Source organism: Saccopteryx leptura, chromosome 9, assembly GCF_036850995.1.
Source record: "Saccopteryx leptura isolate mSacLep1 chromosome 9, mSacLep1_pri_phased_curated, whole genome shotgun sequence".
Taxonomy (NCBI): domain Eukaryota; kingdom Metazoa; phylum Chordata; class Mammalia; order Chiroptera; family Emballonuridae; genus Saccopteryx; species Saccopteryx leptura.
The window spans coordinates 70,836,682-70,907,387 of record NC_089511.1 but is presented as its reverse complement, the minus strand read 5'-3'; the positions used below and the strand labels follow the sequence as shown (position 1 = coordinate 70,907,387).

The following is a 70,706-nucleotide window of genomic DNA, read 5'->3' as shown; positions in this document are numbered from 1 at the left end:
CCAGTGCCAGCCCCAGGCCTGCTCCAGCCCAGCCCAGCCCAGCTCCAGCTCCAGTCCATCTCCAGCCCCAGCCCAGCCCCAGGCTTGCTCCAGCCCCAGGTCGGCTCCAGCCCCAGGTCAGCTCCAGCCCCAGCCCAGCCCAGGCCAGCCCAGCCCAGCCCCAGGCCGGCTCCAGCCCCAGGTCGGCTCCAGCCCCAGGTCGGCTCCAGCCCCAGGCCGGCTCCAGCCCCAGGTTGGCTCCAGCCCCAGGTCGGCTCCAGCCCCAGGTCGGCTCCAGCCCCAGGCCGGCTCCAGCCCCAGCACCAGGCCCCCAGGTCCAACTCTAGCTGAGCTCCAGCCCCAGTCCAGCCCTAGGCCAGCCCAGCCTTGGCTATGGAGAGTCTACCTTGGCCTAGAACATCACTTCACTGCCCAGGAGAACGGTTTGTCAGTTTAGCCCAGTCAGGCCCACTCCTCTCCCTCACCTAGCCCACTGGGGTCTCCTGGGATCGGGTAGGTGTTACTACAGGCCAAACTCTATCACCACCAGCCCTGCCCCCAACCCACCATTCCAGCCTGCGGTTCCCCAGGGCAGCAGGGCCAGTGTTCACAACCAAGGCTGGAGGCCTACCTAAGCCCTACTGCAGCAGCTTCTGCCCCTGGGCCCACACCTAGTAAAGTCCTGGGTAATCAATGGTTACTCATAAGAGTCCTTGCTTCATGTGTCTGTCATTGTTCTAAGCTGGTGTTGGGGCTACAGAGGTGAAAAGAACAGTGAGTGCTGACATGTGATCTTGGGCTTCCTGTCTTCATCTTTAAAAGGAGGATAAAACAGTGTCTACCTCAGAGGATTGTTGTGAGAATTAAATGAGATAATATGTGTGAAGGGCTTAAACCAGTACCTGGTAAGTGTTATGTAAATATTAGCTTTTACATTGTATTCTTCTTTCTAGTTATAGACAATAGACAATAAACAGAAATAAATAAGTGAGAAAAATTCAGGCATTCATAACTGCTATGAAGAGGTTAAAATACAAGGTAAAAATGTAAACAAGGGAGGCTGGAATTCAGTAAAATACAAAAATGCTTCAGCCTGGGTGGCAGAGGAGAGCCTTTCTGAGATGATGTTGTAGTCAGAATTTAGAGAACGAGGAAGAGCCAGTGCGAGAGGATCCCATCATTCTTCACAAGCAACAGCAAGTGCAAAGGCCCTGAGGTAGGAACAAGCTTGGGTATCTGGCGAACAGAAAAAAAGGCCGATGTAGCTAGAGCTGTGGTGTCTAATGCAGTAGCCACTAGCCACTGGGCAATGTAAATTTAAATTTAAGTTAAATTCGAAATTCAGTTCCTCAGTCTCACTAACCTCATTTCAACCCACTAGAACCACATATGGCTAGTGGCTTCTGCATTGTATGGCATAGATATAAAATATTTTCATAACTTTAGAAAATCCTCTTAAGCAGCTGTGCCTTACAGCTTCGGGAGGAAACAGAGATTGACATAGTTGAGGCAGGAAAAGCGGGAGAGATCAGACCTCAAAGGGTGTTAAAGGTCGGAGCCAGGAGCTCAGCATTTGTCCTAAGTGCATTGGGAAACCTTTGGTATGTCCATAATTTGGCAAAATCATTTATCTAGAGGTGGAAGAAAAACTCATTCTCTGGTTCTCACTCTCTGAGCCCGCGGAAGTCTCCGAAGTCAGAGCTGAAGGAGAACAGATGTGTGTCCTGAGTCTGACAAACGTACAGGCTCTGAAGAGTTTATAGGAACACCACAGAAACTTCCAAGGACCTGGCATTTTCCCAAGGGACATATGCTCCCCCTTAGTGAATGCACAGGTGGAGCTCCTGGTCCTAAGGCCATTGGCCTACATCGTGGCCCCTGTAGAAAGACTCTGGTGGTGGGTGCTGGGCTCTGCCTGCCAGATTCCCCTGCCAAGGGGTGAAGGACTTACTTAATCCTCCAGATGCTGAAAGTGCTGCCAACACACAGCCCTCACTCTCAGCTCTCGTCAGGAATTGCCTCGAGGAGAACCAGCTTGTCCAAGGGCCCCCCAGCCGTCTGGCCTCCATGCCCAACTTGGGACAGATCTGGAAGGTGGAGCCTAAGCTACCTGTAGGGTCCAGTGAGGTCTTCCTTGAAACCACATCACTGCTCAGCTTCTCCCTTTGCCCAGTCTTGGTTCCTTTCATTCCCTCGTCTCTCTCTTTTTTAATTTTTTTAAGTGAGAGGAGGGGAGAGAAATAGATCTCTCTGCATGTGCCCTGACCGAGATCTATCCAGCAACCCCCATCTGGAGCCGATGCTTGAATCAACCAAGCTATCCTCAGTACCTGGGGCTGATGCTCGAACCAATCGAGCCACTCACTGTGAGACAGGAAGAGAGAGAGAAGGGGGGGGGGGGAAGAAGATGGTCGCTTCTCTTGTGTGCCCTGACTGGGGATTGAGCCTGGGACATCTATACATCTATATGCTGGCCGATGCTCTATCCACTGATCCACCCAGCCAGGCCCCCTTCCTACATCTCAAAGTCACCTTCCCAGGGCACCCAATCTGCTCCAGGCCCTCAGCATCACAGGTCCTTGCCTACTAGTAGGAGTCAGAGATAAAGTAGTCACCATGATGACAGAACTAAGTCAAGCACCACCCTGACCAGAAGGTAGCTTCCTTTGAGTGGGGTGGCCACTGGAAGGTCCCCAAAGGGCCTTCAAGTTGGACATGCCCCATGGAGTGAGAAATCATATTTATTGAGTGTGCCCCTCTGACACACAGTTTACACATGTGGTCCTAGGCTCCAGGCTTGGAGAGAGTCCAGGATGAGCCCAATTTCTCTAGCTCCCAGAGGCTGAAACGGGGATTTGAACCTGGATCTTGTTGATTCTAGAACCCACTCCTTTTGCTCTGACTGTGCTGTGCAGCCTGAACTCATAAAGCTCCAAGCTCAAGGATTTCATGAGTCAATGCACAAATGCATTTTAAGGAATGTGGACATTTGGATCTCATCTTGCCTTTGCTGTAGTCAAGAACCAAAGTGGCACTCTCGTTCCTCCACTCCCACCCCCGTGCAATGGGGCCTCCATGGTGTGGCTACAGCTACCATCTAATGCAGGGGTCCCCAAACTTTTTACACAGGGGGCCAGTTCACTGTCCCTCAGATCGTTGGAGGGCCGGACTATAAAAAAACAACAACTATGAACAAATCCCTATGCACACTGCACATATCTTATTTTAAAGTAAAAAACAAAACGGGAACAAATACAATATTTAAAATAAAGAACAAGTAAATTTAAATCAACAAACTAACCAGTATTTCAATGGGAACTATGCTCCTCTCACTGACCACCAGTGAAAGAGGTGCCCTTTCCGGAAGTGCTGCGAGGGCCAGATAAATGGCCTCAGGGGGCCGCATGTGGCCCGTAGGCCGTAGTTTGGGGACCCCTGATCTAATGTCTGTCATAGTCACTTCTCTTCCAGGCTCTACAAATACTGCTCTCATGTGCTAACAGCCCCGACTGGAGACAGGAGCTGATTAATCATCCAGTGGAGTCCAGGATGATCCACCCAAGCTACTCTTCTGACCTGTGACTCACTCAGGAGTGGCCGGGGGACCACAGCATCTCCCAGGCACTAGAGTGGGAATCTGAAACCCTCCAAGCAGCTCACCGTGGGTAAGCCCTGGAAAGAGGCCAGGTAGAGTGTGACTTCAGCAGGTGGGAAAAAACACACATAAAAGAGTCACTTGGGGATGACAATGATGACTTGCCCTGGGGACAGGTTGAGGCAGCCTGGGAAGCTGTCAGGAGATACCACCCTTGTCACCAGCCCTTAACACTACATAGACGACACAGCTGGCTTCTAGAGAAACAGATTCTGTGGTGATTAAGGTCAGAAAGTCCTGCAGAATTGGGGCTGGGGCAGGGCTGGGGTCAAGATCAAATGGAGATGTGGGGAAAAAAAAGAAACAACATTCTCTCCTCTCATTAAAAATAAGTAAGAATGGAAATTTGCACACACACACCCCCAGGGACAGAATGAGGGGCCGCTGAGCTGGGTCCTGGCTGTGGGGTGCTGTGGTGAAGTGGGGGGACAGGCAGAGTGTGGCATTGCTGTCTGGCGTCCCCAGGAGCAAGCCTCCGGCTGGGGACCAGGCTGTCCCCACCACGGGCCCGCCGCCATCCTGGAGGAAGGGAACGGGATCTGAGGAGAGGGCACTGAGACCAGAGGATGGAGCTGGGCCTGGAAGTGACTTCCACTGGGTTAAGATCAGAACCTGTTCTTTGTAAGCACTGCGATTTAAGAATCTTTTAAAAGTTTAAGACAGCTTAAAAATGATTTTTATGTTTTTCTTTGTTTCTGGTGAAATTGTTAAGGCAATTCAAGTCCCTCTGATCTGGAGGGGAATATGGAGATGAATTGTCTCCATAGCTTACGCAGAGAAGGTGGTCAAGGTACCTTCAGTGATGAGGGACAGTGGCCAGAGCAGGAAATCCCATGAGGACAGTGTCACAAGAACAAGTGCCAGCTGGGCAGGGCAGCCCCTGGCTGTACGCAAGTCCACAGGCCTGTCGGAGGTACAGAGAAGGTGAGGGGCCGGGGGTTATCGGGGCGATGGCATAGCCTTACTTGTCTGAAAGCCGCCCACACCAGGCTTCTCTGTCAGATGCTTCCTTCTATTTTCATAAGGGGAGGGGATCCCTTTCTGGCCCAGTGAAACGTCCCTGTCCATCCATCTCCAGAAAGACACAACAGAAGCCTGGGGTGGGGAAGACCCATGAATCAGATGCCATCCCAGAGAGACAGAAAATCTGTCCATACCCGTGGGACCATTCTCTCTTTCACTGGGTGGGGTTTGTTTACTCTCCCAGCATTTCTTATAACACTGAATCAGGAGTTTTCTCAGAGGTACCATTGTGCACGAGCTTTGGAGCCAAACAGACCTGGATTCAAATCCCAGCAACTCTCAGTAACTATGGAGCCTCCAGCAACTTTCTTTAATTTCTCTGAGTCTCATCCTCCTTATTTAAGCAATGGAATCAATACTACCAGCTTGCAAGATCACATGAGGGTAGGACATGCAGAAGTAAGGTGCTTACACTAAAAAAGCACTTAGTAAATGAGAGTTTTGCTTTTTTTTTTTTTTTTTTTAAGTGAGAAGAGGGGAAATAGTGCAGACTCCCATATGCACTCCTACCGAGATCCACCTGGCAACCTCATCTGAGGCCGATGCTCAAGTACTGAGCTATTTTTAGCACCTGAGGCTAATATGCTGGAACTAAAAGAGCTATATCTTCAGTGGCCAGGGCCATGCTTGACCCAATACAGCCACTGGCTGTGGGAGGGGAAGAGGGAGAGAAGGAGGAGAGTGAGGGAGAGAGAAGCAAATGGGCACTTCTTCCATGTGCCCTGACTGGGAGTCGAACCCGGGACATCCATATGCCAGGCTGACGTTCTATCCACAGAGCCACCAGCCAGGGGCCAGCTTTGCTTCTTGTTATTAAGCTGCCATGTGGGTTTAGAATATTTACTACAGGGTCTTTAATTCATCTCAGGCCACAGTTTGCTCACACTTTGTCAGCAACCTCAGCTGTCTGGCTTTTGACACTTTTGTGGCCATCTGATCCATCTTCTTGGCAACCTCTTCATTTGACCTTCTCCCTCCCCCTGAGAGTCTCAGCTGGTCCCAGTGGCTTCCCCACCTCTGTGACTTATAAAAATGGAGAAAATGACCTTAGAATCCACTGGGCCAGACATCCCCACTCTAGGAACTCCAACAAGTGGAGAAGGGAAGAAGAGTGGAAACAGAGGGCAAGAAAGGCTGAGCCTCCTGCCCTCCTAAGCACCCTGGGGCTCAGAAGGTGCTTTCAGTCCTCTGGGGCTGGATCTCGCCCTCTCTCCCTCTTAGTGGGCCAGTGCCCCCCTCTGATGGGAAGGCCTTATTGAACTTTCTTTAAGCTTCTTGGTTGACTTTGTGGGGACTGCCTGATTGGTTTTTTGGGTCACAGATAGAGAGGGTTAAAGAGAGAGTGGTTAAGAGCTCTGTCCCTACTTTGGCAGGAAGCCCCTAACCCCTCCCCTGCAAACGCCTGTCCTCACAAGCTGAGATGCTGCAGAGCCACAGGTTTATACACAGACTCGTTATTTATTGGGAGGCAGAGGGCCAGGATGAGTCTGGGCCACATTCTAGTCTGTCCTGGCTCTTCTCACCTGGGTTGTAAGCAGGAAAGGAAGGAGAAAGGGGAGAGAGAGAGATGGGGAGGATGGTGGAAGGGCCAGTCATGTGTTGAGGGGCTACTCTGTGCCTGGTCCTGTATGAGGTAAGGTGTTTACTGGGGTGACTTCATTGAACAAACTGCGGTGGGTCACTTGTATGTAACGTGTGGATATGTGTGAACAGTGTGGACATGTGTGTTTCAGAGATAGGACAGTGCAGTAGTCAATAGCAGGACTCTTGAGTCAGGCCTGGGTCTAAACGCCAGCCCTGACTTTATGAGATGAGCTTATATACAAAGATAGGCTCCTTCACTGTCTTAGAGCAATAGTTTCTCATCTGTAAAATGGGGACAAGAATTCATCCTCCTGGGGTTCCAGAGGAGCTGGGGTAAAGCCCCAAAGGCACACTGTCATGCATGCAGTAGATGGTGGCTGTGGCGGAGAGAAGGTGGAGGGGGGAGAGACTGAGGGGGGCATGGAGACAATGGGACACTAGGAGAGGAGTAAGGACGAATGGCAGAACTCATCTGTGGGCCTCCACCTGGGGTTTGGCCGCTTTGGTTTCCTAGCAGCACCCTGGGGCCTAGCCCCTGGTGGGACAACCTGGGCTCCCACTAGGGAAGCCTTAGCTAAGAACGATGCAGAGAAAATCGGAGGGTTCCAAGCAGCAGAACCTCAGCTGGTGCCCCTGCACCAATGCCTGCAGGCTGGCTCTCACCAGCAGCCACTGCAGTCAGGACCTCCAGGGGCTGGGGATTTGGACCCTCCTGGGGCTCCTTCTTAAGAATCAAAAAAGTGCCCTGCATCTTTAAGGAGGCGCCTGCTGGGAGCCCAGGAGGGAGGAAGGTTAAGATGATTAGCTGGTGCTAACAAATTTAGGATGTGGAAGAAGTCTTTTCTTGGCTGTCCATCAAAGGAAGGATTGAATGTCCCTGAGCCTGGAGAGAGCAGAGGGGGGGGAGGGAAGGGCTGGGGGCGGGGGGCGGGAGGGTGTTATGTGCTTACCAGCTGAGTCTTCTCCCTGGACAGGCCTTCCTCGGGCACTGGGGGGTGTGCAGGAGTCAGGCAGGCTTGCAGGGCCTGTGGCTGTCTGTCCTGACTCTGGCCTCCACATCAGCCTGTCTGTCTGTCATCGCCCCTCCCCCACCACCCAACCCCAGCTCAGGTTATGTCCAAGCAGCTGGGCTGAAAAGTGATCCTGGAGGAAGAAGGCCCTTCCTGTTGATTAATAACCAGGACACTCTCCTCCAGTCCCCTCCAGCTCAAACAGACCCCCACCTCATCCAAGCTCCCATGTCCTGGGGCCACCTCCTACCCCTTGTCACCAAGGGCTGGGTGACTCTTCATTTCGGTTTCTCCTGTAACTAAGGGAAACATTCATGGCCTCCCAGAGAGATCACAAACCACTCACAGAAGCCTTCATAAAAGGTTATTTCCGGCACGAGCTGGAAGGAGGGGGGTATGGGAACTGTGCCACATCCAGGAATGGTTCATTCAGAATTGCCTGGGCACCGGCTCTGTGCCAGTCCCTGGGCAGGGCACTGTGGAAACAGACAGTAAGACACTGCTCCTGTCCCTGCCCCAGCACCTGCCCTCAGAAATGCGCCGTCCAGTGGGGCAAAGAGAAAAAACAAAATGAGGGAGGCATGGAAACAGAGCTGTGGTTTTCAGAACTCAATGGACGAAAGGAAGATTTGGAAGGCGTATCTAAATGCAGATTTCCAGGCCCCATAGATCCGGGTGTTGTGGGTCTGGTGATGGGACCAGGTGTCTGCATTTTTAAGCAGAGGATGATGCTGATGCCGGCGCATGTGAGAGGTGATTTGGAGGAAGGCTGAACTGTATGGAGCAGGGATGGTGCCAAGAAGGGGCATAGAGATGGGCACAGTAGGCAGAAGGTTTCAGAGGAAGGTACCTGAAGCTGATTCCTGCTGGGGAGGGGACAACAGACTGAGGGACAGGAAGGGTGAAGTGGGTTGGTGGGTGGGGAGTGCCTTTATTGGTGTGGTTGGAACCAGGGTGGACAAGAAGTGAAATCTTACAAGCAGCCAGAAGTTTAATGTCTCCAGAAAGAGAGGTCTTCGTTGGGTTTGCAGTTTTGAGAGACCTTCTAGCTGCTAATTGGAGAGTGGATGGGGGGGGGGGGGGGCTAGATTGAAGGAGGGGCAGTCATTCGGAGGCTTTGGCAAGATGAAGGCTGATGGTGGGAGTAAGACGGTGGCTTGGTGGGGGGAGGGACAAACATGGATTGTGTCAAGGAGCCTGAGTCGGCATGACATGGTGCCTGGTGGACTGAGGAGCGAGGGAAGGGGAGGAAGCTGGGATGGTTCTCAAGTTTCCAGTCCTGGTAGTGCGCAGTGAGTGCTGCTTCGCCCTGGGGCTGGATAAAGAGAAGGGAGCTGGCTCAAGAGGAAGGAGGGGCATTTGGTTCTGGGCCCAGTCACGTGTGGCTTCTAGTTGTGGGCCATCCTAGCAGGCATGGGCAGTGGGCAACTGAACTTGACGATCTGGAGCACAGGGAAGAAAAGCGGGCTGAAGATGTAGATTCGGGCGATGGCAGGACCCAAGTCTGTGGCTTCCCAATTTTGGGCTGACCTAATATTAGAAATCACAGCCGGGGACATAGAGAAACAGAAAGCTTTTTGAAACAGCATTTCCCTTAACATGTGCAATGTACTTGACATTTTCTACTTTGTTTGTCTCTACTTGATTTCATTTAATTAAAATAAAAAGTGCTGGTTGCAGCTCACTAAACTGATTTCACTGGTAGGTCGTGACCTGCGATTTGAAAAACACTGATCTCCAAGGAAATGGAAGTCAGTGGAGTGAATGAGATGCCCAGGGAGAGGGTGTAGGATGCAAATGTAGGTTCCCAACACTGAGAGGACTGGTGGGAGATGAGAAGGCAGCCAAGATGGGCTGTGAAGGAAGGTACCAGAAACCCCAGAGAGACAGTGTCTTGGAAGAGAGGAGGACAACTGGAGAAAGAATGGAGGTCAGTAGAGAAATGTCAGTAGCATGAGGCTTGAAGAGCACCCAGGACCCAGCAGGGCATGGCCTGGTGGTCAAAGGACCACCCAGAGCCCTGTCCCCTGATCAGAATCAGGGAAGGTTAGCACAAGAAGAGGCCTCGGAGGAACTCTGGCACATGCTACAGGCAGGGAAACAGTTCTGCAGAAGGCCAGAGACTCGCCCAAGGAGACCTGGAACTCTCCTTCCCATCTCAGCCCCCTCAGCCCTGGCCTGGGAGGGGCCATTAGCCTATCCCTCTGTTAGCCCATCTCTATGTAGCACGTGTGGCATCTGGGGGTCTCAGGAGAGATGTGTTTCTCTAGCCTCACTCATATTTGAGGTCTACTTGGAGCTGAGTGAGACCTGTGTGCTGAGGACCAAGGACCTCTGTTGCCTCAGCTCAGTCATTCACCATATGCTGAGGGCCTATGGTGTGCCAGGCACCATGCTGGGCCTAGAACCTAGGGCTCCGTAGGCTGGGGTTTGAGCCAGTTCCCCTTGGATGGGAGATGTCCACTAAGACCGGAAGAGTAAGGAGAAAACTCAGCCACAAGAAAGAACCTGGGAAGAAGCTTTCCCACCCACTTTCCATGGATCCTCTGGAATTGAGTGGGTCTGGGGTACCAAAACCAGGACCATTGACTTGGGCTCTGAATGTTGAGCAGGTGAGGGGAGCTGGAGACTGGAGGTGCTCAGTGGCTCAGCGGCTGCCAAGGCCCTAAAGACCTGAGCAGTATCCCCTTCTGCGTGGGTCATACCCTTCCACCCAGGCCTAGAGAGTGCCCTTTCTGTGACTTCTCCATTTTCTGGATGCTCGTACATCACTGGGTACAGAAGTTATGGGAGGCTGGAGAGAGCCTGTGGTCCGCCCCAGGCCGCGCCTTCCGGGAGAGGTGCGCTCCGCCCCAGGCCGCGCCTTCCGGGAGAGGTGCGGTCCGCCCCAGGCCGCGCCTTCCGGGAGAGGTGTGGTCCGCCCCAGGCCGCGCCTTCTGGGAGAGGTGTGGTCCGCCCCAGGCCTCGCCTTCTGGGTGTGGTCCGCCCCAGGCCGCGCCTTCCGGGAGAGGACCTCCAAAGACGCCCTAGCCTTCGATGGGACAAACCTGAAACGGTTCATAGAAAGGACCTTGGCGCCATCTAACCAAATGCCCCATTTTGCAAATAAAAAAACTAGTTATACGACAGAGACTCATACAACTAATTAAGCATAAGGCCTTCACATAATATAGTTCTCTTGTAGGCCTCTCCAGGAAACTCCTCCCCAACTCTCCAGATCTATATGAACCCATTTCCCCCGGCATTCCCAGAATGGAACCCAGGCCCTCGAGCCAAACCACTAGAAGCCAATCAACTCAGAAGCTGAGGCTCAATCCCATGTACCTTCCCAGCGCTGCTGTCTCTGGCCATCTGGGCATCCCTCCATCTAGTTTGTGTTCACCTGACATATGCACTCATGGTTGCAAGCATCCTTTAAGGTAGGTAGGCTAGGGTTTGTTGGCCATGACCTCCATGACCATCAGTTGAATTCTGACATTTTGTGCAGTGTGACTGATCTGTCTTAGACCCAGGGGCCCCATCTCCTGCTGTGACAGTGGGCAGTGGAGAAGATGATCCCATCAGCCACAGTGTCTTTGCAGGAGGCCTTGGTCACAGGCTCCACAGCTGGAAAGCGTTAACAGTTTACTCTTGCTGCATTTCTGCAGCCCAAGTGAAGAGGAAGAATCACCCTGCTTGGTCCTGGCATCAGCTCATATATGTGCAGACCCAAGGAACATAAGGGCCGCCGCTCTGGTGTAAACGCGGCTGCCCAGCAACTACCGGGCCCCTGTCTGAAACCCTCAGGCAATAGGGCCCTGCCGGCTCATCAGGGGGCTGGGTTCCTTTCTTCCCAAAGGAATGATCCCTGAGTGAAGCAGACACGGCCCCCGGGGAGCACACTGGAGTCAGCGTCTAGACATCCCCAGCCTGTCCTGTCTGTAGGAGACAGGTATGACGAAGACTATAGCCTCAGGGAAAGCCAGCATTCAGAGTGGGGAGATTACTAGTACCCAAATAAGCATAGGCAGATGAGTGTCTGAGGCAGGAGTGGGAGGGGGAGGGGTCCTTAGAGAGAGGCAGCAACCTGAAGTGGTAGCTACAGAACGCGGACATCACAGGGTGACAGAGTGCGAGGACTGGCTCTGGTCCCTGTGACAGACAGTCAGTGAGTTTTTCATGATACCAATCTGATCAGGTCATGGCTCTGCTCAGGTACCCTTCTGTGGCTCTGCATTGCTTTCAAGATAAAGAACAAAACCTTAATATGGTCTACAAAACCCTATGTGTCCCAGTTCCTGCTGGCCTTCTGAACCTGGCCCCATACCACTCTCTCTCCCAAGCTCCTTGCTCTGGCCACACTGCTCTTCCGTCTGTTCCTCATTCCTGCCACACCCCTTCCCACCTCGGAGTCTTTGCACATGCTGTTCCCTTTGCCTGAAATGCTCTCACTCCCTCTTTGCCTGGTCAATTTCCACTCAAGGACCACTTCCTCAGGGGAGCCCTCCTGGACTTCCCTGATGGTCATGACTTTTTTCTAGTTTTTCATGGGACTCTATTTTTTTTTGTAGAGCTGGTCACCATTGCAATTTTCCATTTGTTGGTGTGATCAATGGAGGTCCCCTCCCTCACTAAACTGTAAGTTCTGTGAAGATGAGGTCTGTGTGTTGCTCACTCTTGGGTCCCCAGCACCTAGCAAAGGTTTGGCTTAGTGGGCACTCAATAATATAAGTGAGTGCAGGCATAAATGAGTGAGTAAAAGGATGCTGTTGTGATCTTGTGCAAGGCAGTTCTGTCCTCTGGGCCTGATACCTTCACTGATGATTGTAGGGTATCCATCTCATGCTCGGTGCTGGGAGAGCACAGAGCCGCCTGACTAGAGGGAGACAGGTGTGTCGAGAAACCGTGATAGCACAGCAGGGCGAGGTTATGCTTGGGGGACAGGCCAGCCTAAGGAAGCTTGTAGCAGAAGCATTTGGTGGCAGTTGGGACCGGGGCTGGGGTGGACTTCCCTGAGATGGAAACTAGAGCCCGGTCAGAAGGCTGAGAGAGAGTTAACAGGCAAAGATGGAGACAGGGTGTCCTGGTAGAGGGCAGAGCAGGGCCAAGCTATAGCAGGGAGGAGCGTAGGAAGGCTGTGCTGTTGCGAGGCCAGGAGCTGCACTGGGGAGGTGGGAAGAGACCAGCCAGACGGGCCTCGTTGGACTTTACCGTGCAGGCGCTGGCGCCACTGAGGGGTTTCAGGCAGAGGGGGCGACAGAGGAATGTCCTTCTGGATAGAAGGAGAGTCTGGGGCCCCTCCTGCTCAGGCGCCTGGGGGTATGAAACCTGGGGCAGAGGAAGGCAGGCTAGGTTAGGAAGGTTCCAGACTGTTGCCAGCAGAAGCCTCAAGGGACTGGTTTCCTCCCTGACGTCAACTTAAAGGTCACACGGATCCCAGGTCTGCTCTCAGGAGCCATTTAGGGCTCCACATTTTATGCTTCTACTCAGATCCCTTTGGGATCCAATGACATTCCCAGGCTGCACCACCTCATGGGGTAACCCGTCCCTTGAGCCTCAGAGGCACTGTAAGGGGCAGGACTTCCTTTAATTTGTCCTAAACTTACCTCGCTCAAGTTTCAAAGGGGGAGGGGAATATCTTAGTGTTTGGGGAGTGAGTGGAGAAGGAAATGCACCAGGAGCTGCCGCAGTGGGAAGGGGAACTCAGGACACCTTTGGCTCCAGGGTCTGTGCATCACATTAGCCCACGAGCTGGATTCTCATCACAACCGCAGACAGGCTGTCCCTTCCTCCCCGCAAAGCCAGGCCCGGCTCAGTGCCTGACCAGTACAGGCAAGAGCTGATGAGTGAGAGGTGAAAGTAGGCCATTCGACTGACTGCTCACTCCTGCAAAAAGATGCCGCAATTGGGGGCGTGTCCATTACAGCAACCCCCGGGCCTTGGACCGGTACTGGTCCGTGGGCCATTTGGTACTGGTCCGCAGAGAAAGAATAAATAACTTACATTATTTCCGTTTTATTTATATTTAAGTCTGAACGATGTTTTATTTTTTAAAAATGACCAGATTCCCTCTGTTACATCCATCTAAGACTCACTCTTGACACTTGTCTTGGTCATGTGATACATTTATCCGTCCCACCCTAAAGGCTGGTCCGTGAAAATATTTTCTGACATTAAACCGGTCTGTGGTCCAAAAAAGGTTGGGGACCACTGCATTACAAGACCTTGAAGTAACCAGGCTCCTTCAATGCTGCTGACTGTCCCTCCAGTCTCTTCGTCCAGTCCTGTCTCCGTCCCGCCAGGAACCTGCTCCAGCCAGCGCCTGGGCTTGAAGCCGTTCTCCAGAACTAGCCGCTGAGAGCCAGGACCAGACTAGGGCTCCAGGTAGAAAGCTCTAAGTCCTACTTACTTGGCTTCTCTCTGTCTCTCGTCCCTATAAGCAGTCCATCAGCAAGGCCAGTTTCACTTCCCAAACATGTCCCAAGTGTGTCAGCACGGCCTCTCCCCTGAACAGCCACCACTGGCTCTTCTCTCCCTGCCTCTGTCCCCCACCCACCCTCAACCTGGCAACCCATTCTCAGCCTGCACCAAGACGAATGGAAATGTAACCTGAGCATGTGCCTTTCCCTTTAAAGCTCCCCAGTAGCTTCCTGGTTCAGCGATGACAAAATTTACTAACCCTACAGGCCAGAGTCACACAGGCGCCACAGAGCAGGCCCTGCGGCCTCTCTCCTCTCCCTCTCCTTCACTCCACTCTGACCTTCTTCCTGTTCTTCAGACACACCAAGCTCATTCCCACCTCAGGGCCTCTGCTCCCTCCTGCTCACTGGAATGTTCATGCTCCATCCTCCGTTTTAATTATTTAATTAATTAATTTAGTAAACACTTCATGGTGCTTGATTTTATGCCAGGCTCAACATTTAAAGTTCTAAATAATTTGTTGACTCTTTTTAAAAAAAAAAAAAATTTTGTCTTTTTCAAATAGCATTTTATTGATTTATTTATTCATTTTTAGAGAGGAGAGAGAGAGAGACAGAGAGAGAGAAGGGGGAGGAGCTGGAAGCATCAACTCCCATATGTGCCTTGACCAGGCAAGCCCAGGGTTTCGAACCGGCGACCTCAGCATTTCCAGGTTGATGCTTTATCCACTGCGCCACCACAGGTCAGGCTAATTTGTTGATTCTTTGCATGGTTGGCTCCTTCCTGCCAGTTCAAATGTTTCCTTCTCATGGAGACCTTTCCTGACCATCAGATGACGGGGTACCACTGCCGCCCCATCAACACTGCTGCCCAGGCCCAACAGAAAATTCCTTTTATTTTTGTCATACCGATCCACACTAGACTGCAAGCTCCAGGAGGGCAGGGCCTGTCTGTCAAGTCGAAGCTTATTTTCCCACAGCCCAGCAGGCTTATTTCTCTGCCTGCCCATGAGAATGAATGAATGATGGGCCACCTGGCCAGAGAGGCTTTGAACATGGCCATGCTCTCTGAACCCTGCTGCTGACATGTACAAATTGCAGGATATAAGTGGTGAAATGAATCCTGTGGACACTGTTTAGAGGCTCAATCAGGGGATGGGCTTATAGGAGGGGGTTTTAGGTCTTGTCCGTAAATATGAAAATAACAACTGGCATGTTTGTAGCAAAAGGCAATTCACTTTAGAGCTTTCAAAGGAGCTTCATGCACATGAACTCAATGGCCTCTCCCAGCTACTCAGTGAGGCTGTCATAGACCCATTTCACAGATGTAGAAGCTGAGGCCCAGAAAGTCAGGGCGACACAGTGTGCACATGAGCCAGGGCTTACCATCATCTTCCATTGCTGTTGTGAAGCCTTTACAAAGGCCTGTATCCAACTGAGCACCTGTGCTCTGTACAATGACATCTATTTCTTAATTGATAGGTTCTTGGAACTGTGGTGAAATGACCTATTACAAAATCACCTGAGGCTCAGTGAAGTTAAGACACTTGCCTATTATAACACAGTTGGGTCCTGAAACTCAGCCAGCAGACAATCCTGCCACTTAGTAGACACTTCCTAAAATGGCTAGGTAACCCTGAAAGAACCTCTTGCTGTCTCTGCATCTTAGACTCTGTCTGTAAAGCCCGAGCTCTTACTAGCTCCTGTCTAGGTCTGTCTGGCTCTGACACGAGCAAGGGAGAGAAGAGAGTGAATGTGTGGCTGCTGTTCTCTCCTGTGGCCTCTTGCAACATGAGGAAAGGGCTGCCTGGATGCCTTGGAGCATGGCAGACCCCACACTGCCCAGGGCAGCATGGACGGAATGTAACCAGTCCAGGGGCACCCAATCCACAGGGCCCTGGCCTCCAGTGTGACCACGGTTGCACAGAAATAAAGAAAGACTGGAAGACCTTAGAGTGTCCTCAGGCCAAGAAAGTGATTCATATCCACATGGGGGTTTTAAGGTGGGAAAATGCTATGAGTAACACCCAGCCCCACAATAGAGCTGCTAAAATGAACAGTAGAAATGGATTTCCAGCCTGCGTTTCTTTTGGATAATAAAATCTAGTCCCTTTTCTGTACGTCCATGTCTCTCTCTCTCTCTTGCTTTCTCTTTCTTTCTTTCTTTCTTTCTTTCTTTCTTTCTTTCTTTCTTTCTTTCTTTCTTTCTTTCTTTCTTTTCTCTCTCTCTTGCTCTTTCTTTCTTTCTTTCTTTCTTTCTTTCTTTCTTTCTTTCTTTCTTCTCTCTCTCTTTCTTTCTTCTATCATCCCTCCCTCCCTCCCACCCTCCCTCCCTCCCTCCCTCCCTCCCCCCCCTCTCTCTCCCTCCCTCTCTCTCTCCCTCCCTCCCTCCCTCCCTCCCTCCCTCCCTCCCTTCCTCCCTCCCTCCCTCCTTTCCTTCCTTCCTTCCTTCCTTCCTTCCTTCCTTCCTTCCTTCCTTCCTTCCTTCCTTCCTTCCTTCCTTTCCTTTCCTTCTTCCTTCCCTTTCTCTTTCTTTCTTTCTTTCTTGCAGAATCTTTGAGACTGTTGTTCTACAGAAACACGATACTGCTGTATAGGTGTCCATTCCATAAGGGGGATGGGCACAGAGGATGGAAGAAAAGTGAGAGTCAAGGCCAGTCCTGAACTCCCAGGGACCCCCCCCACCACACACACACAGATGAGGAGAGGGAGGGGGAGAAGCTCACGCTTCCCTCCATGCCCAGAAGATCAGGTCTGACTCCATCCCCAGATATAGCTGTGAGGTGGGTGGTGGCTTCAGGGGCCAATCAGTTTTAGGGATGTGGCAGTATCTTCTGTTCTGTCAGGAAGGACAGGCTGTCTCCCGGACAGATGACTCCGGAACCAGTCACTCAGTCTGGCTGAGCTCTTCACTGCAGGAGGCATCAGGCTGACACTGGCCACTGGGCTGTTTAACATCCTCTGCTTTGCCTCAGTGTCCGTCCACAGAACTCCTGCCTCCCTGTGACCACAGTAGTGGCTCTGGGACCCCTTTTTGGGGACAAGATGTAATGGGAAGAACCCAGCCATTCCCCATCTGCTGTGCTGGTTGGAACAAGTTATTCTTTTCCTCTTAGAGCCTCAGTTTCTCCAATGGCAGAACAAACAGATTGGCTAGTACCAGAAGATTTTACACTTTGTTCCTAGAGTCAGGGGACACCAGCGGGACATACCCTGGGCCCCGAGAGTCTCTCCCCAATCCACATGAGGGCTCTGCTTTTACATTTGCATGAGTTATTTGTTGGGCTGCAGGAAGATTCCCTTCAAAGAAAGGTTTGCTCTGCCCTGCCCTGTCCAAGGTGGTCTGGGACTTCCATTTGGTGTTGCAGTCTGGATTTGGCACCTATAAGGAAGAGGCATGTGTCCCTTTGTCCCTGCAGGACTGGGATTAAGGAGGCTGAAACTCCTTCCTCATTTCTGGCCAGGATGCAGAATTGGGCCAGCATCCCACACAAGCTCCTCACTCTCTCTCTCTTAATGCCTAGCATATTCCTCCTGCTCCTTCCTCTGCGAGGCGGGGGACGCCTGGCAGATGCTGGCATTATAATTGTAAGGAATGGGAGCTGGATTCTTCTAGAGTTGGAGAGACTTTCCAAAGTCAAGTTCTATCTCATGCTTGATGGAAAAGAAACAAAGGGCTGAAGTAGGAATGAGAAATGAATGATCTGTATCTGCAAAAAATTAGGCATGGTGGGCACTATAAAAACACGCAACCTCAATTAAGCAAAAGAAAACTCTTTTATCCAGAATGCCACATTTTTAGGAGAAAGGGGCATGTGACTTCAAAAAAGAAACAAAACAGCCCTGTGGTGGCGCAGTGGATAAAGCATCGACCTGGAAATGCTGAGGTCACCGGTTCAAAACCCTGGGCTTGCCTGGTCAAGGCACATATGGGAGTTGATGCTTCCAGCTCCTCCCCACCTTCTCTCTCTCCCTCTCCCTTTCTCTCTCCTCTCTAAAATGAATTAAAAAAAAAAGAGTAACAAAACAGAGATTTAAGAAGATTTCTGTGGACTTCCTTTGTTGTTTCTCAGAGGCAATGCGCATTCAGTCCAGTGACCCTCCACCCCTTAGTCATCTCCGCGCTCTGAGGAAAAAACAGCATCGCGCACGGGTCAGCACCTCTGAGGGCCAACCAGCAAAGAGCAGCGCAGCCAGGGTGATGTTGTCAAGTTCTCGGCACTAGAAGGATGCAGAGACCCCCCAGTCAGAAACAACAGCAGCCACGACTAATGGGTCAGAGCGCCATGGAATGTGGAATGAGGAGGCAGCCCACCGTGCCCAGACTCAGGAGCCCCGTGAGGAAAAGGCAATGCTTCACCAGAGAAGGACCGGCACCAGGTCCGAAGCTGACAGGGAACTTAAGAGGACACTCGTGGGCGTTCCGGAACCCGAGGTGCAGCCTGAAGAGCCATCTGTGCCAGCACTTGGGCAGGGCCGGGAGCACATGGCCACTCTGCCCTGTCCACGCTGCCCTCAGGAGGTCTATGACTATCGCAATGTGCAAGACCCTCTGTCTAGTATTTGGGACGCTGGAGTCCACTGACAACTGGCCACCTGCGGGCATAGCCTACTGCTCCAAGCGGGGCCGGCTCACGGCACTGCCTCCCCACGTGGACCGGTGGAAGCGGCAGGCAGGGCTGCTGGAGCCCTCTGCCCAACCTCGACCCTGATGCCAGCCTCTAGGAGCCTCCCTGGGCCTCCACTGGACCGAGGAGCTGGTCTGCTTAGCCATCTCCGTCTCTTTTTGTCGCACCAGAGACATTCCCACAATGCCTTCCCTGCCATACCTGTCACACAGACAGATGGCCAAGACTGGAGGGGGTGGGAGGAAGCATCAGGCTGAAAAGGAGTTTGTGAAGTGAGCTGAAAGGAATGACAGGCAGGCCTTGAGCCAGCCTGGCTGCCACTCAGCTGCTGGAACATCTGACCCTTCTGTAATGCCTTGCCTTCCCCCGTCTGCCCTGCCTCACCCACCTTGGCCAATCCCACTGCCCCATGTAGAGCCACTGCCTCTGCACGGAGCCCTCTGCAGCTTGTCTCTCTGATCCCTGAGCTGGTGCCTTAGGTACAAAAGGTGCAGGCCATCGACATTAGTGTGGTTCTTGACTGGTGTCCCCATCTTGGTCCCTGCCTTGACTGTGGCCCGCCTCGCAGGAGCTAGGATCTCTGGAGTTGGGGCACCAGGACTGCATCTGGACCACCTCGTGCAAGGCACCTGCCTGCCACCAGCTGCAGGCCCGCCCCACCTGAGTCCTTGGTCTCTGCTGTAGCCACTGCTTTACCTGTGGATCCCTTTACCTGGACTGTGAGTTCCTCCTGGTTTCTTGAGGATAGGACATGGCACAGAGCCAGTGCCTAAGAGCTGTTTGTTGGGTTAGTAAGTTAGTGAAAGAGACAGAGACGAAGGGACAGAGTGAGTCTCCCTTCTGACGCTGCTCTGGTTTACTCCAAGTCAGACCACTTGGTTTAAATAAATCTTGCTCCAGCACCACTAGCTCTATGACCTTGGCCACATGACATAACCTTTTTGGGCCTCAGTCTTCTGATATATAAAATGAAGATAATAGTAGTACCTTCCACATAAAGTAATTATGAGCATTAAATGGGATAATGCAATAAAGTGTTTATACCAGTGCCTGGCACAGAGTGAGCCCTCATTATATGTTGTTGTTATTATCACTATTAATTAATGTCTTCTGGTCTTATTTGACACCACCTCCTCGGACAATGTGGCCACTGCCAAGTCCTTCCCCTCCGAGCTCCGGAGCACCTCCCATTCATGTGAAATCTACGTCAGCAGGACAGAGTTCCTAAGGTGTCTTCTGATGCCTCGGAGCTGGTGTTCAGTCCCAACCCTGCCACTCCCTAACTCTGCATCCTGAGTGAAGCACTCTGAGTTCCAGGGTCCTTGTCTGGAAAGTGCAGTAATGTGAGTCTTCATCTCAGAGAGACGTTGGCAGGATGAGATGAGATCTGCAAGGGGCAGAGTAGGCAATCGTGCCAGCTGCTGTCAGAGATCATCCGAGCTCCCCTGCTGGTGGAATAGGAACCTACCAGGGAGTAGCTGAAGCTGTGACCAGGAGTGGAGCAGCCAGTGGGAAAGTGGGTGGCTGGGTGACTGCAGGAGGGGCTGGGAGCTGTGTCCCTGTGCTGAGATGCCCCACCTTCAAGGCCCTTATAAGGGACATGGGCCCTTCCTGTTTACTGTTCCCTTCCTCCAAGTAGCACTCATTGTTTCTTTAGCATCAGGGTGGTAGAACTTCCTTTTGGGACCCTGAGGGTAGAATGGGTAGAGACTAGACCAGGGATTCCTTTTCTGAGTCCGAAACAGGGACCCCGTCCCTCACCCTCGGCAGCCTGGGCCAAGCCCTTAGCTCCGCAGCCCATAAGGGAGAGGCGGGGACTCCTGGGCATAAAGTCTCCAGCCTGCCTGCCTCCAGAGACTCCAGCGTGGTGTGCCCTGCCCTCTCTCTGCCCTGAGCAGTGAGCTCAGCAACCAGCCAGCTCCAGGGAAGGCTTCCTTCTCCAGGGACACAGTGTCAGAACTTCCTTCTCCGCACTCCCCCTTCCAGGTCCTCAGCACTTCCACAGGGACATCCTGCAACCTGCCCACCCAACCCTAGCTTGTCCACGGCAGGACCCTGCATCCTTCCTCTCCGCCCTACTCCCATCTGCTCTGTCCCTGAGGGCTCTGGGGTGACACTTCAAGCCTGGGGCTTGAGTCCTGGCTCTGTCTCTTAGCCATAGACCTTGGCCTATCTTTGAACATCTCTGAGCCTCAGTTTCCTCATCTTTGAAATGAAGATAATCCCAGCCCTACATCACAGAATGCTCGATGGGAATATAAGCAATACTGTATGTAAAGCATGAGGATGATGCCATCTCTTAATATAAGTACAAGCCGTGATCACTCCTTTCGGTCCATCCGCAGCCATCAGGTAAGCTGCTAATTAGGACATCCAGGAGCTACGGAGGAAGAAGCGCTCTGATGTGATGTGCTTTCTCCTCAGGGTGCACTGCTGGCAGTTCCGCCAACTCTCTGCGCTCTAGTCGCCCAACCAAACTTGGCCCAGTGAAGCACACAGGCTGGGATACAGGCCACGCAAGGTTATATCATGTATGAGATTTGTGTGTGCGGTGGTGGCTGCAAACACCCAGTTCCTTAGGGCGCGACCTACAGCCAGTCTGTCCCTTGTGAGTTAACCAGCTGTGTTTGCCGGAGTCCCTCAGTCTGATGCCGAGTAGCAGGCTGATGTCACTGTGGGGCTCTGAGAGTCCTGACTTCTCACTGGGTTGGTGAGGATTCAGCGTACAAATTCTTTGAGGTTATCCTCGCTGATCATTCCGTCAGCCATCAGAGGGAATGCTGACCCCCGATGGACCACTATGTGAGTCCGCAAGCACAGGGAGACGTGAGGGCTGACATCTGCAGGCCTCATGAGCTGAGGCCTTGGGAGGGGCCACAAGTCTCACCACAGTGCTGGCGGTCCCTGCTGTGCGGCTCAGAGAAGGCACAGAAAATACTCCCCAGTTCCACCGTTACCACTCATATAATACTTGTAAAATTCTTACCAAATAAACAATTTAGGACAGTCATGGCTGCTTAAATAAACACATGCTAAGATCATGGTCGTTTACCTGGGCTCACAGGCTCGTCATTGCCTTGACTTCTCCTTTGCCCTCACCTACCAGGTGGCCAATATTTGCCAATTTTACCTCTGCAGTTATCCCCTCAACCCCTTCCACAGGCCACGTTATGTCTCTTAGCAGAACTGTTGCAGTCTCCTTCTGGCTCCTCCACTGGACTCCCAATTCACCCTCTACGTGGCACTATGCACAGCTGGATGCTGTCACACCCTTTCAGAGAAATCTTCCAGGGCATCTTCAGGGCGGTGGTCAACTCTCCACCCCCGACTTTTCATTCCAGACTTATCTCTGACATCCCTCCATGTGAGCCTGCTATTGCCATTCTAGATTATTTCTTCTTTCCCAGAGTGGGGAGGAGTAAGAAAGCGCATTCCTTAGGTCTCTGTACTGTTTTCCTTACTACACTGTTTCCTGTGCTTACAATGTCCTTATATACATATGCAGTTCCTGATGTCTAACTTGTTTTCAAGGTCTGCTTCACATGCCACTTCCATGAAGCCTTTCCTGCTTCCTCCCTTCTAAAGTAATCACTTCTTCTCTTGAATTTTCCAAATGTGATGCTTCTGCTTCTGCTTAGCTCTTACTTAGCCCTGGATAGAAGGAACTATTGTCTGGTTCACCTTGTACCCCCACGACCCTGAACATGAGCTGCTGTTAATGCCTGGTGGGCCCAAGTCACATGACAACATAGAGTACAGGCTCCCTGGGGCCCTGAAGAGCACACAGCCAGCCCAGAGGCAGGGCACTGGTCCCGGCCTGTCTTGGCTCGGTTGCAATAAAGGGGCTAGGAAGTGGGAGTTCACTTTGGCCATAGTTTCTGCCCTCATGGGGCAGGTTCTAAAGAAAAGGCTTTGACAGGTAAGCATGTAATATAAATGTATGGGATTGTCGAGAGTGGATGATCCTCCTGGGACCTGAGGAGTCTGCTCTTTCCCCTGGTCCCTTGTGCCGGCCTCTCTGGAAGCTGGACTAACAGAGTGAAACCCACAGTAAGTGCGGCCGTCTACTGCATTCCCCAAACAGACAGCTGCCCTTGCTGTTTAGAGTTAGTTCCTGCAAAATTCAGTTCCTCTCAGCCCCACCAACAGCTGATACAAACATAGCTCCTTCCCCTCGCAAGACACAGAGCAAGGCCCGTTGCCTGCCTCAGCCTGGATGCAGGGCACAAACATGACCCCACTGCCCACGGCTCCTACACCAGCTCGTAGCTAGAGACAGTGGAGTGCAGGGAGGGTGAGTCTTTCTTCCTAAACCAGGTGTCGGCCCTCTGACCCTAAGTATCAGCAGTACTCTCAAGCATCCCCCCAAGGAGCCAACCATCAACCTGCGTGTGATTTAACACGCCCTCTGCAGCGTCCACGGCCCTTTCTTGATATCACAGCACCCCACACAGCCTGCCTATCATGTGACTGGACTGTGGGCAAGTCTCTTTCCTGCTCTCTAGCTTTCATTTGTGTGGCACCCCACAGTTGACCAAGAACTTTTATAATGACCCTGTACAATAGTTATTTATATGCAAATAGACAAAAGTAGGTTTATAGTTGTTCATATGGAAAATAATACAAGAATTAATAAATAATAATAATACAAGAATAAATTCTATTTTGCATACTCATAACTGTAAACCTACTTTTGCCCCACCCTGTATGTAAGAGATGGGCTAATCGGAAACTCAGAGAGGGTAAGTGGCTTTTCCAATGTTGAAAACCACACAGAGAGCTGAGATTTTAATGGAGGGCTCTCACTCCACAGCAAATGCTTCAAGGGCAGGCAGGTATCTAACCTACTTTCATCTCTTGCTGTGCAGTGCATTGCATTGTATCCTGTAAGTCGATTTGGGACGACTCAGTCTCCAACAGGGCAGAGAAGGAGGTGAGATCAAGCCAACACCCTCTGCAGCCTAAGCTACGTCCCCCATTGTATTTGGTGGCATGATGTGTCATCTCTTCAGGATCTTGTAGGGCTGGATGCAACTGGGTGAAGGCTATAACTTCTCACAGCCCCATTTCGACAGAAGCCCCTTTCCACTCAACATAATTATCAAATCATTATGGCAATTGACAAATCATTTTGAGCCAAGTATGTGTCAGGTCCAATGAGGTGGACACCGTTATTATCCCTCATTTCACATGAGGCCAGGAGAGTAACTCATTCACAGTTCCATGACTAATAAGGAGTAGAATGGGATTCCTGGGATCTGACCCGGGATTGTTGGGAGTCAGACTTGTAACTTCTGGGCTAGCCAGACTCTCTGGGCGGGTCAGGTGGGCCCCACGGCTACTGAGGCTGGGCAATCACACCTCTCCAGAGAGCCCAGCCCTGAACAGGACCACTGGCCTAGAGTGAGAACTCAGAGACATAAAAGCGGATCCTAAACAAGACAAGACTATGAACAGTAGACATGGAACTCGTTTCATTGAATCCTCATCTCTGGTCCCTGGGTGGGCGCCAGCTCCTTCAGTTCACAGTGGTGGAGACAGATACTCAGAAAAGTTAAGGACCTTGCAGGGCTGTCAGCTCTCAGTATCTGGCTGCTGCTCCCTCACCATGGGGCCAAACAGCCCTTGGAGCACACCTCCGAGGGAGCTCAGAAGGAAGGGCCACCAGCCGTGCCTGAGAGTCATGGGAGTCATTGCCGGGGTGGTGACACTGACCAGGGCAGAGGAACGGAAAAGAAGCAACACAGCCTTAGGAAGGGGTTGGGTGTTGGAGCCCAGGGAGCAGGGTTGGGCCCGGGGGTCCTGGTAGGGCTGGTACTATAGCTGGCGACCCAGAGGTGACTGAAGACCCACACTTAGGATGTCAGCTCCAAGCAATGACCCATCCTGGATGCTTGTGAGGAGTGCCAAGCAGGCACTGCAGAGTCAGGCCTGAAGGGCTGTCTCAACATGCTCTGTCCAACAGCATCCTCTAATCAGCTTTAGAACAACAACAAAAAATGTTTTATCTGGAAATATTTTAGGCATTCAAAGAAGTACAATGTATATATATAGTATATATACAGTATTATTTGGTAATAAAAAAAGAATGAAGTACTGGTACATGCTACAATATGGGTGAAGCTGAAAACATTTCACTAAATCCATAGAAACAGAGAGATTAGTGGCTGCCTGGGGTTGGGGGGGTTGGGGAAATGGAGGATGACTGCTTTTTGGTAAAAGGCGAAAGATTTATACGATCTGAAGAGAAACCAGAGCATATGACTGCTTTTTGGGATGGTGAAATGCTCTGATTTTGATGATGGTTACACAACTCTTGGGATATACTAGAAATCATCAAATTGTACACTTTAAATGGATGAACTATATATGGAATTATATCTCAATAAAGTTGTTACCAAAAATATAATGAATCTGGCACACACACCATCCAGCTTAATAGTTAGCAATATAGCCAACCCCTTAGGGACCCGTCTCTACCACATCCCCGCTCCACACTCCATGCATTTCTTTATATCCTGTTTCTTCTGCATACATTCCCTGAACAATGTACTGGGTTGTTTCATGTGCTTCTAACTTTATACAAATAAATTGCATTGTAAAAATTCTTGGTAATTTGCTTTGTTCCCTTAATAGGATGAGATTCACCCATAGTATCGCTCGGTCTGGGGATCAAGTTCATCTGTGCCGACGGTATATGACATTTCGTTTATGGAGGTACCTCAGTTTAATACCCACACGTCTCCACTCTTCCACTGACAAGTATTCAGGCTTCCCTTTCCTTTCTTAGTAATACACACACCGCCGCAGTGAACACACTGGGCTCGTGTGCATGCTGAGTGTTTCTCTAACACACACACTGCCGCAGTGAACACGCTGGGCTCGTGTGCATGCTGAGTGTTTCTCTAACACACACACCGCCGCAGTGAAAACACTGGGCTCGTGTGCATGCTGAGTGTTTCTCTAACACACACACCGCCGCAGTGAAAACACTGGGCTCGTGTGCATGCTGAGTGTTTCTCTAACACACACACCGCCGCAGTGAAAACACTGGGCTCGTGTGCATGCTGAGTGTTTCTCTAACACACACACCGCCGCAGTGAACACGCTGCGCTCGTGTGCATGCTGAGTGTTTCTCTAACACACACACCGCCGCAGTGAACACGCTGGGCTCGTGTGCATGCTGAGTGTTTCTCTAACACACACACCGCCGCAGTGAACACGCTGGGCTCGTGTGCATGCTGAGTGTTTCTCTAACACACACACCGCCGCAGTGAACACGCTGGGCTCATGTGCATGCTGAGTGTTTCTCTAACACACACACCGCCACAGTGAACACGCTGGGCTCGTGTGCATGCTGAGTGTTCTCTAGAACGTGCTCGGGAGAGGGGTGGCTTTGTTGGGGGCCATTCCATTCTTTACCAGGTGCTTCCATATTGTTCTTTAAAGTCATTTGTCTCTACAAGTGAGAAAACTGAGGCCCAGAGAGGGAACAGTGACCTGCTCAGAGTCCCGCAGGGTCTGGGACCGATCCTCAGTCCCCGCATCTGGTCCCAGCACACGGCCTTTCCGGAACCGTCCATTTCCTTATTTTTATTTCTCTACAAATCCCAGTGACCACCCGGGCGGGTGTTATCAGAGCTGATCTAGGAGAAACACATTATCAGCAACGTCCAGGAGGGCTGGGGATCTGGAATTGCTTTTGGGAGGAAATGGGGAAGAAATTATTAACTTTAGAGAATTCCCCAGGAGGCACTCAAGTGCAGAGCAGAGGGCCTTGAGAGAAGAGGCAGTGCCAAGGGTAGGCGGGGGCGTTTGGGGGCAGCTGCGGTCTCTGCTGCCCTGCTCGCCCTGGCTCCTGCCCCTCTCCCCCATGAGGGCTGGGTGCTTCCTTATGGCCAGGGCCCTCTCCAGGGTACCAGCCAGCCCTCCTCTGTGGCAAGCACGTTGCCTGAAATAGGACCACAAAGGCCACAGGGTGTGCCTTCATTTGGAGCCCAGGATCTGAACCTTACTGACTGGCTGTGATTTCTAAAGCTTACCACCCCCACTCTGGTTCGGCTGTCGCTTCCTTCCCCTACAGGCTCTCTGCTTGGCTCTCTGCTCCGATCACTGCCATCAGCGCACGGGCGGCACTAGGCATCCCAGGTGTCACTTGGCACGCAGAAGGGACACCTGGCAGGAGGGGAGGACTGAAGTGGCAGTATGCTACTTTATCCTAAGTGTGATGAAAAGCACTAAAGCGCTTTAACTGGAGTTATGCATTAATTTTTAAAAAATTGTTCTGTCTCCTGGGTGAAGAAGGGATTGTAGGAGGCTTGTGGGGGGCTACTGCAGGGAATAAGGTGGGAGATGGTGGCAGCCTGAACAAGAATGACCATGGTGAAGACAATGGGGATCGGCGGGGGTGGGTACCGGTGGGCGCGGTGACTGATGGGAGGTGAGCGGAAAGGCAGGGTCCAGGCTCCCTCCCAGGTTCCGGCCCAGGCGCTGGGCCTCTGTGGGGATGGTGCCACCCCCAAGACGGGAATGTTGGGAAAGGCCAGGTGTGGGGAAAAGGTACTGGCTTCCGCTGTGTGCCCTTGGAGGCTGGGCAGCCTGTGACACATCCAGGTGGAGGCCTCAAGGATGCTGCCCAGGGTGGGTGTAGGTGGGAAGGTTCTCCCGGGCTGGAAACCCACACAAGCTCCTCTCTGTGTGAGAGCCTCATACTGGGCTTTGCTGTCAAGTGCCTGTACAATTGAAATCGAATGGTTTATGTTCGTGGCCAAGGAGAAACCGTCGCAGGTGTATACATTTTGGTCTGTTTTCCTTTCTCATTTGAAGACAAATTACTTGTCCCAGTAGGTGGTTTTGCCTGGATTATACATCGAGCACACACCAAGCATTATGTTAACATCATAACCAAGCAGCAGAACTAATGGGAAAGGCCATGGTGGGAGAGGAGGGTGGAGGTGGCTGCAGGGGCATGTAGCAGCCTGGGCGGTGGGGTAGCGAAGAGATCCTCAGGTAGAAACAAAGAACAGGTATCAGAACAGCATGAGCGAGGCGCACAGGTGAGACGCTAGGGTGTGGGTGTGGGTGGGGCAGCTGAGCAGCCCAGTTTTACTGAGAAGAGTATGGCATAGGGGCAGATCGGTCAGAGACCAGACTAGTGAGACAAAAGTGGGCTTATTATTGGGGTGGGGATGTGTCTGAACACTAGGGAGTCACGGATGGTTTTTGAGCAGAGGAGTGGATTTGACAGGACCCAGCAGCAGATGGAGTGCAGTGGCTGAGGGAGAAGGAGGCACTGATGCGACCACTATGGGTGGGTGCTGGGTGTCTGGGAGGTCAGATGGGCTAAGAGTCAGGGCTGCACAGTCAGGAAGAGGCAGTGGGGATGGGAGGGGGGTGGAGCTGACGCAGTATGTGAAAGCCCATCCCTCTGGCTGGAGCAAACCAGGGAGATTCTGAACTGAGAAAGAGGGTCTCTTCCGAGGCTGCCCTCAGGGAAGCAGTTCAAGGAATAGCCAGGAATGACTCAGAAGTACCCCATGATTATTTGCATGCAGAATTTCTCAGGCACCTGAAAACAGTATTTCTTTAGTTTACATGTTCTCCCTAAAACAACCATCAGCTCTGCAATCCCTGTCTTTATTAATGGCACCAAGGGATACTTTGTTCTGAATTCTCTCCTTTCTGGGCTAGCTGAGTCTGAAATAAGGAGAACCACAAAGAAGGGGGGCTGTGGGTCTGCTCCGCTGCAGCCCAGGGGATGAGAGAGGGGCCCAGGTGGGGACAGAAACTCTGGCCATAGGCCCTGTCCATGTAAATGCAATGAGTGTGGGGGGCAAAAACTGATGCCAGGGCCCCAGGGCAAGGCTGGACAAAGAAAGGGCTTCGGGATGTGTGGACACCAGCTCTCACCATCTATGAAAAATAAGCAAGCCCCAAGAGGCAGTGCAATAGGAACATAAATAGAAACACATGGGAAAACAGAGCCCTTCTCATAGAATCTCAGACTTCTGTTGCTGCACGGGGCTTTCTCTCTCCAAGCCATTGTCCACATCGCTGCTAGTGATAGCTCTAGACTACAGACTGGATCTGGTCCCATCCCTCCTCCCTGAACCTCCTCTGGCGCAACGTCACCTCCTGTGGGCTGACAAAGCCAGAGGCTTTGCTGCCGACCACTAGGAATCCACGCAGACATCAGTAAGTGGTTGCCATATCTTCTGCTACCCTTGGATGCAGCCTCAGAATCAGACTCGGCACAGCCGTCCAGGGCGCCATTACCAATCCATCACTCCCAGGGTGAAAACCCCGTGCCTTCCTTTGAACGGAGAGAGCTGAGCCGGACTCCTCAGCCTGGCTGTTGGCCGTCATCTCCCACCCTTATTTCCCATCACGGCTTTGGTGCTCCAGGTCCCTTCAGCTGCTCGCCATTCTCAAGGAGACCTACCCTTTGCTCACTCTCAGAGCCTCTGTCCGTGCTAGTGCCTCAACCTGGAATGCTCTCTCTGCAGACTGTTAGTTGTTCCTAGGTCTCTGCTCTCCCACTTCCCACCCAGCAAGAAACACTGCGTGGCCTGCCTTGTGTCTGTGTAACCATGTGACTCAGCGCTGGCCAATTGGAAACGAGCAGAAGTGATGTGTCAGGTTGTTTTTCTTCTAGTTTTGCTCTTGAGGGCTTGGACACGTACTCTCCGGGGCCTCCTCTTTTCTCGTGCTGACCAGCGGGATGCTGAGAATGAGGCAGAAGACAGGAGCCCAGAGGGGAAGCCACCTGATGACAATGGCAGGGCCACCCTCCTGTCCTGGACCACTGTCCTCTAGCCTGCCAAGGAAGACGCCTCCCTTCTCCCTTATTGGAAGCCCTCCCACTAACCTGGCTGAAGGCCACTTGTCTCCCCTCACCCACCCTCTGTACCAGAGCTGGCTACAGTACTCATGCACACACCTGGACGGACCACCTATGTCCCACTCCTGCAGTCCAGCCTCTTGGCCTGGCGCTCAGTGCATGACTCTGATCTAGCCTTCCCCTACGAAGATGATGCCAAGACCGTGGAGAAATTTGCTCCAGCAGCTCAGTGGGTCCTGGCTCCCGCCGTGTGCACAACCATGTCCCATCTCTCACACTGCTGGACCCACCCAGCCCCAGTGCGGCAGCCCTGAAGTAGCTGTTTCCTTGCTGACTGGAGCCTATATTGTCCTGCTCTTCATTTGTTCCTAAGAACAGAAAAAGAGACTGGGAGAGCTTCCCTGATCTTTGTGTTCTTTTCAAGTGGCCTAGGAAGTCTCACGGTCTGTGTCTCTGTTCCCAACACCCTGCTCCTGTCCCACCAGGCCACAGGCTTTGTGAACGGCCCACACTTCTTCCTCTGAACTTCTGGCCACCAGGACCCTCCTAATGGAGGCCCAACCTTTGGCATCCTGCACCAGACTACAGCCCATCACTCCCCTGACAAAGAGCGCATGCAGCCCAGAAGCAGGATACAGCCAAATTTCAGCCAGTACGTGGCTATTTTGGGACAGGGAGGATCCTGGGAGGATGCTGGCAAGGTCAGGGTAGGAAGGGAAGGAGGTGGGTTTTCTGCCCTGCCCACGATTATGTGTCCCAAGCTCTTTGGATGCTGCCCAGGACCCAAGGCTGCCACAAGGAAGAACACACCCACCACAGGACTCCCACCTCAGCCCAGCGGCCTCAGAACCACACTGGGGGCAGGCACGGGTTTGGGGCTCTGGAGTCCAAGCTCAACAACCACAGTGGGCAGGAAGACTGTATGTTTCTTTGCTGTGTCCCAACAGCTGTGACTTCAGTATCAGGCAAAATTTAGACTAGTCTTGAAGTGGGGGAGGTGTCAGAAACAAACCGGAGGGAAGATGAAGAACACAAGAAAGAATCCCATCACCCAGGAGCGATCAGTTATAGAACATTCCTTGAGCACCTTCTGTGTACGGGGCCCAATATGAGATGCTGGCAAGACAAAAGGGATTAATGCTTTGACTCTGTATGTGGCACTTACAATTGTCTAAGTCTTTCTGTAAGTATCGGGAGCTGCAAGTGGTTTGTAAACTCTGAAATGATTTAGGTATAAGAGTGAGTGTGGTGTTTTACTCACGAGTTTGGAGATTTGCAAACACTTCAGAATGTCGGAGTCTACTCTGCCTGTTCGGAGAAGGTCACCCATCACTGTGAAGTGCTCAACACTATGCCCAGCACATAGTAGGTACTCAATTAGGGGCAGTGGCAATAACTGCTATTACTCATAACAGGTTGGCAGCCACATGGCCTGCAGGCTTCAGTGTGAAGGAGATAACTTTACCGTGGGGCGAGAAGCCTCAGGTGTACAGCGTGGGCAGGCCCAGGGACACTGCAGGACCTAGTCCATTTTAGCAGATGCATTTACTCTGTAGTTCCATTGTCGGAACAGTCTCTGCCCTCCCAGTCCTTCTCCACTAACTCCAAAAAGCTGGGAAAGCATCCCAGTCTCCTTCCTCTTTTGCCTCAATTTGGGATCTTCTCTTTTAATTCTCTTGGCGTTAACTCCCTGGCTCTGACCTATACACTGCCCTCTGGGGAACTCCCTAACACACTGAACACCCCTCCCTGAAGCCTGGCCGACTCAGAGCCTGCTGGTGATCCCTGCCACAGAGGACCTACATCAAGCCCTCCTTTTCCCCACTCGTCCCTTCACCCCGATGTGTCCCTCTCCCCTGCTATCTCTGAGCTGCTCACACTGCCTCACGTCTGTCTCCTCCCCATCCAGGATCCCTAGGTCCCACACAGACTCCCAGAAGGCAGGGAGAGATGAAGCACTCTTTCGTCCCCCTTCCTGCCACATCTTTCCCAGCACCCAGCCTCCCAGGACCCCAGAGCCAGACTCTCCCAAGCACAAAATTGACACCAATTGGTTGGGCACCCATTTCGATGGTGGGCAGGGAATGTGAAGCCCAATCAGGCAGGAAAGAGAGAAGGGTGAGCCTCTGTCTTGCCACAGATGTACAGCCTACGTTGCATCAGGACACAGTGCTTGTTGAGGATTTGTAAGCATTTTTTTTGACATTTTTAAAATTTTGAAATTAAATTTAATGGGGTGACATTGATCAATAAGAGTATATAGGTTTCAGGTAAACATCTCTATAGCATTTGAACTGTTGATTGCATCGTGTGCCCATCACTCAAAGTCAGATTTCTGAGCATCTTTAAAGTGCAAGAGGAATTGGGGGGGGGGGATAATTGCTTACTAGGAATCAGGAAAGGTGGTAAGTACTTCCCACAATTATCTCACTGAATCATCATCATATACCAGCAAGAGGGGTTTTATCCTCATTTTTCACATGAGGCAACTAAGGCAGAGAGAAGTTAAAGAATTCTCTGAAGGTCACACAGCTGAATGTCAAACCCCTGCCTTCCATGGCTCCAAATCTCCTGCCCTTCACCAGCATTCTGTACTTTGAGTAAAGAAACCAACTGCAATTGACCAGAGTTATGGAGACCACAGCCATTATTATTTGAAATGCAGACTAATGCTGCCTACAGTTGCTCTGCCCAGCCCTGGCACCCCACCCTTTCCTTCATCTCATCTCATTAATCTTGGCATTTTTCTCTCAAATGCTTTCCCAGATCCCAGGGCTCAATCTCCTGGGCCCCAAGAAAGGGAGGAAGCTTCTCAGGGCTTCTGTATACCCTTTTAATTAACCCGGACGACCCTCTTCCAACTGGGCCAGCTGAATCCCATCATGATGTCACCATCTCCCACAGCAGCCCCCCTGAACTGTGACTCCCACCTTAGCCCACTCATGCTCCAATAAACGCAGTCTCTTCGTTTCCCATATGCTCAGCATCTGTTGGCCTCTCTTCCCTGGCTTGGGTACCATGGTTGAGAGTTACTAGGGCCCTGTGACGCCTATGTCCATGGAAGGCCTGCCAGAGAGCCCAGTGTCTTGCCAATGCTACCTGTGCCCACGATGGGTATCAAGGGACCACACTCTGAGCTGGCAGAGGTCCAAAGCAGGGCAAAACCCTCTGCAATTACTTGATTATTTTCTCCCCAACCCTTTTCTGGAGCTTCCTTTCTTATTCCCCTAAAAGTACTATATATTTCAGTTACCATGGAAACAAGTAAACTTGCTCACCTGTCATTCTTATGCCTTAATAACGGTCAGCAATCTAGAGAAGTCCACATTGACTGATTTATCGTTATTATTAACTGTGAACAATGAAATTGAGCCCAACATGCAGCATGGTGCCTAGCAGAGAGCAGGCACTCAGTATATAGTTGTGACCAGATGAGCAGACCCACTGAGGAGCAGGTCATGAGATACAGAGGAAATAACGCTGGAAAAGGTACACTTGGAGGTGATCTGCCCACACAGGGCTAGTCAATGGCAAAAATAGAATCTGAATCCAGATTGGACTGGTTAACTTTGTTAAACCACATCACCTTCCAACCTTGAGCTCATATGCAAGGGGACGTTTGGACAGGTAGTCTAGATACCATACAACACAAAGCACCCAAGCCACCTAGCAAGGGCAGGAAAGTTTTACAATAATGAGGCAATTCATTCATTCCATTAACAAACACTTTTATACACTTGCTATGTGTCCAGAGCTGGAGACACAGTAGTGACCATGATGATGAGCCTGGTCCCTGCCCTCTTGGGCTTATCCTCTCTTCAATGCTGTATAACACTTTAGAATTGGCAAAACCTAGCCATGCCCATTATCTTGTCTAGTTTCACAACCTGGGGTGTATAGTGAAGGCCCATAGAAGAGTTTCTGAATGAATGAATGCTTGAATAAATAAATGATGGATATGGGGTGGGTAGGCCAACCAATGAGTAGATGAAAATGTCACAGATATTGTCATTTCCCACCTTTCCAATGAAAAGTGATTCCCTGAGCAGGGTATGGCCAGAGCACAACCACAGAGTGGCCTCTAGTGTGTGTCCCCGTCCCAGCCACCTGTTCACTGGGCTCCTTACCTGGTGGGCAGTGACATCCTGGAGACATCTTTGGGGCCTCCCGGCGCCTCCGAGAGTGGAGCTTCCATTTCTGCACAAGGAAACAGAGGAGAGGAGTCACTGGGAGACCTAATGGTCAAGCCCTGAAAATCGTCTGTGGATGGCGGGGGGGGGGGGGGGCAGGTTGGGGGAGAGGAGCCACTTGGGGGCTGGCAGGAGGACTGCTCCTGAATCAAAGACTGGCCACTGGACATCTGGGTAATAAGAAACAGACAGAGAGGTGCCATCTAGGCAATCTCATGATCTGATGTCTTCAGAGTGCTCTTAAAGAAACTAACCCCAGTTGCAGGAGCTGATACACCAGTTGTGGCCTTCTTGCACTGCACACTCATGGGCTCAATGATCTACTTTTCCCAGCTCACCGCTCTTTGTTTCCTAGTAGCTCTGGGCTCCTGTTAGAATCTGGGGCAGGGACAGTGACTTCTGTTCTCAAGAAAACTTCATGTTGATTCACATCAAACTAATATCTGCTAAACCCCAATCTGTACTGGCATTGAGCTGGGTACTTTTATACAGAGAACCACATCTATTTTTCCAATCTATTAATTCCAAGGTACATTTAACAATGAACTCATTTTTTTACTTAAGGAAATTGAGGCTCAGAGAGGCTGAGTGATTTGTTGAAGGTCACACAGCCAGTATGTGGTAGATCAGGGACAAGAACTCAGGCTTTTTGATGTAAAGTCCACTCCATCCTGCTGGAGAAAGGTTGTGTACAAATGACCCCAGGAGAGGGAACACAGTGACAGACAGGGTGAGGATTCTGCAGGCAGAGGGTCAAAGCAGAAGACAGGCAGGCGAGGAAGAGAGGAAGGCCCCATAGGGGAGCCCCTCACTCAGAATGGGAGACTGGCACACAAATGTTGTGAGCGGGTGTTGAGGCTAGGCTGCAAGTGGGCACAGAATGGCCACTGGGCAAAGAGGTGACCTCCTGAGACAAAGTCTGGTGACAGATCCCAGGATGCCCAGCTCTGAGCCCAGTTCACTAATGCCACTTTCCATCAGGGAATGTACCTATCTAGTCCCCTTCCCACCAATCACCTTGGGTGGAAAGGTTAAGAGACTTATTTGTGGCTGTTCCTCATATACAGTAGGTATGTGACAGAAGTCTGTTAAGTGACAAAGCCATTCAGTGACTATCAAGCCAAGGCCCGCTGAGTTTGCAACATTCTGGCTACAGGTTGCACCATTCGGGTTGTCACTCATTCAACAACAGCAAGATGCCAAACACAGGTTGGGCCCCGGAGATGAAGACTGGGACAGAAGGCTGGAGGCTGAGACCCCTCTCTGGAGGCTGTCACAGTCGTCAACCCAATGGAGAGACAACGGTGGTCTGTGTATGGTGCGGCAGCAGGAGGGAGAGGAGACAGGGAAGGAGGTACAGGAAGAAGAGTGGGCGGGGCACGGACGAACTTGCGGGAGAGAGGGTAGGGACCAGGCTCTGCTATGGGTAGCCCAGATACCGCTTTGGGGACAGGACAGGGGCAAAAGGCTTCTGGGAAGATGACAGGTTTGCCTGGGGACAAGCTGAGTTTGAGGGCTGTCTGTGTGGAGGAGTCCAGGCGGGCAGGGGCACATTGGTTCCCGAGCTCCAGAGAGGGGGGCCTGGGGTAGAAAGGTGGATCCGGGACCTAGGGGTACCCATTCAGAGGGGAAGGAGACATCTGACCCAGAGATGGAAAACTGACCAAGTTCAGGGTGTGGGTGTGTTTTCCTGGCCTGCCCAGTGTTTATTTCTGGAAGTATTGACTCCCAACATCACCCCTTCCAGGGCCTGGGTTTCACCCACCCCCTGACCCTGCTCTGCCGCTCACTCCCAACACCGCAGCAACGTCTCCTTCCAGCCGGGGGACCTGTTCTCTGCGGTGGTTCACTCCCAACACCGCAGCAACGTCTCCTTCCAGCCGGGGGACCTGTTCTCTGCGGTGGTTCACTCCCAACACCGCAGCAACGTCTCCTTCCAGCCGGGGGACCTGTTCTCTGCGGTGGCTCACTCCCAACACCGCAGCAACGTCTCCTTCCAGCCGGGGGACCTGTTCTCTGCGGTGGTTCACTCCCAACACCGCAGCAACGTCTCCTTCCAGCCGGGGGACCTGTTCTCTGCGGTGGTTCACTCCCAACACCTCAGCAACGTCTCCTTCCAGCCGGGGGACCTGTTCTCTGCGGTGGTTCACTCCCAACACCTCAGCAACGTCTCCTTCCAGCCGGGGGACCTGTCCTGTGCGGTGGTTCACTCCCAACACCTCAGCAACGTCTCCTTCCAGCCGGGGGACCTGTTCTCTGCGGTGGTTCACTCCCAACACCGCAGCAACGTCTCCTTCCAGCCGGGGGACCTGTTCTCTGCGGTGGTTCACTCCCAACACCTCAGCAACGTCTCCTTCCAGCCGGGGGACCTGTTCTCTGCGGTGGTTCACTCCCAACACCGCAGCAACGTCTCCTTCCAGCCGGGGGACCTGTTCTCTGCGGTGGTTCACTCCCAACACCGCAGCAACGTCTCCTTCCAGCCGGGGGACCTGTTCTCTGCGGTGGTTCACTCCCAACACCTCAGCAACGTCTCCTTCCAGCCGGGGGACCTGTTCTCTGCGGTGGTTCACTCCCAACACCGCAGCAACGTCTCCTTCCAGCCGGGGGACCTGTTCTCTGCGGTGGTTCACTCCCAACACCTCAGCAACGTCTCCTTCCAGCCGGGGGACCTGTTCTCTGCGGTGGTTCACTCCCAACACCGCAGCAACGTCTCCTTCCAGCCGGGGGACCTGTTCTCTGCGGTGGCCCCACCTCTCACTGTCCCTTGCCCACCTGGTTCCATGTCCCTCCTCACCCAGCTCCAATTCTGTGCTCAGTGATTGGAATCACCGTTCTGGCTACAAGCCGGCTGCCAGGACCCCCTCTCCCATCAGCACGTTCTCCTGGCTCAGCCACAGGCCGAGCAGACTGAACACTTCCACCTACCCATGCTGGTGCCCATGCTGGTACCCATGCTGGTACCCATGCAGCAAAACGGAGCCGGAGAAAGCACGTGACTTGGCTGGCTGGCTTCACTTCAGGACGTGACCATTATCTCAGAGGAAGGCCCCGCAAGTTCCTCCATCTTTCTGCTCTAATAGTTCTCACAACTTTCCTCCCCAACCCCAAAACCATGACCTCAATGTCACTGTCACCTAATGAACTTGAGAAAACAGAAACAGCCAGAAGAAGCCTTCCACAGGCTCCCGCCACCATGCATACCCACCCATTGCGTCTGTGCTGGCACACTGTCCCTTCTGTCCTCTTTCATGCCCATCTGTGCTCTCAGTTGAAGGCCAACCCTCTACCTGCTCACCAGGTCTTCCCTCTCCAGTCTGCCTGGGGCATCTTGGCAGCAAGTCTCCCTCCCACCTGTGTCAGCCATTTCCTCCCTTGGACTGGGCCACTTACAGCAGTCGTCAGCAAATGCTTCCTGTGAGGGCCAGCTAGTAAATATTTCAAGCCTTGGGAGCCATACAATGTCTGTCACAACCACTCAACTCTATTGTGTAGGCGAAAAGCAGCGATAGCTCAGAACAAAATAAGCATGGTTGTGCTCCCATAAAAAGTATATTTATAAGAACAGGCTTTGAGTGGGATTGAGCTGTCCTCTCTCCACTCCTGATGTAAATCATTACGCAAGCATGCTATTGTTCTTCCCATCATAAAAAAAGAAAAGAAAAACCCTCTCTTGACAAAGCTGTTTTTTTAAGAAAAACTCCCGGATGGAGAGTGTATCCTCCTGCTCTCTCCTGAACCTCTCCTACTATCTCTTCCCTTCCCTCCCCCCAAGAGCTTCTCCATGTAGCCCCCCATGACCTCCCGTAGCCAAGCCCAGAGGGCAGTCCCCGCCTCATCTCAGCCAGCCCCTGCGTTTGCTCGCTGCTCCTTCTCTTTGACACACTTCTCTCCTCGGCCCCAGGACACCGCTGCAGGCTCCCCTCCTAACCACTCCGGGTTCCTTCACAGTGTCCTGTGCTGCTTCCTTCCTGCCCACTTGACTTTGCAGTGTTGAAGAGCCACACGGCCCAGTCTCACCTCCCTTTCAGCTGCCTGCCTGACATCTCCATTGATAGACATCCCCAAATTATCCTGGTAAGGCGGAGCTCCTCACCCTCTCTCCCTGAGCCCCAGGTCTGTTCTTCCCTCATCACAGGGAATGGCAACTGTGATCTCCCAGTCCAAAACCTTGACATTGTTACTGATGCCTCCTCTCTCACTCCACACTCACTCATTCAGCAACTTCTGTTGTGTACTTTCCAGACAAATTCAGGGTCTGGCCCCTTCTCACCAGTCCCCCCAGTACTCCCAGGTCCAAGCCTATCACCTCTGGCCTGATGGCTGTGATAATCTTCTGATGAGTCCCTTACCTCTGCCCCTGCCCCACAGACCACTCACTATGGCAGCCAGGACGACCTCGCAGACCTCTTGATGGGCCTGCACGTGCCAGGCTTCCTCCTACCTCAGGGCCTTTGCACTAGCTGCCTTCTCTGCCTGGGATGTTCTCCTTCTAACCACATGGCTCATTCTCAATATGGCCTTCCTTGTCCCCGGTGCCCTGCAATATTCTTACTATCCTCCTTCCCTGTCTTATTTTCTTCTTAAGATGTTATTGTTGTTGCCTTAATTATCTTGCTTAATGTCGCCCCCCCCACACTAGAAAATAAGTTCCACAAGAACATGGATATTTGGTCTGTTGTATTTACTGTTATATCTCCAAGTGCCTAGATCAGGGGTCGGGAATCTATGGCTTGCGAGCCAGATGTAGCTCTTTTGATGGCTGCATCTGGCACGCAGACAAATCTTTAATAAAAAAAAATAATAACCTTAAAAATATAAAACATTCTCATGTATTACAATCCATTCATTTCCTACCGCTCATGTTCATGGTTGTGGGTGGCTGGAGCCAATCACAGCTGTCCTCCGGGACAACACCAAATTTTTATTGGATAATGTGTAACGTACATGGGTCGTTGTATGGCTGTCACGGAATTACATTTTAAAATATGTGGCGTTCATGGCTCTCTCAGCCAAAAAGTTTCCCAACCCCTGTCCTAGAACATGGCCTGGTATATTGTAAATGCTCAATAAATATTAGTTGTTTATAAAACAGAAAGTTTCACGTAAAGGTCTAGATTTCCAACGTCATCGACAGGAGGACTGGCAACACTGGGCCATGGTAACAACGGCAGCACTGAATGATGACCACCCCTTTCAGGTGGGTGTGTGCTGTCCGGGCACCACAATGCCCTTGCCCTGGCCAGCTTCACCTACTCAGGTTACCACCCTGGCGCCCTCGGGCACCTGAGTTTGAGTTTGAGACTGCTGGAAAGAAATCCCCAGGCTGAGGCTTAGGGGCAGGTGGGTAACTTTTCGAGGCCCTGGGATGGGCCGTCCTGGACAGAGAAGCCTTCCTGCTTTGCCTCTATGGGCAGCCAGGGCCTCCTGGAATGCCCGTGTGCCCACAGCTGAAACATCACCCGCCTGATCATCTCAGCTATTAAGATGCCTGTATCAGTATCAAAGGGAAAATGCCAAGCGGCCACTCACTCTCCCCAAAGAATGCAGTTACAGCTTGGCCTTGGGTTTAGGGGCCACTCCCTCCCCACGCTCAGCCCTGGGCTCTCAAAAGGCTCAGCTTCAACCTAGGCCTCCGTCACAGGTGGGTGGGTCCAGGTTGTGGTGTGGGGACTGGGAGTCCAAAGGCAGAGGCCAGGTGAATTCTGCACTCCACAGTCATGACCTTGAGCCTGGCACTTCCGCCCCGGGGGGAATGTGCAAAAGTGCTGCTGGGGAGCACTTGAAACCCTGAGGCACTTACCATGTGAAATTACTAAATGAGCTGATATCAGTAACAATAGCTACACATATTGAGCAGTATATACCAGGCATTGTGCTAAGTGCTTTAGGTGGAAACGTCACTTAATGATTATTTTTTATGTATGTATGATTCCTGGTAGAACCCACCTGGCCCTGGAGGCGGCTATAGGACCCTACCTTGGGTGAGCACAGATGACCCCAAGCTCTGCTGAAGCGCCCACCTCACGAGGGCTGAGCAGGTTGACCTGTCCCTGAGCTACATTTGGGAGTGCCCGGACCTCAGGAGCCAGCCCAGCGCTCCCACTCACTGTGTATTAAGCAAGAGAGAGAACCTCTCTGAACCTCAGTTTCCTCATCTGTAAACTGGGGATGATATTAGTTATCTGCTGGCCTACCCCGGGCAGTTACAGGGATAAAATAAAATGAGGTCAGGAAAAAAAGGAGGTGTCTAGATGTAAAGAAAGGTGAACACCTGCTGTGCCAGCTTGTTTTCTTAGTGGCCAGGTGAAGGCCACTTCTTTCTTGAGCTGGTGCCAGGCCTGCCTCCTCACATTTGGCGGGGTGAGGCTGGTTCTGCCTCGTGCACTGCTGCAGGCATGTGGACGCACGGCCAAGTTTCCTGCCATGCCCCTCCCCTCTGCGGAAACTCAGACTCCCTCTGCCTGCTAAAGGGGAGGTGAGTGGGGCTCCTACCTGCAGGCCCTTCTTTTGACCCTGAGAACTAGCAGTTGAAAGGAGTGCCCATTGAAATGACCACACTGGGCAAAGCTCTGGCCCCTGTGTCAGTGTCTGATTACAATGCTTGGCGTGGAGTGGGCACTTGATCTCACCTGCTAGAGCCCTTTTCATCACCCTGAGCCAGCACTGTTACTGGGCCAGCATCCCGCTGGAGACTGAGCCAGCCTTTGAGGGCAGGGCCCGGTCTGGTGCCTCTGATCCACACTTGAACCAAATTACTTACTTTGAGGTCTGTCCCCTAGAGCCTATCCTTGTGGTCTCAGGAGAACATGAGCTTGGGCTGGGCTGTGACAGAATTTGGGTAGAAAGAGATGGGGGTGAGAGGACATGCCGGTGAAGAGCAAAGGCACAGAGGCAGGACCCAGGCTGCACAGTGCTAGCTCTGTGGGCCCAGCCCCAGGGACCGCAGGCGGTGGTGGCCCACAGACCCAGCTTGTCAAGGCAGCAGGCCCCTGTGCGGCTGCATGCCCCAGGGCGCAGGGAGCTCAGCAGGGTAAAATCAAAGCGGAGGAAATCTAGACACTCATCCCACACCCACCAGAACTGGACTCTGCTTGGGGTGGGGGAGAGGGGCTGTGTGCTGGAGCCCTGGAGGGGTGACGTGAGGGTGGGTATTTTAGGAAATTTCTTCTCCTCCCTCCACAGCTCTCTTTGTGCAATGGACTTGGCATCTGATCACAGGCTCCCAGGGCCAAAAACCAGGGGCCTGAGAGTCCTCCGGATGCCTCTACCTCCCTGCTTTACCAGAACCACAGACTGTTGTGGCACCAAACTCTGTGAATTAGAAAACATCGGGGGAAGGAGGTATGCACCCCTGTGAATTTTCCAGCCTTCATGGGAGGAACTCCTTTTGTCCAGCTAACCTAAAGCCCTGCTACTACCTCAGCGGAGTCAAAGAACTGGGCTGTAGAGCTATGTGGATGTGAGTGGGAGCAGGGTTAGCACTGGGCCCAGGACTCCCAGAGTTCCAGGGGGTCTGAGGTCATCTCTGGGCTGGGCACAGGATGATGCATGGGTCCCCTACAGCAGAGTGTGGAGGGGCTGGGATGAGAGTGCTGGGATGAACGTCAGGTGCCCCTTCGTTCCTTCTCTCCCTTCCACAAATGGGTACTGAGCACGTATAAGCGCCAGAGCCGGGCAAGATGCTGGGAACACATGTCAGAGCAAAGCAGACACTTGGACTGCCCTCACGGAGCGTACTCTCCGGGCAGGACACATAAGAGTCTAAAATCATGCACATCGACATGAAGCAACCACTGTCATCAGAGCTAGGGCTGGAGGGCAGGGTGCTGACAGCCTGTCCCATGGCATGGACTAGGCTGGCTCGTCCTTGGATGTGACAGGTGGTCTGGGATGGAAGATGAGCAGCAATGAACCAGGTGAGGGACCCAGGTACAAGGAAAGGGCCGAGAACTGATACAGCAATGTGTTTCTTATGAACCAGGTAGGATCTTGCATATATTAATTTATTCAGCACGGATAACAACCCAGCCATGAATGAGGAAACCGAGACAGAGGGCAAGGAGTTAACTCGCATTGATGGCACACAGCCAAGGGCAGAGGCAGGATTTGAACCAGGAAACCTATCTCAGAGCCCAATTTCCTCCACCTGTGACCCGGGGTGGGGAGGAGAGGCTTGGTTCTTTTTAGGAGATTGAAATATCACAAAATCACAGTTCTATTACTGGAATGCCAGGCCCTGCTCAAAGCATTTGTTTTAAGTTGTTTAATCCTGAAAACAACACTCATAAGAAGAAGGTCCTTCTATCATCACCCCCATTTTACAGAGGAACAGCTCAAAGTCCTGAGAGGTTAAACAACTGGCCCAATGCTATACAGCCAGTGATTAGCAGAGCTGGATCTGAACCCAGCAATATGGCTCTAGTCTGTGCTCTCAGCTAGGACAGTGTACGGCCGTGTGGCTGGACTCCACAGGGAGGGGACGTGAGTCATGCGGCTGGTCAGGAGGGCCAGGGCCGGGCCCTGCTGGCCTCTTGGACTACATTCAGAAATGTCGTCTCTGGCCTGAGAGCAACAGGATGTCATTGAAGAGTTGCAACCAGGGAAATGTGGTGATTGTGTTGAGTTTTTAAAAGCTCACCTGGGTTGCTGTGTGGATGATAAAAGAGGAGGTAGGCAGAGTGACTAAGTGCAGACAGGTTAGGAGGCTCTTGCCATGGTCAAGGAGAGCCAGGGCAGCTCAGGTGTGCGAGGCAGGCAGTGATGGAGAGAAGAGGACGGATTTGCAGGAGATGAGAAGTTGCAATCAGCAGGGTCTGCAGCAGGAAGCCGGTGCATTCCTGAGTGAGGGTGTGCTGGGGAGGGCCCAACTTCCTGCTCAGTTTAGACAGGTTGAGTTTGAGTTACTTTCAAGATGTGTTGGAGGGTTGGGATAGTAGGTATAGAGGTGGGTCCAGAGCTCTGATGAGATGAAGAATACACAGGACATTACAGCCAGAGCTGTGCAATCATGGAATGGTCACCTGTGTAAGATAGTGAGCTCCCCTTCACATAGGGTGTGTAAGTTAGAGACCCAGAAATGTTGTGGGAGATTCCTGGTATAGAGCATAGCTCTCTTCCTTCCAGCGCTCTGGTTCTATGGAGTGGGGTGTGACTGGAGGCTGTATGACCACCCTTTGACCTCCCATGTCACCAAGTCTCCCATTATGCCCAGGAAACCTCAAGTTCCAGCACAGGCAAGTGCACTGAGGCTGTCCTTGGAAAAGCCCCAATTAATGCTCCTTTAACCAGCCCCCTTTCTGCATCCTTGTGCCCAGAGATCATCCTTCATGTCCTTCCCTATAGGCCACCTGGTCAGAGCATGACCCAATGCAGAAAACCTCAAGTGATGTCTTAAGAGGCACCTTCAGAAGCATGTACAGTGTAACGAACAGGTGACTGCAGGTAAAAAGCTCCCTGGTTGGCAGAATCCCAGCCCGGGGGCAGGAAGGCAGCCCTGTTGCTTACAGAATAGGCAGGAGAGTGAGGAGGACAGGAGGGCCTGCGCAGCACAGCAGGAAGGGCCCGAGCAGGGAGAGGCCAGGCCGCAGTGCAGGTGCACGGAGACCAGCGAGGCTGGGGCAGGGTGCAGAGCAGAGGAAAGGGTGCCGAAGAGGCGGCCAGGCCCAGCCCGTGTGGACTCTAGCCATGGAGAGTTTCCGGAAAGCCCTCAGTAGCCTCCAGGAAGGAGACAGGGGCCCAGTGTCCCCCTGGAAGGCCATGCCCAGCCTCAGGCAGGCAGTTCCGCCCCTATGTGCTGGGCTTGCCCTTGCCCTTTGAAAGTCCAGAGGAGCCCCTGCCGCCAGCAGCCTCATCCTGCCCCTTGGTCACGGGGAGTTTTCTTCAGGGAGGCCACCACCCTGAGCGTGCTGCCCACGGCTGGGAGAGTGGGATTGTCTGTGTGGAGCTGCTGCTGGCATCTGCAGGCAGCCCAGATGACACCTGGAGAGCAGAACACAGCACCTGCCCAGCTCACCAGCCCCTCTCCAGACCTAGCCTCAGTTTCCCTCAGAGGAACCTGCTGACTTCCTTTACTTATTGAGGACTCAGCAAGCTGCTTCTGGGAGAGAAGAATCCATGCAGAAGGTGTGGGAGAATTCCTAAGGCTTCTCCTCAAACTTCCTTTCTTCGAGATGGCAAGCCTTCAGTTGATTTAAAAACAAAAAAACAAAAACAAACAAAAAATCAAAACCAACCTCCACCCAAAAGAACGTATTGCTTACCCATCTTTACACCTCTCAGACTTTCAAACTGTACAATGTACAGTAGGACTTTTACTGATCTCATTGTGACTCTCATTACTGTTACCATCAGCCCCTCAAGCATTGTTTGGGACCCAAGAGAGGGGTTGGGGTCAATTAGACAGGATATTCCAGGCATGGGGCATGGAGAAGCTCTCTCCTCGGTATAAGGGTCTGCCAGCCATGCAACTTGTACAACACCCTCTTCCTAGACCTTCCCCCCAGGGATTCACATCAAGATTTTGGGAAATGGGTCAACTGGTGTCCTTTTTTTTTTTTTTTTTAAAGACTTTATCTTAAAGAAAAATTTTTTTAATTTTATTGATTTTTTTTGTGAGAGAAAGGGAGAAAGCAAGAGAGAGACAGGAACATCAATCTGATCCTGTACGTGCCCTGACCGGGGATCAAACTGATAACCTCTGCACTTCAGGACGATGCTCCAATCCACCAAGCTATCCAGCCAGGGCAACCTGGTGTTCTTTAAATCTTCCACTATGTAGTCAGCCTGTTACTGGATCAGAGCAGGCCTTTGAGGGTATATATATATATTATATATGAGAAGGAGGAAAGAATAAAAAAGTTTAGTTACTATAGACCTTTTAACCCTATCGTGTTACAAAAGGGGACATTCAGGCAGCTGCATAGACAGACAGATGCCCATTATACAGTGAGGCAACAGGAGGTGAGAGGGAAAAATAAAGCCAGGGCAGGGTGATAAAACAGAACTTGGAATGGGGCTCTACAGAAACTGCGGCCCGAAGGACTACGGCGTAGTCACTACGCTGTGCCACGCAGTGGACCCAGATTCGGCGCTAAGCTTCTTAGGGGACAGTTCAATGTCCAAGAGACAAGAACCAACCCTTTCCTCCTGGGAAGCTCAGTTATCCTAGAAACCAAGGCTTGATACAACAAATGGCATCCCCAATGTCATTTTTACAACAAAGATGGCATTGTGGGCCTGATGCCAAGTCAGTTCAGTAAATGCCACCTCTGTAGAACCAAACTGAACCAAACAAGTCCCAGCCCTTGGCCGATGTGACCTGCCTTAGCTGACTTAGTAGGATATTGGTACCTTATATTGGTGGTATATACTAGTGGCTCAGAACGCCAGCTCTGGGGTGACTTCCTGAGTTCAAGGCTTGGCTCTGCTATTTACTAGCTGTGTGACCTTGAGAAAATTACTTAACTTCTCTGGGCCTCCATTTCCTTTTCTGTAAAAAGGAAATAGTAAAAATATAACCATTTCACAGGATTATTGTGAGAATTAAGTTAATTAATAGATGTAAAGCTCTTTAAACAGTGCTCAGTAAATATTAGCTATTAATAAAGGTGAATATGGTACAGCCGGTCTTATCTCCTCCGATGACGAGGGAGGTAGTAATGTTGCTATTAATAGAATGATTTCATTTAATCCTGCAACCACCCTGGGAGGAAGATGTTGTTATCCCTAGTTTTTTTCAGATCAAGACACGGAGGCTCAGGTCACACGACTAGTTAGTAGCAGATAGATGTGTGGTTTTGCCCACTTCACTGCTCTGCACCAACCAAAACATGCCAGGCAGCCTGGGCAGGTGAGGCGAAGGTACTGAACCTCAAAAGTGGGAGACGGCAGGGGTGGGTGGAACAGCTGCTCTGTCTAGGTGGAAACAACCTATCTAGCCATTTCCTCTCTCTTAGCCAGCACCAGGGTGCAGCCCTGACTTAGGAGTTAATCATCTCACCCTGTGCTGGTGGCCACAAAACACCCATCCCCAGGGCACCATCCCCCCAGCAAATGCTGAGCGAACAGCTGGGTTTGAGGGTGTGGGTGAGGGGAGGACAGCTGACTGAGGTGGCTTCACTAGCCTCCTGCAGGGGGACCTTCAACCCAGCAGCTAATTGGTGAAGGCTGCTCATTACATGCAAAGTCCCTGGCTAGTCAGGGACTCCAAGACTAGTGAGCCTCAGGCTGCCATCAGATTGCACGCGATCAAATGAAGAAACCGGGTATTTAAAGGCAGCAGAGAGGAGAGCACACTGCACAATCTGGGCTGAGCCATGGACAGCAAATAGATTTCATCTCGGCCTTTGACTCGCAGGCCGGGAGCAGCAGCCTGCTGCACTGTGTTGCGAAGGATTCTGAGGACTATCTAGGTTCACTGGGAGTGCTGAGCGATTAGTCATGGCTGCTGTGGTTCTGGGATAAGAGAAGTCAGCACATGCCATGTTTTATCTATCTTCCTTCTCTGCGCTAAATGTTTGGCATGGCTAGAAGACCTGCAGGAAGTCCGAGCAGGGAGAGCCGTTTGGGTTGGAGTGGCTCAGGAAGGCTTTACAGATGGCACTGGGGCAAGTCTAGAATAAGGGAAAAGGGCATCTTTCTGAGAGTGTCACCTTGTGAAACTGTGCTTAATACAGATGGCATTTTGTTTCAGCTGCTTTAACTTTTTCCCACCACCTTCCCATGAGGATTGGCTACTTAATGAGGTCCTCAGTCTGGCTTGCAGCTACCTGCTAATTCTAAGGCCATTAGACAAGCTGTAAAACTTTGGAAACTCTCCCTAGCTTTATCTACAGTAAATATTGCCCTGTATTTTAAAAAATCTTAATTAGAGTCATGAAATAGTTCTTTATCGTGAACACCGACTCACTAGTTAGTGGTAGCTTCCTGAAAAAGTATTGCAAAAGATTGAGGCAGTATAAATTCAATGGGGAGTTATACTACAATTGATTAACAATGTCTGCTGAGGGCCAGGGAACCCAGAGCGGAGCACACAGGTACCAGGTCTTTGCCACTGCTCAGCCGATTAACTATCATTTGAAAAGGAGGAGAGATGTATGCAGGAGCCGGGAGCCTATCCCTGGCTTCTCTGATATCTGGTTAGCAGCCTTCAAACCCGTTTTCTCATCTGCTGGGTGAGGGCACTAGACCAGAGGGGCTCTGAGGACCTTCCCTCTGTTAACACCCCACAAGACTAGTCATTTGCTCACAACATGAAAGGAGGAGGGGTTTTAGGACTGACGTAGTAGAGTCTGTGCTGCGTATGAGGCCACCTGGATCTAAGGTCTGTTCATTTACTGATGAAAGGAGGAGGGGTTTTAGGACTGACATATAATAGTAGTCTGTGCTGCATATGAGGCCACCTGGATCTAAGGTCTGTTCATTTACTGATGAAAGGAGGAGGGGTTTTAGGACTGACGTAGTAGAGTCTGTGCTGCATATGAGGCCACCTGGATCTAAGGTCTGTTCATTTACTGGGTGAGGCAGCTGTGATCTCCATAGGACACTACATAGGCCACACCCCTCACTGTGTCATACACATACTTCCCCTTTAAGAGCCTGCTCCCGCCCTCATCCCAGCATTTCAATCCTAGGGGACTCCATTCAGAGCCCCAGTCTCAGCCGCTGCTTTGATCGCTCCCCTACATGCTTCTCTGGAAAGGACCCAATAAAGGGCCCCTGTACACACCCTATAAATGTGAGACATTCTTATTACATGGTTGTTCTTATTATATTTAGGGACAAGGGAGTCTTCCTGGGGTCCCTCAATATTGACCTTGAAGGTTGCTGCTGACACCCCCGGCCCCCCTTGGCCTACAAATGGGTTTGGCTATTTTAAATTCCACTCCCTCCTCTTTCACTGCATACCCTCTGCCCAGCCATAGGTGACATCTGATTTCCTCCATTTGGGACATTCCAGTTTCTCTCTTCACAGCAAGCACATCAAGTAACTGCAGCTGGAGTGCTCATTAAGGTCTCAGACCAGGAGAGAGTTGATGATGGGGGGAGAGCTGGGACCCGAGGTATGAAAGCCACACTCCCAGCTCCCCATGAGCGGGGCCCCCGCCCCGTCCTCCTCTCCCAGCTCTGACCCTCCCCTCCAGGCTCGGCCCTTCTGCTCACACCTGCCTTTGGTACGCCTCAGTCTAGGCTTCTCTCCTCCTGGGACCCCTCGGCCTTCCCCTCAGCCCCCTCTGCCTCCTGCCTCAGAGATGTGGTCTGTGCCCAGTGCGGCGTGGGTGGTGTGAAGGTGCCCCTAGACGCCTGCCGCTAAGCCACTGTGTAGGCTGTGTGCCTCACAGGTGCCCTGCTCAATGCCCTTCGTCCATCCTGCAGGGAGTGGCCCGGGCCCACCTGCTTCCGGACTGGTGGCCTGCCCCAGGTCCCTGGGAGCCCTCTGCAAGCATTCCTGTGGTCCTGAGCATGGCCGCTGGTGGTGGCACCTTTAAGGGCATTCTTCCATCTGCCATTGCCTAAGAGTGTCACAGCATCCCCAAGAGGGAGACAGGGCCTGGATCTACAGAGGAGGGATTGAATGCTCAGGGGGCGGCAAAGCCCCTCTGGAATCCTGGGTCTAGGTGCCAATATTCACAGGGTGTCTGTGTGCCCCTTGAGAGCAGGAACCCTCCACGCATCCATTTCATGGGCTCATCCTTTAACCAACCATGTCCTTCTCTCTTCTCCGCCTTTTCTTTTTTCCCAGGGGTTTCTACCGGTTCCAGTTTTCCCTTCTCTGCCTCACTCTTTCTTCACCTTTGCCAGTTGCTCCAACCTGGAAGAACACCTCAGAAAGGAAGGCACTGGGGTGGAGGAAGGGCTCCAGGTGCTCTGGGGACACCTTTGCTGGCCCGGAAGCATCGTGCTCCGGACACAGCTCTGTCCCTTAGAACCTTCTGCACTGGTGGGTGTGCTCCGTATGTGCTGTCTACTCATGACAGGTGTCTGCTGAGCACTTACTAAGATGTGGCTAGTGTGACTGAAAAACTAAATTTTAAAGTTTATTTCATTTTAATTAATGTAAATATAGTAAGTCATATGTGACTAGTGGCCACCATATTAGACAGGATGGCCTCTAGAGTGCCCTTCATAAGCCCCTGGACTGGAGGCCCTACCCAAGAGATGTCCCTTAGGGCCATCCACACAGACTAGGCCACCCAACCCTGCTCTCCACAGGACAGCTCTCTCCCTCTGGTCCCAATGCCCTTTGCTACTGACCTCAGGTCCCACCACTGCAGCCACTGTTGCCATTCACTCCTCTCTGACCCCATGCGCAACCCTAATCTGGGTCACAGTCCCCTCTGGTTGCAATATCCTCTTGTTTGGCCTCCCTGCTCTGCCTTAAGTTCCCGTTCTAGGGTCATTACTGCCCCCCTCCAGACCCTTCTGTGGCTCCCCACTGCTCTCACTGGTCTAAGTTGTCTCTAAGGCCCCTCTTGACCTAAGCCGCCTGTCTCTCTCCAGCCATACCCTCTACCACTGCAACCTCCCAGCCCTCCAGGGTCGTGGACTTTCTCCAGTTCCCCAAGGCAAACCTCCCCTCTGACTTTCAGCCTCCAGAAGCTGTTTCTTTTGCTCCTAAGAACAAGGCCCCCACACTCATCCACTTTGCCTGAAAAACTCTTATTTACCCTTTAAGACTTTGCTTGAAAATCAATTTCCCAGGAAGCCAGCACCATCAGGTATGTGGCATGTTAATCCATTCCCCAGGCCTCCTCTGCTTCCATTCTCGTAACCCTTTCCACACAATACGGTCACTGCCCGCCTTCTTCTTTGTGTCCTATTGGCCTCTACATTTAGGAGGCAGAAGTGTGTCCACGCCGCCTGACCCACAGCTGGCTCTCAAGAAACATTTGCGGAATTATTGAAAGAGAATAGACAAAGGTGGCAGGACATTGTGGAAAAAGCACTGGAAGCAGCAGGGTCAGGATTCTAGTCCTGGGTCTCACCATGTGACGCTGAATAACCTACTGCCCCTCTCTGGGCCTTAGTGAAATGGGTTTGGTTCAGAAGATCTGCAGATGAGAAGTCTAGAAGTCAATGGGCAAACACTAAACTGCAGTTGTGAGAGGCAGTATCAGCATGTCAGACAATACTGTCAGCCCCGAGACCCTGAGAGCAGATGACTTGGCATGGCTAAGTCTTAGACAGAGGAAGCAAGGATCTGGGAAAGGGCCGGGGCATGTCCTGGCCAACAGGAGGGGCAGGAAGGGTGAGAGGAACTGAGTGAAACTCCCAAGGTCTCATGCTTGACCCTCAGCAACTAGCACCCCAGAGGTACTGGGAGAGCCCTAGCTGCCCTCATACCCTCTCCACTGCATAGCCAGTCCTATGTGCACTCTCAGCCAGCCTACAAAGGCTGCCTGCTTGCATTGCTGAGCTTAGAGCCCTCCCCCTAACCCCTACCTCCCAGTTCAGGGGACAGTAGCAGCCTGACAGAACCCTCTGAATTCCCAAGTGCCTGGCAGAGCATGGGAATGAGCTGACAGCCACAGTCATGAGTGAGCCATTAGCAGCAGTGAACTTGCCCTGTGACCACCCTTTCTGCTTTGGCCACATGGCTTATCTCTCTTTGACCACTTTGAGAACTGCTTTGGCAGGTACCAGCTTCTGCCTGGTAAGGGCACCTGAGAGGCACCTGGCTATAGAAAACTGGTGCATCATTCCAGAATGTCTACATTCCAGAATGGCCTACAGTTCGAGCTGGGCTCTAATGCTAGCCATCATCACCACCATTTTTGTAAGCTCAGAGAGGTTAGGGTATTTGCCCCAGGTTGCACAGCTTCTGAGCAGCAGAGTGGTAATAAAACTGAGGCCTGCCTGATAGTTCACCCGTTCCTTCACTATTCCACACCACTTCTTACTAAGAGGCCCTCTCAGTTTTTTCTGTGGAAACCCTCCCTCCATGGCCAGCCTCTGCCAGGAGCTCTTCTCAGACTGCTACAGCCCTCACCCGTGTGTCCTTCTCTTCGTCTGGGCCCTGGATACCCTGCGCTGCCCAGACTCCCATAAGTTGCCAGGCCTCTTGTTGTCACTGCCCAGCCTTTTCTCTGATGGCACCCGTAAGACTGCATGTCCCTCCTTCCTAGGGTTGGTGGCTCTTTTTATGTGCTCCCAAGATTGTCATGGCAAAGAGATACTAATGGCTTTTAAACCACTTGGGTTCCAGAACATTTTGGGAATGGAAGAAAACTCAGTATCCTTTTCCCAGAAAAACACAGACACAAAACGTTGGGGGACCACCATTCCAGAGGGCAGGAAATAAACCCAGCTTAGGAACAAGAGAGTATGCAGAGCCAGGGACACTCACATCTGGGTCCCATTGGTCTGGGGCAGTGGGCAGGGACCAGGACACCACCAGCTGCAAGAACTGCCCCCTCTCACCCCCTCAGCCCCTTGATGACTCTACTCACTCCCTCACTTATCTTCCAAAACCAACGTTGGCAATAAAAGGCTCTACCGATCTTCGATCCTCGAGGGATAGATGGGGAGGGCCGTGGGGGACCCGAGACTCGGCCCCGGACCACGGGTCACACGTTCCTCCGCGTGGGCACTGGGTGGCTCTCACAACCCCCTGGCGGAGGTGCCCGATGGGAGAAGTGGAGCTTGGCCACCTCCGAGCGTCTCTGCGCACTGTGCCGTCCTCCACCTGCCCTGCGCGCTCAGGGCGCTCCCGGCCTCAGAAGCAGAGGGCACCTGCCAGAGGCGGGATTGAGGGGTCCGGTGGAAGTCGCTCGGGTCCTCGGGGTCCCAGGCAGTGCAGCAGCCGTCCCCGCCCCAACTCCTCCCTCAGACAATTCATGCGAATCCCGGGGCGCACCGCGCAGCGCGGATAGAAGCTCCCACGGGCAGCGGCTGGTGGAGAGTTTGGAGGCTGCGCGAGGGGGCGCCGCGGGGAGGGATAAAAGCCAGCAACAAAGAGCACAGACCTCATCCAGCAGTTGGTTGACTCGTCCCAAAATAGACGTCTCCATTTGCTGTTCCCCGCACTCCGCTTCCAGGCGTAGAACCCGGGCCTGCAGCTCCGCGGTCCGAAAGTGGGCGAGCAGGCTGAGGGCCAGCGAGCACAGGGCCAGCGCCAGCAGCCCGCACGAACCCGGGCTCGGCAGCCGAGCGCAGCGCTCCGTCTGCGCCACCGCCAGCGCCACAGTCCCGGGAGCGCCCAGCTCCCCGGGGCCCCGGGCACCCGCGGCTGCCGCTTTGCGGGCGCGCTCTGCTACCATCCCCTCGCGTCTTGAAAACCAATAAATAAATAAATAGAATAAATAAAGGCGAAAGCCGCTGCCCCAAAAGGCTCGATCCAAGCTGAGGGGCCGCGGGAAAGGGCTTGTTGTCGCTGGAAAATGTCCCTTTCCTTTGCTCCCGGCAAAGAAGATGGAAAAATAAGCAGCAGGAGGGGGAAAGCCGAGAAAACACACCAGTGGTAGTCGGGGTCCGCCCAGGTGAGAAAAAGTTACTTCGAAGAACGTTCCAAGTCCAGGAAAGCTCGGAGAATCTGGTCGGCACTCCTCTCCGCCGCGTCTTTCCCTTCAAGTATCTGCAGAGTCCTCGGGTTGTTTCTGCCCCTGTCGGCGCTTCTTGATGTCTCGCGTCTCCCGGGCGAGCCAGTTTCAGTCCGGGAGCAGAGGGGCGCACGCAGAGGGCCCCATGGGCAGAGGTGGGTCGTGGCTGCCGCCGAGGAGCGCTGGGGCCGATTCCGGCGCCTCTGTAACTTGACACACTAGCCGCGGCTGCACGGATCGGATGAGCAATCCGTGCTACTTCCCAAACTAATCTCTCCCGCTCCTCCTCCTCCTCCTCCTCCTCCTCCTCCTCCTCCTCCTCCTCCTCCTCCTCCTCCTCCTCCTCCTCCTCCTCCTCCTCCTCCTCCTCCTCCTCCTCCTCCTCCTCCTCCTGTCCTCTCCTCTCTCCTCTCCTCCTCCACCTCCTGCGGGCCCACGGCTTGGATTTGTTTATTTATTCAAACTCGCCCGGGGTGGGGGGCGTGGTGTGCAGGGGCCACTGCCCCAAGCCACCGGCCCCGGGAGCAGCCTCTCCTGCAATCTGTCCCCTTTGAAGTGACACGGGGTTATTTATAGGCAGGAAGGGGGTGTGGAGTGGAGCTGAGGCTTCATTTCTCTCTTTCTCGGGATTCACACTGAGGGCCCTCTTCGCCTTCCGCCCAAGTCTTGGTGCCGGTCGTCACTCTGCTTTCCGATAAGTTGGCAAAGCCATCCTTTGGGATCCCACAAAGAGCCCGACTGAGTTATAGTCTGGCATCTAGATGGACCTCCATGTGAGCAAGAAGATCAGAATTTCTTTGGCTGAGTCCCCCACTCTTGTCTCATCCCTTTCCTGACTCCCCAGACTCGCTCCACCTTGGGCTCTGTGCCTCCTAAGTCCTACAGCCTCCCCAGCGCTTGGTGGAGCTAATTCCGCCAACCACAACTTTACTAGAGGGTGACAAGTCAGCCTCCAGGGGGCAGCAGAACTGGTGCCCTCTTCTCTCTCTCAGGACTCAGACTAACAAGGGACGGGGACAATACTAACTGAGCAGAAAGGTTCATTCCAGAGCATCTGAGAGGCAGTTTCCACTGCCTGCCAATGCCAATCCCTTATTTTCTGCCATTGAGCTCAGACCCATTCCATCCCCCTGCCGCCAGACCAGCATGCCCCAACCATCCCATCCATCAAAGGTGAGCAATTCTCACACACACTCATACTGCATCCCTGCCAACCCTTCCTAACTGCTCCTTCCTCCTGTCATTTCCTATACCTAGTAGAGAAGCTGCTTGAAGGGCGCTTCCTAGTTTCCTCTTTTCTTGTCACTTCTCCCACTTGAAGTAACATTTGTATCCCAAGAGACTTTATCTCCTTGGGCCTCTTGACATTCCTGCAAATGAGGTAGTGGGAATGAGCTTATGCAGAAAGCCTCCTTCCCTGGAACAGCAGGCAAGGGGTAAAAGGCTGGCCCTTGAAATGTGAAATGGGGGTAGGGGCAACAGATGTGTTATGATTCCATTTTATAAAAACAGGGTGTGCCATCTTCACATTTTATATATTGACCTGATCTGGCACATTTGAAAGAGTAACATAATACTTATAAATAATGTGTTATAACATTGCCTGCTGAATCAGGCAGTCACTATGGAGGACTACAGGGATAGAAGGTGATGTTGTGGAAAGGGCTGGCTGCCAGGAGCCGCGTGGGACACGGGGTGAGTGCGCCTCTGTTTGCCCCCTCTGTGTTGGGGTATCTCCATTGGGCTGTGCGGAGTAATCTGTGAAAGCACACAGGGGCGTTGAAGACCACCAGGGGGCGCCAGAGAATTTCTGCACTGAGAACATGCCTGGAGAGTCAGGGACTTTGATTCAGCCATCCCCACTCCTCCTCCCTACCTCCCCGCCCCCCTCCATTCCTACAAAGGTAGTGGGAATGGAGGAATTGAACTGGGGGAGGGGGTAGTTTCATCCTTCCAGACAAGCTAGTCTTTCTACTTTCAGGGCCTTAGGAGCCCTCAGTAATGCTAAGGCACTGAAACCTAAAAAGTTTGGGGCTGGTGCATCGTGATTGGGAGCTGAAGAAATAGGGTACAGGAACCTGACTCCAGCATCAGAAATGACTGTCCAAAACCTGGGACTTCCAGGACGACTGGCATAGAGAGACTTGAGTATGTAAGTCACAGTCTGTCAATGTCTGAGTTACCTGATGTCTATGAGCCTGTTTTGTCAATTACAAAATGGAAAAAGTCAAGCTGGGGAGACCTATTAAAGTAATGCATACAAAGTACTTAACAGTGCCTGGCGCAAAGTAGGCACTCAATAAGTGGTATCTGCTCCGTTCTTTAGGAACTCATGGCTATTAATTCCCACTAGGGTACAGCCATCTCTGGGCTCCCAGTTGTGAAACAGGAAGAAGTTTCAACCCTAAAGGAAAGCAAATGAGTCACAGCCTACTCCCCCCTAAAAACTGACAGCTTTTGGAAGACAGGCCTTAGCCTGAGTCAGGGGCCCTATTCCCAGATGTCCCTTCCCTTCTTTAGGCACTGGCTGAAATTCTTACCCTGGAAACTTGTCCCTTCTGTTTAAGCATTGTCCACCCCCGGAAACTGTTACAGGGTAACTGGACTTATCTTGAAACCTCTTTCAGCAGAAGTGATGCCTGGGACTCAGAGGCATGGGAGTGAAAAGACCCTTTTTTCCAGGAGCTCAAAGTCCAGCAGGAAAGATAAGATACGTTAAGAAACAGGCAGAGAGTGAAAATCCACAGAACAGACTGAAGCCCACAAGAAGGTGCTTTGTGGCTCCCAGGAAGAAGGGCAGGGATCCTGTGACTCAGGAAAAGTCCCTAGGAAATAGGATTTCTTGTTTTCAACAAGAAGACAGAGACTTCCAATGCTAACCTGAAGAGCTGAACCCATCTGTGGTCATGGTTATACTCCTAGATTGAAATGGATGTTCTGGGTACCAGAATGGAAAGCTAAGACAACATGTTCCTCCCTATGCATACAGGCAGTACTGTTCCTCAGTATTTTCTATGATTTTCTGCTTCCACATGTTTGTCCCTACTGGACTGTCTGCCAGGAAGTTTGTCCTTCACTCACCTGTTGTCTGTACCTTAAAATCCTGCCAATCGCTCCAAGCCTAGTATTATGGAGTGAACCCCACTTTTCTTCCTCTCACTGTGACTTTGACAGCAGTGACTTCTCTCTTTCCCAAACTCTTACCTTCGCAGCTCCTGAGACCCACTGCCACATGGACTCCTGTCTTTCTTGTCTGATTTTCAGTCCTCCCTGAAGACTCCTTTTTCTCTTCCCATGTCAAAATTGTAGTCACATCTTCTCAGAACTCTGTCACAGAGTTTCCGCAAGGCTGTTCTACCCACAGCTCTTAACCTGACTGCATGTCAGAATCAGCTGAAGAAACCACAGAAGCATTGTATGGCCAGTAGCTGTGGCCACTATCACAGCCGCCTGGCCCATGCAGGTTCGCGTTGGATTTGGACAGTTGGTAAAGAAACAACAGAGCCAAAAACTGGTGGGCCATCATCTTTAATCCTAGCTTGCACCCAGCAGGCAAGTAAAAACACACACTGGGCTCCAAAACCCACTCACATTCAGTGCTCACAAAGCTACTGACTTATCCGAGTTTCCTAGAATCAAAGGTTTCTAGCTCACCAGACTTATTCACCTCTGTTCCCCATCTCCTTCCTTCTCCCTGCACAAACTCTGCACAAACTGGCTTCTCACTCAACACTCCACCATCTTGGCTGCTTCTCCTGGCCTCCTCCACGTGGCCTTTCTCTGCTCTGCTCTCTGCTCTCTCCTCTAATGATAATCTCAGGAACCTAGAGAGCAAGCTCCCGTTCTGCCCTCATTTTATAATGTAGAAATCAAAACCTTTAATCCAATATACAAAATAGGGAAGTCTCTAATACAGGGCTCCCCAAACTATGGCCCGCGGGCCACATGTGGCCCCCTGAGGCCATTTATCCGGCCCCCACCGCACTTCTGGAAGGATACCTCTTTCATTGGTGGTCAGTGAGAGGAGCATAGTTCCCATTGAAATATTGGTCAGTTTGTTGATTTAAATTTACTTGTTCTTTATTTTAAATATTGTATTTGTTCCCGTTTTGTTTTTTTACTTTAAAATAAGATATGTGCAGTGTGCATAGGAATTTGTTCATAGTTTTTTTTATAGTCCGGCCCTCCAACGGTCTGAGGGACAGTGAACTGGCCCCCTGTGTAAAAAGTTTGGGGACCCCTGCTCTAATACAAAGTCACTTATCTGGGGCATGATGGGATTGTACCATCCACATCAAAAAGGGTGGGAAGGGCTTAATCCTAAAACCAAGCCCCAGGCTACAAGAATCTGCCTGCCCACAGCCCAGAGACACACATTAATATCACTCGGGCAACAGCCTCCACGTGGTCAGCACCATCTTTAACAAAGTGAGCATAATATATTTTATCTGCCCAACAAGCATGGACACTTGTCATTTTACCTTCCTGGAGCCCATTCCCCCTTCTACTCAGAACTGTGGCTCAGTTTCCTTGGGGGACCCTCTTATCCTCAGCCCATGTGGCTTTGATGGGGTTGACCCCATACATGGCTCTTAGGAATGTGAACTATCTAAGTATCTCTCCTGGCTACAGTACTTGGCCAGAGATGGGCGTGTGGCCCTGTCAGGCTCGGGAGGATCAGGCTGGAATGATTGGGAAGGGATAACTTTCTTTGCAAAGGGCTTTGTGAAAGAGTAGCAGCTGCTGGCGACATCATGTCACTGATCTTAAAGATCCTGCTCGAGCATGAAACCAAAGCAGGAGGCAAGCCAAGGTGGGGACAGACTGAGTCCTGAGGACATTAAACTCTCGGATCACACTGTGCCTGAAGCTCATCCAAGCCTGCACTTTTCAATTATACAGGAGTCATTTGTGCATAAGCCAGTTTGAATTGGTTTTTTTCTCTTGCAAGTAAAAGAACCCACAGTCACAAGTAGTCACCCTCATCTTACTGAGTCGGAATCTCTTCGTGAGGGAGCAGGAGCTTAGGGAAACCCAGGTTCCATCCTATTTTTAGAAGCTTCCAGAGGGACTGGACCGTACATTAAGAAGGTCACTGCACAGTGCCCTCTCCATGGGGTAACTGTCCTCCTCAGCTCCAGTTTCTGTCTCTCTGATGAGGACTCTCCTGTGCAACCCATAGCACACATCCCTGTCCCTGGTACTTCCCACCCATGTCTCCAGTGCTTCCTGGGAGCTCCATGAGCAGCTCCCCACCCCTCGCCTCCCCTTGCTCTGCTCCCTTTCCTACCCTTGGCCTATGGCACTGGCATCACCCTGAGGCTCAGGCTGGATGACTGCCCTGTCCTCACCCTGACCTCCTTCATTCAGTTGGGACTAAGTCCTGTGGATTCTGCCTCTTTAGTTTCTCTCAGGTCTGTTTCTTCTTTTGGAATTCCCTGCTTCCTCCTGCTGCTGGCCCCATGCCTAGTCTTTAAACAGGCCCACCTCTCCCTCATGGTAGCCACAAGTGGGAGACTCTGCCTAAAGAAGCCTAACCCCTGGACCTGTCAGAATGCTCCAGGCACTGCGGACTCCCAGTCTTTTTTCTCCCTCGGGACTTTATAATCATTGGCCTGACAGCCCTGCCTCTCAGCTCTGCTGCTGACTCCTGCATATAATAAACAAGATAGAAGAGACCTGGACTCCTGGTGGCTTTGTGGAGCTGAGTGGCCAGGCAAACCTAGACTTTTACATCAATGAAAAGTAACCTGTCTCATTTGAGCCACTGTCATTCCATGTCCTAACTGAGACCTATGTTTGTCCCCTCCCCTAAGTTATGAGTTTCTAGAGAACAGGGGATGGCTGTGTTTGTGTCTGTGTCTTCAGCACTCAGCACAGTGTAAATACTCCAGAAATGGTGGTTTGAATGAATGAGTGAGTGAATGAATGCATGGTTGGATGGATTCTAGTTCTGGCTTTTCCCAGTTATATTACTTAACCCATGTATCTACTTCCACTTAAGTAAGATTTAGAGATTGATGGGCAAGAAAGGGAACAGAGAACTGGAATGTATAAGGGTCTATCCAGCTCAAAAATGCAGCCATTTAGCAAGTCTTTATGGAGCACATTCCAGTGCTAGGCCCCTAGCTGGTGTTGAGGTGTCCACAATGGTGGACAAGGCAGGCTTATAGTGGAAGCCAACGGGGTGCTACAATGCAGGACATAGAGGGTGCTTGGGGAGCACAAAGAGGAGCCCCTATAAGCTTGGGGGATGAGACCTGAAAGATGAGCAGAGTTAATTAAAGGAAGGGGTACAGGGAAGGCATGCCAAATAGCGGAACCTGCTTATGCAAAGGCTTGCAGGTGAGAAAGAGCATGTGCTTTGGGGGGAATTGTGAATGGCTCACTGTTGCCAAGACACGGAATGCAAAAGGGAAGAGGTAGGGCTTATGCTAAAGTGGTGGGCAGGGACAAGGTAGGATAAGGAGCTTGGATTTTGTCCTGAGGGCAAAGGGGAATTATTGAAGGGGCTGTGCTCTTATGCTGTGTGTTGGGAGCTATTGACTGGCACCAGATGCAGAGCCCAGAGAGCGTGCACGGAGGCCAGGCTCGAGGAGAGATGCGATGAGCAAGGCAGATATTCTCTCGGGCACAAGCTTGCAGTCGTGCCTTGGTACAGGCTCTGAAACTCAATTCGTTGGTCCCAGGTCAAGGACAGTAGCATATGGTGTCTCTGGGGAGAGTTCTTTGGGATGTTGGGGGCCAGCCCAAAGCTCCTGTTTGGAGATGCAGATCAGACGATTAAAAATGCTCTCCCTGAATCCTCATTTCCTTCCCACTCAGCCATGCCAATCAGTCCAGTGCTTGGACTCTGCAGAACAGGGGGTGGGGGTCGAGGGGCAGGGGCTGCAGATGTGTGGGGGAGGGACAGCCTGACCAGGAGGTCCTGGGATCCTTATTAACTGAGGCCAAAACAAACTCTCTCATTAAGCAGAGCCAAGTGTGGAGGCTGCGCAGATGGAAACGCCAGGGACCTTGTTCAGCAGGCTGACGGGCTTGGAGGAATTTGGGTGCTGTGGTTTCAGGGCATGTGTGATTGTGTGCACGTGTTTGTGGATGTGACACTAACTGCCATCTATCTAGTGTCTCACTGCATGTACTTCCCTTTGTCTGCTTTTGTGTATTGGTACACATGAGACCATACACGTTTCTACACACACGTCCTAGCAGGCACATGCAGGGGAGGGCAAATGTTGTAGCTGACCAGGGCTGCTCCACAGTACAAGTCGGCTGGCTCTAAGCTACTCCCAATGTGTGCGTGTGTGTGGAGGTGTGGATCTGTCCAGAAAGGCGCGCTAACCTCTGTGTGTCATCTGCTTAGGTCTAGATGTGTACACAACAGTAAGTACAAGCTTCTGAATGGTCAGGACCCCAACCATGTCTAGGAGTGATAGTGGCAGTAAATAGGGGCAGTATTTCAGTCACCTATAGCTGCCCCAAAACTTAGTGACTTAAACAGAATGACTTTTTATTTTTTTATTTTTTATTTTTGTATTTTTTTTTGTATTTTTCCGAAGCTGGAAACGGGGAGAGACAGTCAGACAGACTCTCGCATGCGCCCGACCGGGATCCACCTGGCATGCCCACCAGGGGGCGACGCTCTGCCCACCAGGGGGCGATGCTCTGCCCCTCCGGGGCATCGCTCTGTTGCAACCAGAGTCACTCTAGCGCCTGGGGCAGAGGCCAAGGAGCCATCCCCAGCGCCCGGGCCATCTTTGCTCCAATGGAGCCTCAGCTGCAGGAGGGGAAGAGAGAGACAGAGAGGAAGGAGAGGGGGAGGGGTGGAGAAGCAGATGGGCGCTTCTCCTATGTGCCCTGGCCGGGAATCGAACCTGGGACTTCTGCACGCCAGGCTGACGCTCTACCACTGAGCCAACCGGCCAGGGCCTGACTTTTTATTTTTCACAATTCTATGAGTTGACAGGATTTAGCAGAGTGGTTCTTCTGTTCCAAGTAGCGTGGCTGAGGTCACTCATGTGGCTGCATTATGAGAGCTTGGTTGAGGCTGGGACATTCAAGATGGCATCTCACCTATCAGGAGCCACTCTAGGTGGCCCCTCAAAATCCCATGGCTTATCCTGATCTTTTTTTACTGCATGATGACTTTCCAAGGGAAATCTAAGAGGCAAATCTCATTGAGCAAATGTTTATAACACCTCTCTTTCTGTGATACTTGCTAATGTCCAACTGGCCAAAAGAAATCACATGGCCAAGCCCAGGTTCAAGTACAGGGAACTATCCAAGAACCTGCTGTGTGCTACACTGGAAGCCAAAGATGTAACTGTCTACCCCAGACTGAGAAGAATGCCTGGTAGGGTGGGCTGGGGGACCTGTATACAGAATCACTTTACCCTGAGGAGTAGGATTTGGGGAATATTATGTTTAGCAAAGCCCATGCCCAGTGCGCAGATCCTGCCCAGTCCAGCTCTCTCCTGATGACCTCTTGCAGAAGCAGCTGGAGGCCCCACATAACCCATAGCCCTCTGGTCTCAGGTAGTTCAAGAATAATTCAGTAGGAGTTTCAATCTTGGCCTTCATCAGTTTGTTTATTAGCTGTATGATCTAGGACAAATTATGTAACCTCTCTGAACCGATTTTTAAAATCTGAAATATGAGGAAAATAATCCCTATTTCTTAGGGCCATTGTGAGGACTGGATGCAATGATGAATGCTCAGTACCATGTCAGTACTTAAGGTGAGATCGCCCTTGCCATTATAATAACTGCAGAGACTGGAGACACACAACAAAGGCCAAAGAATTCATGCTCCCTCTCAAGCCCTGCGTTCCTGACTCTGAGAAAGGGGACAGGATAGGTCATTGATCCACCAATCACTTTACACCTATTATTGAACTGCTGGCGGGAGCAAAACCCAGAGTCAGGGGCTCACAGAGCTTGCAGTCCCATGGGGTCTCTGTAGGACCCATGTACATTGCCGGAGAAGAGCAGTGCCAGGCAGCATGAGCTGAGGGCCAAACAGGCAGATGAGTAGTGACTCAGGACTTAAGGTGAGTAGAGAATTGGAGCTGAGGTGAAATGCAAGAAGGCTTCCTGGAAGAAGGGAGTCTTGAGCTGAGCCTGCACCATGGTAAGATCCTGACAGAGGAGAAGACTGAGAGAATAGAGCAGAAGTTACTAATTGTGTGGTCCATTCTTGCCAACGATATGTCATGTGATAGTCATGATCCCAATAGCCCCAACCATCCGTACCTTTCATTCCTCTCTTTTCAGATGGCACGGTCTGGTCGTGTTTGGCATACGTACCAACACTACCAGGACTCTCTCCTGTTCCCCCCACCCTCCACCCCCAATACACATTTCACAGTCTTCTCAAAGCAGGATGCTATTATCAATCTATTGAGGTTAGCACTTGAGGTGAAACTATTTTGCTGACTCAGGCTGAGTTGAAATAAAGCACCATCTTTGAAACCAAAACTAAGTCCTGGCCTCTCCATCTGCAAACTCTGTGCCTTTCAGTAAGTGTCCTAACCTCTCTGGATCTCAGCCTCCTGCCTGGGATAGGGAAATATTAATTCCTACTTGGGAATGCTGAGAGACTCAAATGAGATCATGTGTGTGAGGTTCTAATAAAGTACAAAATCCAGAAGAGATGATGGTGATGGTCCTGATCTAGCCAGACATCAGAAAGCTTGAGCAAATGTATTCATTAGGGTCCCATTTGCAGCTATTTGGAGGAAGAACAGACAGTTCAGGAGTGAGAGTGAGAGGCAGACCTTCCGAGCTGTCAGCCTGTGGAAATAGGGCTCGGAATCTGGGCTTCAGTGTGGAGATGGTGGAAGGGCGCCCCGAGAATGTGCTTAAAGAAGCAGCCCCGGACCCGAGCTCTGCCTGACGGGCAGGAAGAGCTGTCGGAAAGGCAGGCAACTGTGGGTTAAGGCAGATGTTTTTGGCTGATGACAGATGGGTAATAGAGAGCACAATTAGTTTACCAAAGCAGATCCCTGTTGACCAGCATCTGGGAACTCCAAGTTCTGCTGTGGTATCTCTGTGTGCTCTCCGCTCTCAACCCTCTGTTCTCCCCCACCACTGTGGAGGATCTCTTTGTCTTGACCTGATGCTCAGTCTTCAAGCCTCATCTTAAGAGCAGCTCTTCTGGTTTGAAGTAGGGAGAGTCCCTACCCTTGTGCACAGAACCTTTATTAATCCTCCCAGCCTCTACGGGTATATACACCTGCAGAAACTGAGCACAGAGAAGTCAGAATGTGGTCCAAGGTCACATAGCTTACTCGCAGCAAAGCCAGATCTGGGCCAGGTCACCCTTCCAGGCACTCTACAGCCTCCAGGCTCAAGCTGAGCCCAACGCCTGGGCTGTGGCCAATGGCCAGTAAACCCAGAGGAGGCTCCGCTCTCCCAGCAGAGCTCGGCTTCCTCCAGTCCTTTTGCTAGCAGTAACTGGGAAAGCAGAACTGCCTGGAACACTCCTGTCAACCTCATCACAAAGGCTTTTCCTTTCTTTTTCTCCTAAAAGCTGTTGTTTTGCTAAGGTCATTTCTAAAGTCAAGGCAGGGAATGCCCTGTTTGTCTTTCCTACACACCTACCTCCCATCAGGAAGTGAGGGGTCTTGTTTTCCCTGATTGATAGTTCCTGACATTAGTTCGCCACCGACAGTCGGGTCTGCTGTAGATATATTAACTTCAATCTTCCCTCAGCTTTCTAAGGCTCTGGAACAACATCTGGAAACAAATGTTTTCTCAAAGATGGAGCAGGAGCAGGAGGCATGGGGCCAAAAGCAAGCCCCAGCCCGCTGGAGGAGGGGGCAGATATGCTGACGGCTCAGGCAAACTGTGGGGAGCACAGTGGGTCAGTGCTCACACTGGGCTAGTGCTCTGAGGTGCTGGACACTGTCCCCACCACAGCATGCCTCTTTGCTTCTATCCCATGGCCAAGGACTAGTAGTCCACCTCCTTGAACATGTCAACTTTCTTGTTTTCCAGAGATGGAAAATTCCTGAAGTACTGGAGACTTCATCAAATTCAAAGTTGTTAAAGTTCCAAATATGAAGCTCAGAGCTGGGCACATTGAAATTCTCAGGAAAAAAGTGATAATAGTGGCAGTGGTGGTGGTAGGGATGGGGTGGGAATGGTAGTGGGGATGGTGGTGGGGAAGATGCTGGTGAGGATGGTGGTAGGGGTGATGGTGGTGGGGATGATGGTGGTGAGGATGATGGTGGTGGGGATGGTGGTGGTGGGGATGGTGGTGGTGGGGATGATGGTGGTGGGGATGGTGGTGGTGGGGATGGTGGTGGTGGGGATGATGGTGGTGGGGATGGTGGTGGTGGGGATGGTGGTGGTGGGGATGGTGGTGGTGGGGATGATGGTGGTGGGGATGGTGGTGGGGATGATGGTGGTGGGGATGGTGGTGGTGGGGATGGTGGTGGGGATGATGGTGGTGGGGATGGTGGTGGTGGGGATGGTGGTGGTGGGGATGGTGGTGGGGATAATGGTTGTGGGGACGGTGGTGGTGGGGATGATGGTGGTGGGGATGATGGTGGTGGGGATGGTGGTGGGGATGGTGGTGGGGATGATGGTAGTAGGGATGGTGGTGGTGGGGACGGTGGTGGGGATGATGGTAGTAGGGATGGTGGTGGTGGGATGGTAGTGGGGATGATGGTGGTGGGGATGATGGTGGTGGGGATGGTGGTGGGGATGATGGTGGTGGGGATGGTGGTGGTGGGGATGGTGGTGGTGGGGATGGTGGTGGTGGGGATGATGGTGGTGGGGATGGTGGTGGGGATAATGGTTGTGGGGACGGTGGTGGTGGGGATGATGGTGGTGGGGATGGTGGTGGGGATGGTGGTGGGGATGATGGTAGTAGGGATGGTGGTGGTGGAGACGGTGGTGGGGATGGTGGTGGGGATGATGGTAGTAGGGATGGTGGTGGTGGGATGGTAGTGGGGATGATGGTGGTGGGGATGGTGGTGGTGGGGATGGTGGGGATGGTGGTGGTGGGGATGATGGTGGTGGGGATGGTGGGGATGGTGATGGTGGGGATGGTGGTGGTGGGGATGGTGATGGTGGGGATGGTGGTGGTGGGGATGATGGTGGTGGGGATGGTGGGGATGGTGATGGTGGGGATGGTGGTGGTGGGGATGGTGATGGTGGGGATGGTGGTGGTGGGGATGGTGATGGTGGGGATGGTGGTGGTGGGGATGGTGATGGTGGGGATGGTGGTGGGGATGATGGTAGTAGGGATGGTGGTGGTGGGGACAGTGGTGGGGATGGTGGTGGGGATGATGGTAGTAGGGATGGTGGTGGTGGGGACAGTGGTGGGGATGGTGGTGGGGATGATGGTAGTAGGGATGGTGGTGGTGGGGATGGTAGTGGGGATGATGGTGGTGGGGATGGTGGTGGTGGGGATGGTGGGGATGGTGGTGGTGGGGATGGTGGTGGTGGGGATGATGGTGGTGGGGATGGTGGTGGTGGGGATGATGGTGGTGGGGATGGTGGGGATGGTGATGGTGGGGATGGTGGTGGTGGGGATGGTGGTTGTGGGGATGGTAGTGGTGGGGATGATGGTGGTGGTAGCGATGGTGATGATGGTGGTGGTGGTGGCAGTAGTAGATGAGATGGTGAATGAGATGGGTGTATACAAACTAAGATATCCATGTGCTCATCAAGTTTCTCCCCAGCACATGTCTGTATTGGCACTTGACCAAGCTGGGCCAACTACAAGAACACACATTTCTAGCCACTGTGATTGACCCAAAGGGTGAACAAGCTGAACCAGTCAGGGAACTTCCTCAGGATTTTTTAATATGAACTTGGGAGATGGAAATTTTTTGCTTTGGGGTCACTATGCAGCCAGGATGTAAAGCTCTGAAGCTCACATGGACTGGGTTGTACAGAAGGAGAGAGTTAAAGTAATAGCAGAGAGAAGGAGAGATAAGAGATGAAAAGAAAGGAAGCATCCTTTTGGTGTTTGAGTGTTTGAATCTCTTAGGCATAGTTATCCCTAGGATGGTCTTGCCTTCTCCAGTTTGGGTGTATAAACCAAGACCCCACCTGCCTCTCTTTTTTTTCCCCTTAAGCTAGTTGACTGGGGTTTTCCTCTTGTGCTACCAAAGGTTCTGACTGACCCTGAACAGAAGGTGATCATGGAGATGTAAAGACGATTATGTGAGAGGGAGTCTAACAATGATGACAGTAGAGATGAGAATGAAAATGGCAAAGATAACACTGGTGATGAAGATGGTTACGGTGATGCAATGGTGCTGCCAAGAATAAAGGTGGTGGTGATCATGGTTTAGAGTAGATGGTGAGGCCCTGGCCAGTTGGCTCAGTGGTAGAGCGTTGGCCTGGCGTACAGGAGTCCCGGGTTCGATTCCTGGCCAGGGCACACAGGAGAAGTGCCCATCTGCTTCTCCACCCCTGCCCCTCTCCTTCCTCTCTGTCTCTCTCTTCCCCTCCCACAGCCAAGGCTCCATTGGAGCAAAGTTGGCCCGGGTGCTGGGGATGGCTCTATGGCCTCTGCCTCAGGCACTAGAGTGGCCCTGGTTGTAACAGAGCAAAGCCCCAGATGGGCAGAGCATCGCTCCCTGATGGGCATGCCGGGTGGATCCCGGACGGGCACAGGCGGGAGTCTGTCTGAATGTCTCCCTGTTTCCAACTTCAGAAAAAAAAAAAATTAGAGTAGATAGTGACATTGACAGGAATGATATTAGTGATGGTGTTGGTGACCACATGATTGATTATGTTGAAGCTGATGACTTTACCAGCCTAATCTGGGTATATGTCTTAGAAACAGGGCCAAAAGACCCAGGAAAGGATCATAAAAAAGAAAAGATGAGGTGGAGCAAACAAATCCTTGAGGAATGTCAGATGCTGTCATTTTTCTTAGCTGGATCAATTCTAGCTAAATCTAGACATGAAGGAAAGGGTCACAGATGGTACCCCATAGAACTTTATAACTGTATTAAAAATATCTGAAACAGAAAGACCCAGGTTCCTCAACCCATTGGGTCCTTTGGAGAATGCCAGGTGGCTCCAGGGATTCAAACATCACGTATGATGAACTTGAGGCAAGACAGCAAACATAAAGCACTGTATCTTGTGTCTAATCATTTATACTTTGTGTACATCTGTTACTATTTGTTCATCATGATCTACTTAGTGAAAATAAGATACTTCTGGAGAATAATTGCAACAAATTTTTGTTAAACATTTACTAGGTGCCAGGGACTGTTCTCCTTGCATGATGAAATTATCATAACTCTAGGTATTACAAACATGGAAACTGAGGTAGAGTGAGGTTTTATAACTCATCCAGGGTTGAATGTTGTCCAAGGTGACACAGCATACTAATGGCAAAGCCAGGTCTCTTCCCTACCAGGCACCCTGCAGGTTCAAGCTTAGCCCAATGTCTGGACTGTAGCCAATGGCCAGAAAGATTACTTTTCTGCTAAAAGGAGATTCTTCCCCTCTAGGAAGAAAGAATCAAGTGGCAAGAGAAATACAGACCTGACTTTAATACAGGAGGGTCAGTACTGACCCCTGTGCTGTCTCCTCCCTCAGAAGTTATAGACCTCTGTAGCTGGATTTTAAAAAGTAAATGCATGCCATTCCACAATGGAAAATTTTCTTTAAAAAAAATAAAGAAAGAAAGTAAAACATTCTCCTGTCATCTCCCTTGGCCAAGGAGAACTAAGAAAGATAAATGAAGCCTTTTACACAGATGCAGGAGGTTCCAACTCGGAGCTCCACCCTGACATGGTTCTGGCTTTGTTAGAGCTTCCTGCAGCTTCAGGAGCACCCATTCCAGTTCCTCTGGGAGGCCTACAGGTGCTCTGACGTGGGAATGTGGTCCTTGGGAGCCAGGGTCCCATTCTCTTCATTTTAGCTTTTTCTTCTCAGTAGTGACCCCTGCAGGCAGGCAGCACCACTGCACTTGCTAAAGCTGTTCATTTATCTAGTTTACCACCTGTTGGGCACTGCTCTCACACTGAGGCCCCAACAGGTGAAAATACTTGTCCAAGGTGACTTAGCAAGTAAATGGCAGAGCCAGGACCAGAGGTAAGGGTTCAGTTTTCCAACCTGAGGACTTTCTTTTATACCTACCACTGTGCCCATCAAAGCACATGCTCAGAAGTTCTGACATCAGTCTATTGGTTGGGGATGTGGTGAGAAAACCTCTGAATTTGGATTCATCAGCCACCAGCTCTTTCAGCCCCACTTTTAGCCCTCTGTAATGCTATAACTTAGCTTCACTTCCCTTGTGGTCCCAAGGGAACTGCCCCCAGCTCCCACCACTATATGTTTTCTCATTCATAGCCTGCCAAAGAGAAAGAGCATTTTGTCTTAGCATTACCAGCAGAAGTCCTGAGAGTCATCCTAACTGGACTAGCTCAGGTCACATGCTTACCTCTGGAGCAATCCTGGTGGGCAAAGGAAGGAAACTGTTGACTGGCTTCACCCCTGGGGTGGAGTGAAATTAGCACTCACCTCCTTGAATCACTATCCCCAGACAGAAACCAACAGACAGAAAACAAGGCTACTGGGAGGAGCACCTGGGTCTTGGGCAGCAACCAACAAATGTTCACATGGTTGATGGTGCTGGGACCCCTCAACCTCTTTATCAGTAAAAACACATCTAAATTCTTTAATAAAATATAAAAGTTAGTTAATTCTTCACAACTGCTGTAGAGATTTGAATGCTCTGAGGACTCTGTTTACCCAATGTAGCATGGATTATGGGCTGCTGGTAACATGGTGCTCTCTTAAGTTTATGGTAGATGCTTGTTTATATTTCAGCTCATGATCTCTTTACCCTCTTCCTGGCACCTGCACCTGCAAATTTTCTTTGGAAAACTACTTGTCCCTCCCAATCTCTGTCCATGTAATTTGAATAGAACCATGTGACCTAGGTTGATCTTGGAACCAGTGACCTAGAATTAGCCAATCAGTGCAGTCCAATGCACTTGGCTTCAGTGATTGGTTCAGGAATAGACACATGACCCATTCTGGGCCAACAATTTTGTTTCTCTTTGGAAGCAACACTCCTTTTTTTTCTGTTGAGTTTGTGTCTGGGAAGGTATAGCTTGGAGTTGCTGACAGCTGTCTTATCACAACTTAGAGCTTGAAAATGAAGACAACCAGAAGAGAGGAATGCAAATGGGCCAATATGGCTTCCTAGTGACTATTTGAAACCCTAAAACAAGTGATATTTAAAGCTAGGGCTATCTTGGATTTTTCAGAAATATGTTCCAAGAATTCTTTTTGCTTACGCCTGATGAGTTGGGCCTTCTGTCAGTGTACCCCAAAGTATCCTTACTGGCAGAATGTGTGTCTGAGTTGCTCCCACCCTCACCCACCCTGGACTACAAGCTCCTGATTCATCATGTGCAGAGCCCAAGCTTCCAATGAAGAAACTGTTTCCCTGCCAAATGATTCTGCTTGGGAGTGTCAAAACACGGGGCCTGTTGAGAAAGAACAGTCGTCTATAATGATTCAAAGCCACACTGTCGGGCCATCATTACTTTGATCATTACTGTGAAATGTTGGAGAAGGAGGTGCTCCAGAAGAGAAAGGCAGGCAAGGTCCAACCCTTCCAGAGGCACCACGGGGACAGCACCGGGTCACTCCCTAGGGAAATTAAGTCTGGCTCTTGGGAACGTTTCCCAAGAGAATATACATGGCTTTGCTGCAAATTCCCACTCAAATCTTTCCTCAAATGGCCAAATAATCCGAAGAGCTTTGCTATGTAGTTTTCATTCCACATACTATTTGCTCTGCCTGCTTGTTCCAGCCAGCTAAATTTAACCCAATAGAGATATTCTTCTTATGGAATTCAAGTTCATGGAATCCCATAACCCTTGGGACAATGTGTCAACTGTTCCACCATGTAGTTTTGATTATGTCCAATCTCTCAGATGTCACCAAGCATCTTCTACCAGGCTCAGGTTCGGTGGGGCCCTCATGAGCACTGGTCTTTGATGTAACCCCTGCTTCTCAAAGATCTCAGGGATGGGGAAGGTAGGATATGAAAAAGACAAGCTGGCCTGACCTGTGGTGGCGCAGTGGATAAAGCATCGACCTGGAAATGCTGAGGTCACTGGTTTGAAACCATGCACTTGCCTGGTCAAGGCACATATGGGAGTTGATGCTTCCTGCTCCTCCCCCTTCTCTCTCTCTCTCTCTCTCTCTCTCTCACTCACTCCTCTCTCTCTAAAAAATCAATAAATAAAATATTTAAAAAAAAGAAAAAGAAAAAGACAAGCTGTTACTCAAGGCCCAGAGAAACAAGGTTGAGTGACTGGAGTTAGAGCCCTGTGTTTGGAGAATGTGGGGGAGAAGGGGTACAGGGAAGCAGGCATGGCAGGTATCACTGGACCCTTCACCTTTAATGGTGGGGGACCCTCACACTGGGGACAGTGGGGCAGAGACATAGGATGATACAAGGTGCACGTTTATATTTTCTCCCATCTTCTTAGGCTATATTTCTGCATCTAAAGCGCAAAAAGGGCATATGAAAACCATACTCAAGGGGTTAACTGTTGAAACTGAGACTTCACAGTCACATCATGGCCCTTATCCTCAATTAACGTCTTGCTTTTCTGGCCAGGAATCTCATTTTTTTGAGCCAATCTGGAAAGCTTTAAAGAAAGCCAAGAATTGTATGTCTTGTAGCATTATGGTGGTCTCTAAGCCGGCCTTCTACAGGAAAAGCCATCCATAAATATTACGGTTACAAACTTTATCTGTCACAAATTGGCCATATTTCATCATGAGCAGGTGGTTGTTACCATTTCCGTATAGTAGGGGTTTGGTTTTTGAGTACAAAGAACATTTGAGAAGAGGGGAGGAATGAGTCTCTTTCCAAAAAAAGGTGATGATAGGGTGGGGACGGGCTAAATGAAGACGTGGCCCAGAAAGAGGCAGTGGCAGAGCGGACATGGGAGCTGTCTGGGGCCACAGACATTGAATATTCATTTGAAGCTTAGTAGCTCTGTTGCGTGGCTTGGAATCACCATTTAACCTCTCTGTGCTTCATTTAAGAGAGTAAAATAATTGGAGCCTCTAATAGTGGGTGATGATGTATTAGTGATCAAATACTGCATGACAGGTCATGCAAAACTTGGAGGCTTAAAGCAACGATAATCATCTATTGTCTCCCGCAGTTTCTTTGGTTCAGGAATTCAGGAATGGGTTGGCTAGGCAGGTCTAGCTTGCAGTCAACTGTTGATTGGAGCTGCATTTGTCTGAGGGCTTGAGGATCCACTTCCAAGGTGGCTCAATGGCTTCTGGTGACAGAACTCAGTTCCTTTCCATGTGGGTGTCTCCAAAAGGCTGCTTGAGTATCCGCATGACATGGCTGCTGGATTTCCACAATGCAAGGGATCCAAAAACCAAGGTGGAGGCTGCAACGCCTCATACGATCTGCCCCTGGAAGTCACATACTATTACTGCTATTGTGTTCCATTTGTCACAGTCCTGATTCAATGTAGGAGGGGACTACCAGAGGTATGAATATCAAGAGGTAAGAGACTTAACTACCACAGTGCTTCCTCTGGACCCCAATGATGCCAGACCCTCCCACATGCAAAAATAAACCCATTCTTTTCCTGGATTTCCAAAAGTCTATTCCATTAAAACATAGGCTCCAAGCCCAGAATCTCCTCATCTAAAGCAAGTCTGGGTGTGGCTAAGCCTCCTCTGGGGTGGTTCTGTATGTCCAGTTCGGTTAATGGTGGAGCTAGAGGAGCTGGCAGGAACCTGGAAGAGGGTGGGGTGGGGAGCAAGGACGGGGGACTATGTCCATGCTGTGTGTGACAGGGCAGAGGAGCTCACTCCCCACGCACGAGCCTG

The 70,706-nt window shown here is 51.4% G+C and overlaps 1 protein-coding gene and 1 pseudogene across 1 annotated transcript; one reads left to right on the top strand and one right to left on the bottom strand.

Annotated features, from left to right (window-relative positions):
* Positions 1 to 18,187: 18,187 nt before the first annotated feature.
* On the top strand, positions 18,188 to 21,270 carry LOC136381518 (large ribosomal subunit protein eL15-like; annotated as a pseudogene).
* A 7,075-nt stretch (positions 21,271 to 28,345) lies between these two features.
* Positions 28,346 to 52,115, bottom strand: LOC136381517 (collagen alpha-1(XIII) chain-like). The gene is made up of 4 exons (XM_066350230.1): positions 51,271 to 52,115; positions 33,245 to 33,314; positions 29,408 to 29,485; positions 28,346 to 28,449 (listed from the first exon to the last, which is right to left on the bottom strand). Exons 1-4 carry the CDS (start codon positions 51,562 to 51,564, stop codon positions 28,346 to 28,348), a joined length of 546 nt encoding a protein of 181 aa, XP_066206327.1. The 5' UTR covers positions 51,565 to 52,115.
* Positions 52,116 to 70,706: the final 18,591 nt, after the last annotated feature.

Coding starts and splice junctions, on each gene's coding strand:
- LOC136381517 (XM_066350230.1), bottom strand. CDS start 51,564: ATGGTAGCAGAGCGCGCCCGCAAAGCGGCAGCCGCGGGTGCCCGGGGC. Junction 33,315..51,270: donor TCAACCAACTGCTGGATGAG/GTCTGTGCTCTT, acceptor TTCCTTGTGCAG/AAATGGAAGCTCCACTCTCG. Junction 29,486..33,244: donor AGGATGTCACTGCCCACCAG/GTAAGGAGCCCA, acceptor TTCTGTTCTTAG/GAACAAATGAAGAGCAGGAC.